The 72,089-nt window shown below is 43.1% G+C and overlaps 1 protein-coding gene across 1 annotated transcript; it reads right to left on the bottom strand.

Moving 5' to 3' along the window:
• Positions 1 to 22,735: 22,735 nt before the first annotated feature.
• CLDN14 (claudin 14) lies at positions 22,736 to 38,026 on the bottom strand. Its single transcript, XM_063442563.1, has 2 exons — positions 37,307 to 38,026; positions 22,736 to 22,778 (listed from the first exon to the last, which is right to left on the bottom strand). The coding sequence occupies exons 1-2, from the start codon at positions 37,990 to 37,992 to the stop codon at positions 22,763 to 22,765; spliced, it is 702 nt and encodes a 233-aa protein (XP_063298633.1). The 5' UTR covers positions 37,993 to 38,026; the 3' UTR covers positions 22,736 to 22,762.
• Between the last annotated feature and the right edge of the window lie 34,063 nt (positions 38,027 to 72,089).

Genomic DNA, 72,089 nt, shown 5'->3' with positions numbered 1-72,089 from the left:
CCAATCAGCAGCACTCCCTCCCTTCCACACCCTCCAACCTCCCTCCCAGCATCCATTTTCGATTCATTCGGAAGATGCATGCTTAGTGAGAGGAGGGAAAGTTTAGCTGCTGCTGATTACATAGGGAAATTGATAGCTAGGCTAGGGTATTCAGTGTCCACTACAATCCTGAAGGACTCATCTGATCTCTGCTGTAAGGACAGCACCCCAAAAAGCCCTTTTTAGGGCTATAACATCAGGCTGCTTTTTTTTTTTTTTTTCCTGTGTAATGTAATTGCAGGTGCCTGCCTGCCAGCTTCTGTGTGAGGTTCACATTGGATACTGTGCCTATTTGCCCAGTGCCACCACTCATATCTGTTTTAACAATAGGTTAAGCTTTACATTTAAAATAAATATTTTTTTTCACTGTAATAGAAGAGCAGTTGCCTGCCTGCCAGCTTCTGTGTGAGGTTCACATTGGATACTGTGCCTATTTGAACAGACAAATAAAGGACAATGGACTAGAGGAGTTAGTATTATAAAAAATGGTAAAGCTCGAAATCAGCATTCAAGCCATAAGGGATCAATGTGTTTAGTTTATATATCCATTCTATTTCAGACCTTCCAAGTTCCTTAATAAAATCACCCCTCTCCAGTTTTTATTAAGCTTCTTTATCCCCATAAACATTAGACCTTCCGGTTTTTGCTTATGGAACTTTTTAAAATGACACACGCTATGTTGTTCGAATCCTGTTTGAATCTTGTATATATGTTCCCTAATCCTTACATGTAGAGGTCTAGTGTTCCGACCTACATATCTCAGCCCACACGGGCACGTCAAGAGAGAGACCAGATTTTTTTGTGTAGCATGTCATAAAATGTGTAATAGGGATTTTAACATCCTTATTGAGAGCTATATCTTTGATCGCCCTTCGAGTACATCCTGACCTTTTACAGGCTGTGCATAAACCACACCCATAGAAACCTTTCTCGTTTTTAAATAAGGATGGTGAATGATTATTCTCTTTAAAGGAACTTCGTACTAATGTGCTTTTGATATTTCTCACGCCTCTATAAATCATCCTTGGTTTAATGGGAAGGATTTGTTTCAGAGCTGGATCTTGTAATAAAATTGGCCAATACTTGTTAATGATCCTATGTACTTGGTAGTTATTTGTCTTATAATTACAGATAAAAGGGATATCTTGTACGTTCATATTAGTTTTGGTTTTATAGGTTAACAATTCTTTTCTTTCCCTGCTTTTTACCTCCAATCTGGAATTCTCTAATTTAACTGCATCGTACCCTTTTGTTAAAAAGTCTGTCTTAATTCGTAGTGACTGATCCTCATAACTCGTCAGGTCACTACAATTCCGGCGGATTCTAAGGAATTGTCGCTTCGGGGCGTTTTCCAACCAAGGAGAATGGTGGCAACTTATACTTTCAATGAAAACTTACAGGCCACTTTTTTAAAAATGATTCCTAGTTTTGATTTTACTTCCTTCAATATAAATATCTAAATCTAAAAAAGTAACTTGTTGTTTGCTCCATGTACTTGTTAATTTAATACCCCAATCATTGTTATTTAAAAATTCCAAGAACATTTCCAAACTACTCTCTTCTCCCTTCCATATTAATAAAATGTCATTGATGTAGCGGCCATAAAATACCAAGCTCTCCCCCCAGTCATGCCCACTATATACAAAAGATCTTCCCAAAATGCAATAAATAAGTTGGCATAACTGGGGGCGAACTTGGTCCCCATGGCCGTCCCATTGGTCTGCAAAAAGTAGGTATCATACTAAAATAAATTATTTTTCAATATGAGTTCTATCTCCTCTAAAATATATTCAACTTGTTCTGGTAAAAAAAATCATTGGATTGAGTTAAAAAATGTTGCGCCGCTCTACACCCATAGGCGTGAGGTATATTACTATAAAGAGCCGCTACGTCACATGTAACTAAAGTGCAATTAGTATCCCAAGCCACATTTTCTAAAAGGTTTAAAACTGTAATTGTATCTTTAATGTGAGACTTAGTCCCAAATCTGCACAATACTTTGACACTCAAGGCATCACTCCTCTTAATTACCCAAAGGTGGTGATAAACTATTCATTTATCTAATACAAAAGTGCTACATTATTTTCTTGTTTGTATATACACACATATATACACACACACACACACACACCTCGGTTTACGAATTTAATGCGTTCTCCAGGACGTTTCTTATTGCGAAAAATCTGTAAACCGAAACGGGTTTACCATAGGAATGCATTGAAAACCAATTAATCCGGAGGTCAGAAAAAAGTAAAAATGAGCTGGCATGGAAACCAACCCACAATGCAGAACACATAATAAAAGGCATACAAATGACGAAGCTCAGCTCCCTACCTTTCCACAGCTTGAGAAATGCACCAAAAAGTCCCAAAACAACTGCAAACAATTTTCAGAATGGCTCCAAAACTCTATTCAAAAGCCGCTTCAACACTCAACACCACGTGCTACCCACAGGCTCCAGCATGCAGGAGGCGGTGCTGTAAAGGTGCAATGCATCCTTGCTTTGTATTGCGAAACAAATTTGTAAACCGAGGCATTATTTTCAATGGATTTTCATTTGTAATCCGAAAGTTGTTAACCAAGGCCTTTGTAAACTGAGGTCCCACTGTGTGTGTGTGTGTGTGTGTTTTATTTTTACCCTGTTAGACATAACTTTTATTTTATTTATTATCTTCCTGTTGTAATCCTGACTGAAATAGCTAAACAGAGACTCTAGGAGAAGTTTTGGAATAAGTTTTGGTTATGGAAAGTCAAACCAGTAAGCACTGACAAGAAAGAGGATGCGATGGGCAAACAGGCAAGTCTGATAGTGGGGCAAATAACAGCCTGTGGATTTTGTGAAAACTGCACACAGAAAGTGCTGCCTGACCTGCAAGGTGGCAAATCCACAAGAAAAGTGGACATTTTGGCCAGGGTGTGTAAACTGCAGGGATCCAAACATGGGCTATGCATTCCATTGTGAGGTTATATATGGGGTGATAAATATAAAAATTTTTATTATTGGCACGGTTCCCCTTGTTTGATTTAAAGCAAAGAGTTAACCTCTATTTTAACTCTTATAGACTCTAGAGTGCGTTTATTAGAGAATTTGTATTTCACACATCACAAACTACTATAAAAATCTAATTTATTGTGACAAATAATATATGTAACATGCGTGACAATCAGTGAATGATTAGGTATAACATAAGTATACAATATGGCAACAGTTATGACACAATTACAGATAGTTCAATAGCAATATATCCACATAGATGCACATTTCAGCAAGATTTACTACAGAAAACTTCAACTTTCAGCTAGACATTCCTTAACCCCTTAAGGACCAAACTTCTGGAATAAAAGGGAATCATGACATGTCACACATGTCATGTGTCCTTAAGGGGTTAAAGGGACACTCCAGGCACCTAGACTACTTCTGCCCATTGGAGTGGTCTGGGTGCCAACTCCCACTACCCTTAACCCTGCAACTGTAATTATTGCAGTTTTCATAAACTGCAATAATTACCTTCCAGGGTTAACTCCTCTAGTGGCTGTCTACTAGACCGCCACTAGAGGGCACTTCCTGCTTCATAGCACAGGTTTTCTGTGCTAGAGCGTCGCTGGACGTCCTCACGCTGTGTGAGGACCTTCCGTGTCGCTCAATTCCCCATAGGAAAGCATTGAAAAGCATTTTCAATGCTTTCCTATGGAGAGCTCTAATGCGCATGTGCATTAGGTCTCCTCAGCCGGCGGGTGGGCGGGCGGGATCAGTCTCCCCTGCCGGCTGACGTAATGAAGGGGAGGAGCGGCGGCGACATGAAACCACCGCCGAGGGACATCGGCGGGGGTCTCAGGTAAGTGACTGAAGGGGTTTTCACCCCTTCAGCAACCGGGGATGGGTGGTGGGAGGAAGAGGGGACCTGCAGTGCCAGGAAAACAGATTCCAACAATGCTGGCACATCCAGGAAACCATAGGGAGACAATAGAGTGCACAGCAGCCGCAGCAGAACACTCCAAGTCCCCAAGAAAACCACCAATGAGCGAAAGGAAAACAGTTCCTGCACTGGGTCCCCCCACAGGAGGACCCCACTCCAGTATGGATCCCAAAGAACTGCTACCAAGGTATGGGGGGGGGGGGGGGTTTGGACCCCAATTACTAGGGGCAAGCCAAATCACAAGGGGGGGTTTTAAGGAGGACCAACCCCATCTTTGTAAATTACCTGTAGCAGTGTTCCCCTCAGAACACCAATCTAAATTCCACGCAGCAGTCCAGTACATACACTGAACCTGACCCAGTTAGTCCTGCTCATGCAGGCGGTTTACTGGGTCCTTCAAATGAAGATAGGCTGAACTTCATTTGGAACGAACCCACGACAAATGCAGGAAGGTGGCCATCAAAAAACATTGTAAAAAGTCCTGTAGAACTTGCCAAGGACAGGAAAAAAGACTGAGGTGTAAGGGGAGGAGGGACTCTTTATACCTATCAGTCTAATTAATCTAATTCCTGTCCTGTGACTGCTAAGGGAGGAGCTACCCATAAATGATGCTGCCATGATTAGCCAGGAAAATTATTTTGTTGGATGTGCTACCACCCCGGTTGCTAAGATAACAAATTACACTCATTTTCAGACCGCAAATAAAGATCAGGCCCTGCCAAATTTTCAAAATCCTCATATAGAGAAATTAAATTTTAGACCTGTGCTTGTTAGTGTCGTTAAACATCTTAATTTAAAAATGAAAAACCAGTGTGGACCAGATCTGGTTACTGGCAATTGCATCTCCATGATGCCAGCAGTGGCTTGATCACTTTCAACTCCCCCTTGGAACGGTGATCGTTTCACTAGAATACCTTTTGTCATATTGGCTATGTAATATTATGTCAAAAGAAATGGTGAATTGATTACCGGTTTGCAGGGTGGTGAAGTGATAAATGATGACTTAGTTGTATTTAGCATGATAGAAACCAAAGAATAAACTCAATTCCAACAACATGCAAATTGGGGTAGAAGAAGTCACGTATTTTGGACATCTATTTACCAGAAAGGGTTTGAAACCAGATCCAAAGAAAATAACTGCAGTTATCAATATGAAGGCTACAACCTTCAGAAAAGAATTAGAGACATCATTAGACATTTCTATCCAAATCTATCCAAATTATCTCAGGGCCATGCTAAGCTGACAGCACCAAAATGTGTCCTGCTAGAGGAGGCTGCTATTTGGTTTTGGGGTGCGAATATGAAAAGTGTGTTTTTGTGTAAGGCACTACAATGGCTTGTGATCAGTTTCCACAACTAGTGGGCTACCATAGATGTACTGGTGAAATTTGTCACATCCATTCACGATGGCCATCGTCTCAATTTAAGCATAATTGACTTGCTTTGTGGGTATACATTCTTTACAAGCTCTGCCCTCAACAACAGCCAATTGAGAAGAAGACGATGGCCATCATGAATTGCTGTGTCAAATTTCACCACTACATTTATGGTCGACCAGTAGTTGTGGAAATTGATCACAAACCATTGGAGTATGTTATGCAAAAAAAACACTGTTTTCTACACCTCCACACTTACAGAGGATGGTTATGAAATTGCACAGTTTAATCCCATAGTAAAATAAAAAACCCAGAAAAGAAATGCTGATGGCAGGTACACTGTGTAGGTAGGCTGTTTCTAGAATGACACACAGCACGGGAAGAATCTGAAGAGCAGGTGTATACAGTACTAGTGAATATTCCAATAGCTGATGTATGTCTGTAAAACATAAGACAAGATAAAGAGATACAGTACTAGAAAAAATGTATTTGTGTCATGTGCATAGGCTGGCCAGAAAAAGCAAAGAGGTATTCTGGCCTGTTTGGAATGAGCTATCCATTCAGATATGACCATATTGTTGTTCCGATGTCGCAGCAAACAGAAGTACTAGAACAAATTGACCAAGGACGTTTGGACATTGCTCTGTGTAAGTGCAGAGTGCAGGATGTAGTTTACTCTCCTAATGTGGACCTTGATATTGTGACATTCGTGAAGGTAAAAGAAAGCTGTCAGACATAATAAAATGTAAAATAAACTCTTACACCGCAAAACTTTCCTTTATGGACATGGCAGAGATTAGCAGAAGATATCTTCCATTTTGAGATGAACAACTAGCTGATTGTTGAAAACTACAACAGTAAATATTTTGAGTGAATGCAACTGAGGAATCTAAAATCATCTATGGTCATATAGGTGTGGCGGTCTATCCGCAAGTAGCTTGGATGTCACATCCAAGGTCTTCTTTCCCCCTCAGTGATTAGCTCTGAGAGTTTATAGCCCATCCCCAATCATAAGCTTAATGTCAGGGTGAAATCAGAATGGTTTGTCACAAATGTTTCCTTTTAAGTTTTACCGGATACAGCAACTCCACGATCCATTTCGGAATTCCAGAGCATTTATGGGTTTCTCTCGGACAGGTATGCCATGCCTCTGTGAGTTCAGCCCTGGCCTTTGCCATCTCCTGGGCCACTGGAAAAGGGCACTGGACTGGAAAGCACATGCAGGAGGGGCAAATTTGGGTGATTATAGTCCTTTTAGAGGGAGGTGGTGGTTGGGAGCCATGTGCAAGTCCTAGGTGACAGGGTGGTGTGTCACATTGGGCTTTCAAACAATACGGACTGTCTAATCTAACTATAATCAGGGGGCGCAGAATTCAGATGACTGGCAGCAGGAGAGCACACTGCTCTGCGCTCCCCTCCTGCCGTTCTCTGTATGTAGCGTTGCCGAGCATGGGAGGGGAGCTTGACCCCTCTACCTGGTCTGACAGGAAGCACTTACTAGGAGCGCCAAACTGCTTCATGTCAGACCTAACGTTCCACGCTTGGTCACAATGCACAGGAGGAGGGAGGTGAGCTGGAACATGGAGTGGGGGGGAGGGTTAGAGGGAGAATGAGACACATGGGGTGGAAAATGCATCTTCGCCCGTGTAGTCAAAAAATTGTTGCACCCGATAGCTAACAACCCGGACTTGAAGGCCAAGGAACCCTGCACTGTTAAAGCGACTTACTGGGAAAGCTAAACCCAACGTAAGCTTGATTCTGACAACAGACAAACCACCCAAAATTGCTTACTTTGGAAAGTCCATAGGCCATAACAGTTAACTTGACACGATGAGAAGCTCCCAACTGAAACGTTGCAGAGGTCTTTAATTCCACATTGGAAACCCAGGGATATAACCCCCTCCCGTGGCGCTGAAGGGGTACCTTAATTACCTCTCCTCCCCTGCCGACATCACCTCCCGAGTGGAGCAGAATGCACATGCGCGGCAAGAGCCATGCGCGCATTCTAACAGTCCATAGGAAAGCATTTTTTTTAGGAAAGCAAAGGGTTAAAACCTGAGGGACCTGGCACCCAGACCACTTCATTGAGCTGAAGTGGTCTGGGTGACTATAGTGTCCCTTTAAGACATATTTCTGGGTCACAATTTGTACAGCGGGTGCATTTTATTTGTTGAAAGACAGATTGGTATGTTTGTATTGGCAAAACCTTGGAATATTACAAAAATGTTTTGGAACCGTGGGTTTTATATAAGATCAATTTGTTCTTACTACGTTTATTTTATTCTGCAGTATGTTACAGATTTTCCACAAAAATGGCTGCTGCATGTAATGTTCGGCTCTTTACCCTTTCTATGAAATGTTTTATTCATTAAGCAATTCCGGCTGTGCACACATGTGTTAATGAGCTTGCAGAATGTCAGTATAATGGTGAGAAATTGCCTGAAGCTGAAAATGAAATGGAAATGTGCAGATTGTGTAGCCAGGATCGGCTCGTGGAAACTTGTCCAAATCACCTTCACTTACTTAGAACTCAAATGGAACACGTGGCCAGTGATTTCTAGTCAACTTTAGAAAGATGCAAGAAACTTTTATAATTAATTCTGAATAATTGTGCAGTGAATGAAGAAATAATGTGGAGAACACTAAACTTGAACTTTAAAAATTACAAGAAAGTGCAAATATACAAATAAAACAAATAAATGGAAAATGTTACTAATTATGTTTAGGACTTACAGACACAATGAGAACATTTTTTAATTGTACTTTTGGTTGCTTCTTTTATCTATCTATCTATCTATTTATTTAAATATCTATAGTAACCTGACCCGTTGGATACTATACAAAGGTCTATTGATTAGTTATTATGTTAAGGTGGATGTCTTTGATGTCAGATTCGGGGATGAGACTCACAGTAGATGCTAGCTGTAAGGGAAGTGATGGCCGTCATTATGAAGAACTGGCATAGAAATGTTGCTAACACCAGTTTCCATGATTGCCTAATTATTATTATTATTAAAGGCAAAAGAAATGGTGTGGTGTGCTACAATTACATGTGTGAGGATCACCAATAAGATAATATACGTACAATGGTTATCGGTCTCCCGAAATATACTGGTAGTACTCCAGTTAGGAAATAATATTCCAGCTTTTAATCACTTAAAAACATAAAACAAAACATAGTGTAAAACTGTTGGATATAATGATAAAAGATAAGGTGATTGATGCACTCACAAGTCGTCCGCCACTAACAGTGGCCAGAAAGGCACATCAATAGGTCAAAAGACCTGCCACAAAGGGACTCCAAGATGTTCTGAGTCAGCTCCTGAATACACCAAGGTTCCTGATCCCAAGGGGTAATAAAGGAGGGAGTTCTGGATAAGGATGTCCCAAGTGGAGAGTTATGGAGGCTCCGTATGTGTCCAACCGGTTTCATCCTCAGGACTTTTTCAGACTTATAAATCCCTCCGATCTGAGTGCACCTGGGTTCCCCAAGTGGGTTGAACTAAATCAGGTGTGTGTAAAAACAAATTTTTATAGTGCCATCACATTCTAGAACACTTTGGAATTTTACCGTTGGGAAAACAGATAATGGGTCTCACTCTCTGTAATGCTGCTCATCACATGGTGTAATCCGGATACGATTGGTGAAGCAGGAAATGCATCATGTAACATTGCATTGTAGAATTTATTGCTGTTGGGACACATCACAGGGTGAAGTGGGGGAGGGGGGGGTACCATTACACTTTAAGCAGTATAAGAGAACAAGAGTAGGTTACCGGAATTGTACCAGAAGTGACCCAAATATCCTGCTATCCGTGTGCCCACATGACTGTGAAATATTGCACACTTTAAAAAGAGTCAGCGTTTTTATAAACACAGTGCTAAAAAATGCGGATTGGACCTAAATATATAGAATACAACCAGCATTGAAAACATCACACAAGTTCATTTCAAGTCTCCTTTCTGTCCATATTAAGTTGTTTCTCACAGTTTAATTGTTTGTATATTCATTGTAAAGTGGAATATGTCAGTGTTGAATAAATGATAATATTAATAATAATAATCTATTCTTTAGCATTAGCGTGCTGTTACCAATTCTGACCACTAGGTGTCACCAGTGTGGCACATACATTGTCACTAATAGGGTTAATTAGTAATTACCATGCCAAAACACATTTATAGTATAACATGGTAGAGATTTTGTAATAATTCACACTGATAACTTTCTATTTAATACAGTTTTCTTTGGCTGCCGCCGTCACTGCTACATGTGGAGAAGAAGCCTTGTCTTGCTAATTGGAGTGTTGATCCATCTATCAATTCACCGCACATGTTCAGCATAAAATCCCGAGGCATGTCCAGATGGGATTTAACACTATATCTCAATAAAGGAAAAGTGTTTGCCAGCAAGAAATGTATTGGGATTTCTTTTGATTCCAAATAAAGATATCTCCTAATGTTACGGCATGATTGGAATTTGTAAGAATGGTTTAAAGTCTCCTGTTTCTAACCTGACAGTAAGGCCCCTGTTACAATGTGTCTCTGTTAAAGCTGGTCTCTCAATTCAGCTCATCTCAAAAGGGCTTGTTTAAGTACGTGGTATGGCTATTAGTGATGAGAGTTTGTATCTTTTCTGTTGTTTTGCAGAGGAATTAACAGGGTTGTTTTGGTTGGGCTTTGGGGGAATCAGCTGGGTTCATAGAATAGTTAATGTTAACTGACCAGGAAACACAATTCACTAAACTGTGAATTGTCAAGAATTCACAAGGGAATTGCACATAGAACATAGGAATTGGAAAATTATACAAATCCAATTTGGCTCTTAAATGAGCAATTCTCCCGATGTATTCATAACTTTTTCCTGTTTACTGAATAACCGTGATATAGTCCATATTATCTGGACCGAGATGTCATCAAAGAATCTGCCTAGCAGGTATAATATCAACAACCCAAATACACCCAGGCACAGAAACATGGTACAGTAACTGATGTATCACTCTCTCACATCCTCAGAGGTAGATAGACGTGATAGATAATACTTTGATATGTGAATGCCCACGAAAAAAAAAGTATATTTCAGAGTTGAATTGTTTAAAGCACTGAAATAGTAGAGTTCTAGTTGCATGCCCAGTATTTCTCGCCCTCATAATGCTTAATCCCCCTTACCTAAAATATGGTGACGGTGGCCTCCTAGAGACCATTGGTACAAATAGATCTAACTCCCTCAGAGGGATATTACCAAACTTAGCATAGTGAAATGATGCCATGTTACTGTCATGTGTGGCTTAATGAAATAGCCAACAGCCAAGATGAAGCATTAAAATCAGAACTATAAATAACCGATAATGCAGGATATATACACATCCCGACAGCAAGACAATGTGATTGGCAGGGCTATTCCAGCCAGGCATTTTGACTGCCATCTGGTGTTTGTTCAACATTAAAACTGCAATAGTTTGTTTGGTATTTGCATGCCTCCCAACATTTCATATCGACAAAAAATGACGCTTTTATTTTAGGGGTATGACCAGGGGCGGGGCTGTTCTGAGATATTTAAGGTGACTTACTAATAATAATTTATGCAACTACAATGTAATTTAGAACAAGAACAATGTATCTTATTTACAGACCGATTTCTAAACACATTTATTGTAGTTTAACAACACACTGGGAGTATTACTGCTGTGGAACTCTGTTCTATACTCAGACATCTGTCAACAATATGGAGCTTGATGAAAAGAGGGAAATTAGGATAGAAAAGAGGGACACAGAGATTTGGGATCAAAATGGGGGCACTTGGAGGTATGTACAATGAACAAAATTATAAATGCAACACTTGTTTTTGCCCCCATTTTTTATGAGCTGAACTCAAAGATCTAAGACTTTTTCTATGTACACAAAAGGCCTATTTCTCTCAAATATTGTTCACAAATCTGTCTAAATCTGTGTAAGTGAGCCCTTCTCCTTTGCCGAGATAATCCATCCACCTCACAGGTGTGGCATATCAAATGCTGATTAGACAGCATGATTATTGCACAGGTGTGCCTTAGACTGGTCATAATTAAAGGCCACTCTAAAATGTGCAGTTTTAGCACACAGCACAAGTTTTGAGGGAGCGTGCAATTGCATGCTGACTGCAGGAATGTCCACCAGAGCTGTTGCCCGTGAATTGAATGTTCATTTCTCTACCATAAGCCGTCTCCAAAGTCGTTTCAGAGAATTTGGCAGTACATCCAACCGGCCTCACAACCGCAGACCACGTGTAACCACACCAGCCCAGGACCTCCACATCCATAGAAATAGGCCTTTGTGTACATAGAAAAAGTCTTAGATCTTTGAGTTCAGCACATGAAAAATGGGGGCAAAAACAAAAGTTACATAGTTACATAGTTACATAGCTGAAAAGCGACTTGCGTCCATCAAGTTCAGCCTTTCTCACATTTGGTTTTTTGCTGTTGATCCAAAAGAAGGCAAAAAAACCCAGTTTGAAGCACAATTTTGCAACAAGCTAGGAAAAAAAATCCTTCTTGACCCCAGAATGGCAGTCAAGTGTTGCGTTTATAATTTTGTTCAGTGTATATAGAAAATTTAGGGGTATTTTATTTTAGCAAACAGTTTGCTCCAAGGAAAATTAGCATTTTCAAAGCACTTTTTTTTGCCTCTGAATACTTTTTAGTAAATATCCAAACTGCATTTGAATTGAGTTATTGAACTTATCTTACATATATCATTTTTGTCCGCAGATTTGGACCTTTTTGAATGGCCAGCCACGGCAGACTGTGTACACTACTTGTGATATATACTATTTATTGACTATTTAAGATTGTTTTCATGCGATTTACGAGTTAATGCTCCAGTAGCATATTCATGGTTTCATTAATCACCAGGAGCGTGGGAGAGTACTATGGAGATTTATTACTGGGCTGAATAGCATTCCAAAATAAAAATACTTCTCCTCTGAGTGATGTGCCATTTGTTTCTGCCAGTATAACACGGTTGGACTGTACATGTATCATATTCCATCTGTATTAGAGACTTAAACAGCGCATAGCACACCTTAATCCCCATATATGCCATCCTAGCATGCTCTAAACCTCCGCTAAACCATTATCAGTGATAAAATGGAAATAAGGCATACTCTGGCAGGGCCTGATTGGAGGTTTGATCCGTAGTTGATGGACTAATATTTTTTACTTACTGGCTTGCATGGTCTGGGGAGTTATAGTCTCCCAGTTGAGCTAACATGACAGAGATGTCCCATCCCCAATTAGTGAACAGGTAAATTTGAGGACTAGCTAACTAGTAATATGCATGCATAACTCTCAAATGTCCTAGACCTAGTGGGCCAATCATGATTTTGGACCCAAGTTAACAGTAAATATTCATTATGCAAAACAGGTTACCTTGGATACTACTGATGAGAGATTTAGGGAAAATGGCAAAACTATTTTATAAACTTCTTGTTATGAAAAAAAGAATGTTAGATATATTACATAGTTACATAGTTACATAGCTGAAAAGAGACTTGCATCCATCAAGTTCAACCTTCCTCATGTTTGTTTTCTGCTGTTGATCCAAAAGAAGGCAAAACAAACCCAGTTTGAAGCACTTCCAATTTTGCAACAAGCTAGGAAAAAAAATCCTTCTTGACCCCAGAATGGCAGTCAGATTTATCCTTGGATCAAGCAGTTATTACTCTACATTGAAAGATTATATCCTTGAATATTCTGTTTTTGCAAGTATGCATCTAGTAGCTGTTTGAACATCTGTATGGACTCTGATAAAACCACTTCTTCAGGCAGATAATTCCACATCCTTATTGTTCTTACAGTAAAAAAAAACCTTTCCTTTGCCTTATACAAAATCTTCTTTCTTCCAGTCTAAACGCATGACCTTGTATCCTATGTAAAGTCCGGTTTGTGAATAGATTTCCACACAATGGTTTGTATTGGCCCCGAATATATTTGTATAATCCTATCATATCTCCTCTCAGGCGACGTTTTTCTAAACTAAATAGGTTTATCTTCATTTCCTTCATACAGCATGCCAGTCTAACTGAAGGACTCAATGTAGATGCAAATGTATTCCTATATGCTTAGCCTTTATTTCCTGTCTCGTTCCTTCCACAATGGTGTCTTCCCACACCAAGGACAGACAGTGATGCTAAGCATTGTGGGATGCTTCACAGCGCATTTAAATGCAAGTGGATACATTCGCATCTATCCATTCCAAGCCGCCATGTTGCAGGAGGCAGCTGCAAGTTTCAGGTAAATTGATATTTTAACCTGCATGATTCTTGGGGATGTTGCCTGCACTCTTTTTACGTTAGATATATTTTTCTTAATTTGACAATCTTAATAGATTTTTGCACAAAGGTGTGCGGGGGTAACCACACAGGGTTGGGCTAATCCAGTCCCCGGTAGTGAGCATCAATTTTATTGATGGCAACATCATTGGTAACCTAGGTCTCACGTGGTGTGGAAGCCAAAATAAATAGTGCAATCCCCTTGGAACCGGCCAATGTCAGTCTATATCCACCCAGTGAGTTCTATTTGAAGTGAGAGGAAACGATATGGCTCATAAAACCTGCTCTATAATAAGCTTCAGGAGAACCAGGCCCCTTTCCCCATCTGGTGTCTGCAAAATCTGAGTTTCCACCCTTACCCTCATGTTGGTCCAAATTATTAAATAAATGTTGATTATTTGAAAAATATTTTGGTAACAAGATTTACAAAGTTCTGAGGAGATATCCGAGTTTTGGTTATAATTACATTTTTATGGTTGCAATCTGCCTTATCCACAACAAGATTTTTTCTTCCCAATTTTTGGAGTATACCTGTGAATTCCTTAATTATTATTTTTTTTCTTTTTTTTTTGTAGATTCGTTATTTTTTTTTATTTTTTTTTTACATCAGAATATGGTGTTTGTTATTTCATACTTTATGTGTGTCAAAATTGACTTTATCAAACACCAAATCATCATCATTTGTTTAATTTTCATCTTATTTTCTTTTATATATATGTATATCTTCCTATCTCCAATGTTAGTTTATCTTAATTTCCTTTATTTTTTATTTGAAATACCAAATATACATACAGACTAACTAAACAAACATTTGTTTGGTTCACAGTGTACCAGAAAAAAATAGAAAATAAAAAAATAAATATATAAATCAAATAAGCGGTCCGCGGCGAGGGGTATCCCGGCAAACTCTGTTTTGGGTAGGGATTGCTAGACTAAAAGTAAGTATATTGCAAGAAAAAAAATTAAAATAATTCATTGTCCTGGGTCTAATTTTTTTTATCCATCTATCCCAATAACTATAATAGTAGCCCTTCTTTGGGGCAAAGTTCGTAATAGCTCGTTCCATTTTGCACTGAAAAATGCTTTGATGGTGAATCTTGGCCCAGCTATCCACCCTAGGAGACTTCCAATTTCTGGCTATTGATGTTTTAACAGCCATTAGGATATGAAAAATAATTGGTCTGAATTCTCTATTAATCAGCCCCATATCCATATGTAATAAGGCCATATTTGGAGTAAGATTCAATTTCTGTTCCAATAAAGTTGACAAATATTGGTTTGTCGTCTACCATAAGGGTCTAATTATCGGACAGTCGTTATTTTTATTGTGCAAGGAAGTACAAATAGGCTTGTGATGCCACGACAGCATTGACAAGCATAGAAGTTACTTACATGTGAATACATTGCATTGGCAGGAGATAAATGCACGGTTTTAAGATAATAGTGAACTTAATAATTCAAACAAAAACAATACAGACTAACTTGTCTGTATGGAGATCAGGTGCTGCTCGTGTGAACAAAGAAAGCTAGCTATTCATGGATATCATATGAGAGTATGCATATAGATGTTAATACTATGACCTAAAACAATAGTCTTGTGAAGACTAAATAAAAAATGTTATTCGCTTTAACTCAGGCGGAACATGCTGGGCTATAAGGTAGATAGAGTAAACTTGCATATGATTTACTATCTAGTCATAAAGATGGACATGTGGATAGCTTCAATATCCGACATGTTGCTCAAAAAACAACCACTGTTTCTAGGTCACTGAACATCACCTCAGGAAACACAACATAAACAAGAATGGAGGATAGTAGTAAGAGAAGAAAGAAAAAAAAATAAGAGGGAGAAACAAAAGAGAAAATATTTGGGGTACACATTCATTCTGTACAGGTTACTGGGGTCTACCCAGAAGGTCCAATGTTGGATTAACCTCATTTTTAGTAGTAGTTGTTTTGACCAACATCATCAGACTTATTGTCTCCTTGGTCAGATTTAAGTAGCGAGAGCCCAATACGTTTTGTTTTTTTACTTTGTTTTTTTATTATTTTGCGTTAGTACAAGTTATATGGGAGATTTTCTTAGGTACAGAAACCCATTAGTGCCAGAATGCAGAAATTCTTGTTTTTTATTATAAAATGGAATGTCCCATTTTTCTTTGTCACATAATCTCATTGGCATCCACGTGTCGATAGAATCATCTCTGTCTACTTAAAGCTAAGGCTCTGGGCGGCACGGGCAGATCATGCCCAGATGACAATCATCAAATAAAATATGCTCGGCTTGAAATCTCTACAGTCTAAATATAATCACCCTGTGACAAGACAAATACGTGTTTATTGCGTGTTCCAGCACTGAGATTATCCTTTGCTAATCGAGGGCTGTGATATTTTTAGAGCCATAAATTTCTCTTTAACGGGCCTGATCCTGATGGTATGTGCAATGCATAATATGCTGGTTTGCACCATTAAAAGTCTATAATACAGTGGCGTCTCTAGGATTCATTTTTAGGGGGGGCACATGGTGGGCCAGGGACAAAAGTAGGGGGGCACATTTAACCCCGCCCTCACCGCAGTTTGACCCCGCCCCTGCCGCATGTTAAGCCCCGCCCCCGACACAATGTGTTTTTTTTTTTATAATCCCTGGTGGAGAATTCATTATTTTCCACCAAGGATTATTAAAAAACAAACACATTTCCCTTGATACAGTCCATACACACACACACACAGACTGCTGAGTCCTTACACACACAGAGACTGCTGAGTCCATACACACACAGACACACAGACTGCTGAGTCCATACACACACACATAGACACACAGACTGCTGAGGCCATACAAACACAGACACATAGACTGCTGAGTCCACACACCCACAGACTTTTGAGTCCATACACACACACACACACACACAAGCTTCCTCACTAGCAGACAGACAGACAGACACAGACACACACACACAAGTACATTAAGCCTACCTGTCACTGGAGGCTGTTGCTGGCGGTCAGACAGCCATCTTCTGGCCTTTCCAGCAGCAGCATGGTCTGCTGCTTAATGGCAGGGGCGGGGCTTATGTGCGGGAGGCTAGCTTCATTTAGGGCCGGGGCCTGTGCCGGGGAAGCTGCTGAAAACACCCAGCACTGTTCAAGCCCCTCTGTCCTGCATTCCCTTGGGCTGTAACACACTGTTACAGTCCGAGGGAATAGAATCTAACCAGATGGCCAGCAAGTTGCTGGCATTTGGGAGGGTCTAAGGGGGGCACAGCATGATGTAGGGGGGCCATGGCCCCCTCTGGCCCCCCCTTGAGACGCCACTGCTATAATATGCTTACATGTGTATATGTTCTAGACCAGGGTTCCCCAAAGTGTGGGTCGTCGGGTGATTCCCAGTGGTTCGCGCTATCACATACATCCAGGGCCACTGGGGACTCGGGAGACAGACACCAGGAGTGTGCCGGCAGCTTGCCCTGTATGCTACCTGCCCCTCCATCAGTCTGCCCGAGAAAGAGTCCAGCACCTGCGGTCTGTAGCTCTGCCATTGCAACACTCTGGGTGCTCGCAAGACTTCTATCACATGGTCTACAGCTCTGCACCCAGTGGAGCTAAGACTGCACCACCAAGAAATTTATTAAATTTATTACATTTAAAATAAAGGTAGGTCACAACATGCTCTCCCTTCTGTAACCCCTTCTCACCCTGCCTCCCCCACACTGTAACACCTTCTCACCCTGTCCCCCACTGTAACCCTCTCTCTCTCTCTCTGCCCTCCCCTCTGTAACCCCTTCTCACCCTGCCCCCCACACTGTAACCCCTTCTTGCCCTGCCCCCATACTGTAACCCCTTCTCACCCTGCCCCCCACACTGTAACCCCTTCTCGCCCTGCTCCCCCATACTGTAACCCCTTCTCACTGTGCTCCCCCACTATAACCCTTTCACCCTGCCCCTCACTCTGTGGTGTATTTAGGTTTTGTGCTGCTCTGGCACCCGCCCCCCCCCAATTTAAATTTTCCCCACCCCTTCCCGTCAAGGCCGCACTTTGACTGACAGACGCACACTCACTGACAGATGCACAAACTCACTGATAGATGCATACACTCATTGACAGATACACACTCTCATATACACTGACAAACAATGACATACACACACTTACTGATTTCACACACTGATAGACAGACATACACTTACTCGGACACACACTCACTGACAGACTCACTGACAGACGCACAGTCTCACTGACTGACAGACGCATGCAGTGACTGACTGACACATACACACTAACTGACAGACGCACGGACTGACTGACAGACGCACGCACTGACTGACCGACACACACACACACATTCACTGACAGACACACACACTCACACATTCACTGAAACACACACACTCACTGGCAGACACACACATTCACTGAAACACACACACTCACTGACAGACACACACACTCACATTCACTGACACACACACTCACTGACAGACACACACACTCACTCACATTCACTGACACACACTCACTCACATTCACTGACACACACATTCACTGACAAACACACACTCACTCACATTCAGTAACACCCACTCACTGACACACACATTTCCCCACACTCACAATTATTATTATTCTTTTTTTTTTTAAATGTAAATCTACCCAGCCTTCCTACTTTTGGGATAGCTGGGTGGATTTCTCACCTGGGGTCCAGTGGGGCTGCTGGGCAGGGAGGCGTCGGGATGTGCAGGCAGGTGTGTGTATTTGTGTGTCTGTGTATTTGTTTGTTTGTCTCTGTATGTGTTTGTGTATGTTTCAGTGTATGTGGAAGTGTATACACTGCACATAAATGCACACCTGCATTCAAACACCAACATTCACACACATACTCCATACAAAAAACATGCTTACATGCAAACACACATTTTATATACACAATATATCCACTATACACACACTGCATCCGCTACACATGCACTGTAATCAAACACAAACATTACATACAAACACACCCCTGTATTAAAACACAAAAATTATATACAAGCACACCTTCATTCAAACGCTCAAACACTGCTCACAAATAGTACCCTGCAACAATGGGCAAATGGTAGATCCCCAGCTGGCATAGCATTGTTGAAGTTCTCTGACAGATGGGGATCCACCTTTTGGCCACACATGCACTAGAGGGGGGCCCACAAAACATACTTGCACCAGGGCCATCTCTACATTAGTTGTATCCACTGGGATACACAACGTGAGGTGCCTGGATGGAAGAGCGAAACACAGCACTTCTGATCCTGTCTGAGTCTGTAAGTGAGCAGTTGTATGCCTCTAAACCTGATTGCCATGATATTCCATAATTATGCCTCTCTTAATTCTGCCATGATATGCCTAGTTTCTGCCTTTAAAACTGCCATGATATGTGAAAATCAGCCTTTTCAAACTTTGTTCATGCAACATTTCGGATTTGTGTTTATATTTTGTTTATTTGTTTGGTAGTTTTAAAACTACCGAACAACCGCCCACCCCTCTGGCTCATTATTACTACAGGAAATCTTCAATTAAGCGCTCTCTATGTGTGGCCGCCATTCGTATAGCCGAATGCCACATAGGAAATAAAACGGCGGTCATCTTGTTTGCATGAAAGGAGGCAGCGGGACTTGGTCGTCGAGTGTCTGGAACTAAAATCGGACCCTCAACTTCCAGAAACATCAGTCAAACTGACAAACACCTGCTTCCTTTTCCCGAACAGCTAGGAGAGCGCTGTTCGGTAGTTTGGTTCCCATGAAGCAGGAGAACAATCGCTGTTATGAGCCAGAGGGATCCATTCGTGTATTTGTTCAAATGGGACTTCCATGAAATTGGAAAACCCCTGAACCGATCTGGGTGATTTTTGGATATGTTGGTCACCCAGATCGGGGCTATCAGGAGATGTGACATTTGTGGGGGTCCTGTATGTTTTGGGGTGTTTTCCATATATTGTGAAAATTGTGTCCCCTCTGCCCAGAGATAATTAAGTTATTACTTTATCTTACCCAATTATCTCCAGACAGAGAGGAGGGGATTAACTGTACAGGGAGTGTCATTGCTTTGCTCTGTATTACTATTGGTTGTACTAAGTTGTGTCCCTGTTTACCACCAGGTCCAGGGGGGTGTTCCACTGGCCTGGTGACTTGCATAAAAGCCAGTGTGTTACCTGATTACTGCTTTGGGGAAATTCAGCTTGAGCGCTTTATCTACTAGACAAACGGAGATCCTAATGGCGAGCTATAATGACTCCTGCTCTTCGGGTAAAAACTGACAAACCCCGATTTTATGCCTCTAAAGCTGATTGCCATGGTGTGCCAATTTTATGCATCTAAAGCTGATTGCCATGGTGTGCCAATTTTATGCACCTAAAGTTGCCATGATATGCCAAGTTTATGAATCTAAAACTGATTGTCATGATGTGCCAAGTTTATGCATCTAAAGCTGCCATGATGTTCCAGTTGTCTGCCTCTAAAGCTGATTGCCATGGTGTTCATTTTTAAAATATGCATTAAAAGCAAGTGGGTCTCAAAAAATTACAGTTTTCAAAAGTGGGTCTTGGCCCATAAAAGTTTGGGAAGCCCTGTTCTAGACTGAGAGCTTGTTTGAGCAGGGTTCTTTTCAACCTATTGTAAGTTTTTGTAATTGTCAATTTTTTTGTTAAATCTCCCCCCCTTATAATAGTGTAAAGCGCCACGGAATATGTTAGCGCTATATATATGCCAATAATAATAATATTGAATAATGATGACAATGTATTCACCATTTAGTCATTATTTTTTTATGCTTTCCATACTTTCAGCAAGAAATATATTATCACTAATTATTATAATTATTGGCATTTATATAGTCTCAACATATTCCACAGAGGTTTTTTTTAATATTATACAGGTGGGGGAGCAACAAATGAGACAAACTATTTCAAATTATGGCAGGAACAATAAGTTGATGCCCAAACACAACAAATAATAAATTATTAAAACCACTGAAACCAAAGGAGAAGAGAAACCAGTCCATGAACTTTAGCCTCCTATAAGGTAATATGGAAGAAGGCCCGTAAGCTTACGATCTAGAGAGGAAATGTACATAGAGACAAAAGGTTGTGGGGAAAAATACAATTGTGAAGAAACAGAATATCGCGTACACTGTGAAAGTGATGAAAGTATAAATTAGAAGCAATGATGAACAATCACGATATAATGAGTGTGGAGAAAATAGAAGACAATGAGTATACAAGAAGTAAAGTATAGAATAGTGACAAAGAGTTAGGTTGGTAAGAAGCAAGAAGGTAGGTGGGACACTTGCTCAAGTGGACCTGCAGAGAAGGGAAGGTGGTGGTGGTCAAGAGAAGAATGTCCATTGAGAAGTGAGGTGACCAGGTGTATGATCTGCATACGTAGCTGTATCGTGTTGTAACGAAAATATACCCCAACTCGCAGGATTCAACTCGACAAAAGGAAACACAGTGGAGAGATACGTCTACCGGACCTTAGAATGGCCGGACTCGACGTATATGAGAGGAGACAGAGCCAGGAACGATCCGAGGTCAAGGGCACAGAGAGACAGCGTAAACTAGGACTAGCCGGGATCTGGTACACAGTAAACAGCAAGCCGGCAAACAGAACAGATAAGGATAAAGAGATAACGTAGTCAGAAACAAAGCCAAGGTCAATACGAAGGAACACAACTGAACACAACAAGCGCTAAAGGGAACTGCAACAGAAACCACGATAGGGCAAGGACTAAGGGAAAAAGGTGAGTATAAGTACCTTCTAAATTAATTTGATTGGCTCCTGTCATATCCACACCCCCAAAAGGTAAGTGTATGGGGAGTGTGGCATGACAGGGGCCAATGGGAGCCTTTTTCCAATTTAGGCTCCCACTGTTTCTTTCTGAGACTCGCGGCGCGCTCTTGTGTTCTGTGTGCACTGCTAAACATATTCTGACAGATATATTAATAATAATTTTTTTTTTATAATTTTTACTAAATATATATTTTTTTATATTTTGACCCACAATTACCCCATACAGCAGAGAGGTCATTTCAATTTGTTTGAAATAGTTGCATCTGGTGGACAGGAAGAAGCCTTGGTGTTGGTTACCAGCTAACTTTTTATTAGAGCTAAATTGTGGGCTGGGACAGCACTCCGCCTGTCGTTGCTGTCCAGATAGGATAAAAACATGCTAGATAATGAGTGCGACGGTAGTGTGGATCCCGAGATTCCTTTTGTGTTTCGGTCACCCGTGGCCAATTATTGGTGCAGGGTATGTTGAATATATTGCTTGTCTGTGCCTCTCCTTCTCCCCCCCCTTTTCCTGTCTCATTGTTTCCCAGCAGGGTGTTGTCCCAAGGACACTGCCTGACCAGTTTAAACTAGGTGCTTTGTCCTTCCTCATTCTCCCATCAGCCGTTGCTATTGTCTGAACCCACCCTTCCTTGTACTATAGTGCTTTATTCACCCTATTGTATGTAAATGAGGCTGTTGGGGAATTTAAACTATGGTTGCTATGTCTATTAAAGTGAGTTGCTGTTTTAACCTTCACCAAGTGTCGCCTGGAGTTTGGTGCACGGTGGAAAAGATCCTCGGTGATCCCAATCAAGCCTCAGCGACTGTGTCTGAAGTGCTCCAGGGTCCTGATAGCTACGAGGAAGCATACTTGGCAGAAGTATTGGAGCTCCGTCACAATGAGAGCATTACCGTACCTCCCGTATGTTGAAGAGGGGCAAGCTATGGGGGCTGGGAGAGAGACCCTTTTTTGTTAATCTGAACTGGTTTGACAAATATTCCAAATTGCAACAAATTAAAATCCAAGTGGAAAAAAATCCGACTAAAATAGCTGAGATTATAGCTGTGGTGGGTAAGTTTCCCATTTCAGCTATTTTTTTTGATGACATTTTGCAATTTGCATTTGAATCGAATTTAATCTTTTTAGTGAAAAAAAACGCTTGCAGTCTGCGTTGTCTGGAATGAAACTGAGTTTAATCAGTGGTCTCAGATTTCTCTTTAGTATTGGAAAATGGAACAAATTTGCTGTTGCTGCTTTCCCATCACAGCTTGTTCGTCTCGCAAGTCCCGCAGATCCCATGCATGTGCTGTAATAGTTGAATTTATATCAAGTGTAGTCTGTAAAAATAAAAAATTCTAAAAAAATGTATAATTAATACAAATCCAGAATGACAGTCAATACTACCTTTAAAAATGACAATCTTAAAATATCAAAACAAACAAACCAACAGTTTTCTACCAATGGAAATATGAAAAGATGAACCATGAGCTAATGCCCCACAAGTAATAATATTTGGTCTGAAGGCGAGCCGTAATGGGCTTTCCATACCAAGCCTCCATACCGAGCTCACAGGACTCTCCTTCCCAGTATCTGCTCTCCCGGGGCCTGTAGCCCTGTTTGACTTGGCTCGTTGGCGCTACCTGAGCAGATGGCGACGCCAGCTTTATGGCGGTATTAACTTTGCTCCTAGTCGCATGTTGTTCTTTCATGAGACTAACACAATGCACACCTCTCGGAAAACGCTGAGTCTGGAAGCTGCCAGAGGCTGTAAATACCCAGTTCAGTCTCCAAATATAATGTAACAAAAGGGAAAGTAAGACTAGAATTTCCTTAATTCATTGGGGATCGTATAATTAGTCTGTTGGAAAAGTTAGGATTTCACAAATGCTGTTTCTAATTTTTTGTCGCCATTCAGTTCCTGTGAAGTCACATGGGCATATCGGATCTCACGGCAATCCATTGGAAGGAACGTGTGTTGCTGTTGAAAGGATTTGTGCACTTGTTTCCCTGGAGTAGTCGTTAACTCATTGTATGTACACCATCCTCAATGCAATTAGCGGACAGACTAAATTTCCCAGAATTCTCAACCTGTATCCCTCCTTCTGTGGTTATCTGGGCCTGCGTTTTAATCTGTGCTATAATAAAGAAGATTTTTTTTTTTATATGCCTCACGCTGTGTGTGGTTTTCGCTTGAAGTGGAGAAGAAACCCCTCAGGGGCTATCATTGCTATGGGAATATGGGGTTGTTCCACTAAATATTGCTATACCTTTCCCAGAATTCTCTGACGGGCAAAACTTACTAGCCAGCTATTGTTTCCTAACATTTCCGATACTTTTGGGAACTGCAGTGCAACAATAGCTGGAAAACAAGGTTAACAATTGCTGTTAAAATGTTGGTCTGATACAATTAATCTCTGATTCTTCTAATTGCTGAAATGAGGTGTTAACAAAGACTGATATTAATGTAACTATACGAACTGTTCTTTGATAGATTATACACCTTTATAATCTCCCTCTTTATCTGAAGAATCCCAGTGACCGAATATAAATGGATATTATGTACTATAATGCAGTGCAGTATTCTAACCAAAGTTAGATTCTACTCTGTTTCCAACCAATCAGAATACAGCAATAATTCATACCATGGTCAATGATCAGGAAACCTACAGATTATGGCTTGGTATAAATAAGACTTCCTGAAGCAATGGAGGGCAAAATGGACATGCTTAATAGTTTAATAAAAATGTTTTCTTTAAAGGACAACTGTCATAAAATTTATGGTTTTAATGATTTTATTTAACAATGTATGTTGCTGTTGTTGTTTTTTGTTGTTGAGAATATGTAACTTTACGTTTAGTGGCAACATGTTCATCGTGTGCTCTGTCTTCAGCTGGTAAATCTTGTCTATTTGCTTTTATCCAACATTACATAGCGTGATGCCTCCGAATGCCCATATTAAAGGAACACTTTAGTCACCAGAACCACTATAGCAGAACTAGTGAGTCTAGTGTCTATAACATGTATTTGTAGGCTTTTCAATGCAAACTGTTTACATTGTTCCCTAGGGACACCTAGGGGTAGGGGTATTAAGGACTGTGTGTGCTGGGGTAGGGGTATTAACACTGTAGGGGTAGGGGTATTAAGGACTATAAGTGCCCCAAGTCCTTCACTTACCTTTTGTGAGATGGACTTTCCAAGTGTTCTTCAATAGCTTCAGTAGAGCGGCGCCCGGTCCAAGATGGTGCCCGCATTTCTCAACGCTCAGCACGCAATGCCATAGATGTGCGGCGTCTATGTATTCTATGTCTATGGTCTCCACCCTCTACATGAAAGCACTGAACATTCCCCATTGATTCAACGCATTTTTATAAGTAGATGACGATTGCCGCAGCACAGCATGTTGCCGTGCATGCGCAATTGCCTCTTAATGGTTCCCTGTAGAAAGGATTTGATTGGCTGAGATCATCAAGACTTATGATCTCAGCCAGAGGCGGCCCTAGACTTTATGAGGCCTTAGGCGAAACTCAAACATGAGGCCCCACTAACAAATAAGTGAAAAAAATACATGCATATTGTCACATATACACATTGATGCACAGTTTACCTGTGTATGTGCCTGAGCAGAGGCGGCTCTCTAATTAGGCGATTTAGGCGGCCGCCTAAGGCCTCGCGCAGTCAGGGGCCTCGCGGCCGCCTAAATCGCCTGAGGACAGACTGACATGTCGGGTTCTCGGACTATGACCGAGGACCCGACACAGGAGGGGGCCCGGCGGCTTGCCCGGTATGCCGCCGGGTGCGAGGCCCCTCCTGTCAGGCCGCCCGGGGAGAGAGCCAGCCTCAGTCTGCAGCTCCGCCGGGTGTGAGCTGCAGACTGAGGTCTCGCGATCTCCAGCCAATCAGAGCGTTACCGCGGGTTACCACGGCAACGCTCTGAATGGAGATCGCGAGACTTTGCCCATGTGGTCTGCAGCTCTGCATCCGGCGGAGCTGCAGACCGGAAAGCCCACTGGACCACCAGGGAGCCATCCAGGACACTGGTCCACCAGGGACAGATTGACCCCACTGGACCACCAGGGAAAAGGTACATTTTGACCCCATCTCATCCTGTCATCCCCATCTCACCCCCCCTCAGCCCATCTCACCCCATCTCACCCTGTCACCCCCCCTCACCCCATCTCACCCTGTCACCCCGTCACCCCCATCTCACCCCGTCACCCCCCCTCACCCCATCTCACGCCGTCACCCCCCTCACCCTGTCACCCCCCCACCCCATCTCACCCCGTCACCCCCCCTCACCCCATCTCACCCCGTCACCCCCCTCACCCCATCTCACCCCCCCTCACACCCCCCTCACCCCCCCTCACCCCATCTCACCCCCCCTCACCCCCTCTCACCCCCCCTCACCCCCTCTCACCCCCCTCACCCCATCTCACCCTGTCGCCCCCCCCTCACCCCATCGCCCCCCCTCACCCCATCTCACCCTGTCACCCCCTCACCCCATCTTACCCTGTCACCCCCCTCACGCTGTCACCCCCCCTCACCCTGCCACCCCACTTCTCACCACCTTCTCACCCTGCCACCCCACCTGTCACCCCCTCACCCTGCCACCCCACCTGTCACCCCCTCACCCTGCCACTTCACCCTGTCACCCCCCTCACCCTGCCACTTCACCCTGTCACCCCTCTCTCACTGCTACCCCACCTGTCACCCTGCCACCCCACCTGTCACCCCCATCTCACCCTGCCATCCCACCTGTCACCCCCTTTCACCCTGTCACCCCCTCTCACGCTGCCACCCCACCTGTCACCACGTCACCCTGCCCCCCACCTGTCACCCCCATCTCACCCTGCCACCCACCTGTCACCTCCTTTCACCATGTCACCCCCCTCTCACGCTGCCACCCCATCTGCCACCCCACCTCTCACTCTGCCACCCCACCTGTCACCCCCTCTCACCCTGTCACCCCACCTCTTACTCTGTCACCCACCCTGTGACCCCCACACTGTCACCCACCCTGTCACTCCCCACACACTGTCACCCCACCTCTTACTCTGTCACCCCCTCTCACCCTGCCACCCCACCTGTCACCCCCCTCACCCTTCCTCCCCTCTCACCCCACATCTGACCCTGTCACTCACCCTGCCACCCCACCTGTCACCCTCTAATACTGTTACTCCCTCTCACCCTGCCACCCCAACTGTCACCCCCCTCACCCTGCCTCCCCTCTCACCCCACATCTGACCCTGTCACTCACCCTGCCACCCCACCTGTCACCCCCTCTCACCCTGCCACCTCACCTGTCACCCCCTCTCACTCTGCCACCTCACCTGTCACCCCACCTCTTACTCTGCCACCCACCCTGTGACCCCCCACACTGTCACCCACCTTTCTCTGTCACCTTACCCTGTCACTCCCCACACACCGTCACCCCCTCTCACTCTGTCACCCCCTCTAACACTGTCACCCCCTCTCACTCTGTCACCCCCTCTAACACCGTCACCCCCTCTCACTCTGTCACCCCCTCTAACACTGTCACCCCCTCTAACACTGTCACCCCCTCTAACACTAGGTCTCCCCCCTCTAACACTAGGTCTCCCCCCTCTAACACTAGGTCTCCCCCCTCTAACACTAGGTCTCCCCCCTCACACACTAGGTCTCCCCCCTCACACACTAGGTCTCCCCCCTCACACACTAGGTCTCCCCCCTCACACATTAGGTCTCCCCCCTCTTACCCTGTTGCCCCCTCTTACTCTGTCGCCCCCTCTCTCTCTGTCACCCTCCCTCTCATGCTGTCACCCTCCCTCTCATGCTGTCACCCTCCCTCTTTCTCTCCCCTCTTACTCTGTTACACCCCTTACACAAATGTAACCCTCTCACACTAATGTCACCCCCTCTTACTCTGTCACCCCCTTACACTAATGTAACACTCTCACACTAATGCCACCCCCTCACACTATGCCACCCCGTCACACTATGCCACCTCCCTACACACTCTGTCACCTCTCTCCACACACTCTGTCACCTCTCTCCACACACTCGGTCACCTCTCTCCACACACTCTGTCACCTCTCTCCACACACTCTGTCACCTACCTCCATACACACTATCGCTCCCTCTAAACACACGGGCACCACTCTGCGCACTCTGGCACCCTCCTGCTCTTTTACACTCACCCTGCCACAGTTACTCCTTTACTCACCCTGTAACCCCTAAAGGCAATCATTCTACACACTGTCATAAAACATAGCGTCGCCATGAACTTAATAAAGGCCACAGGCAGTACACAAACATACACATGCTCAGGGAAACATACATACATATACAAAGATACTCACTGGCAGACACACACTCTCAGGCACACACAGGTAGACAATGCAACAATGTATACAAAGACTAGTTCTCTATATCCAGTACTGCAAGCTTCCCCTTCAATATATCTACGGCTTCTTATACACACACACAAGTCAACTGCAATTTTTTTCCAATAATGGTGTTAGTGGGGGCCTCATGTATGAATTTCGCCTAAGGCCTCGCCAAGTCTAGAGCCGCCACTGTGCCTGAGAGTGTGTCTGACAGAGAGTATACTTGTGTGTGTGAATGTATGTCTCTGTGAGCATGTTTACATTTTTGCCTATGTGTATGGGGTAGCTGCTTGAAGTGTGTTGGGTGTATGGGGACCTGCCTGTAGCCATGGGCTTCCGCAGGAATCTTTCCAGCAGGGGGCATAATTGTAATGACATCCATGCTTTGTCCCTTTTTTACAGTGTCATGAAGGGGAGGAGCATAGTCATTATCCCATAAAGTCAGGGAGAATAAAGTTTTCACAACTATGGTGTCAGGAATACATGTTTATATTCCTGACACTATAGTGTTCCTTTAAATCAAGAGTGTGTACTGGCACTCTTCCATCCAAATAGGTGCTGGATATCTAGGTAGCCCACTTCAACTACCTCAAAACGTATATACAAATAAGCTTATGATACCGCACTCAAACTGGCTTAAGGGAGATATTTACAAGTATATATAGTAACACGAATATTCGTTTAGAAAAACTCCTGTGGTCATTTCTCAGAAAAACACACCAGACATAAATAAAAACCCCAATAAAGTCCGACAATATCAGTCATAATGTTGCTTAATCACACTGTGTAGCTGAGAGTCCTCCATACAATTAGGACAACATTTCCTCCTGGTAAGGAGACATTTTATTAGTAGGTGAAAAAATATAAAGGTAAAAAATATATATATATTACTCGGGCTGCGAGCTCGGGATCCAATGCTCCCTTCGAGGGCCATCCAAGGGTGCATTGGATCCCAAGCGCGCAGCCCGAGTACCCCACCGACCTCAACAGCGAGATCTTCTACGTTGGACCTAAAGAAATACCAGCATCCTAAATCAGCATTCTAAACAGGAACCTTTTTGTATCCAGAGGCTTGAATAAGCCACAACTTTTTACCTTGTGCAAGATTGAGATCAGCAGAAAATACTGGTGAGATCTACCCATGTAGTGTTGATACAGGACATGTATTTGGTATACACACTAGGACTGTTAATATTTTTCATTTTTTCATTTTTCCTTTTTTCTTTTGTATATTTTTTTGTACTTTTTTATATTTTTTACCTCTCTATTTTTTAACCTACTAATACAAGGTCTCCTTACCAGGAGGAAATTTGGTCCTAATTGTATGGAGAACTCTCAGCTACACAGTGTGATTAAGCAACATTATGACTGATATTGTAAGACTTTATTGGGGTTTTTATTTATGTTTTGGTGGTTTTTTTTTGTGAGAGATGACCACAGGAGCTATAGTGGCATGAGGTGTATATTACTGATTGTATATATCACAGTAGCTTAAATCATTATTTGCCAGGACATGGCAATGGAATAAAAATTGAGCATTTTTTCTAAATGAATATTCGTGTTATTATATATACTTGTAAATATCTCTCTAAAGCCAGTTTGAGTGCGGTATTATAAGCTTATTTGTATAGTGTTCCTTTAAGCAAATTAAAGGAACATTCTGGTCACCATAACAACTTAATCTAAATGAACATGCTATGATGAAAACCCCTGTGTGCTCTCTTTCCTTTAAGGGGTTAAACCGCTCTCAAATGGTTTAACCCCAAAGGCTTCCTCCAGCTCCAAATCTCCAGGTCGTTCAGTGGTATTCAGCTTCTGAAACGGAGTGTCACAGATTGGCTAGAGTGGTCAGTTGACGCTTTAAGCCAATTGCTAGATCCCAGTTCATAAAAATGCTTTACTTTTTTATGAATGGGCAGCTACTGATTGGCTTAGAGTGCCAGTTGACCGCTCTAGCCAATCAGTGGCACCCCTACCCAGCGGCACTCTGTGCTTCCTGACACATTAACGTGAAGTGAACACATTAACACTGATATTTTATTTTTACCTGGGGAGATAAGAAGTTCCAAAGTTTCCCTGCCAGGCCCAGGTACCAAAGCCTTATGATGTGGTGTCCAGAATAAAGTGGAGGGTTCAGTTCACTTGTCCTTCCTGCTCCAATCTCCTTTTCTTCTCCTTCATTTGACACAGTCTTCTTTTTCTTCTGACACTGTCTTCTCTCCTCCTTGGCTCCTTCTGCTCCTTTACCTTTCTGCTACTTTCTGTTTATTTTGCTCCTTGCAGACCATTTCTGCTCCTTCTCCTACTTTACCTTTGTGCTCCTTGCTGTCTCTTTTTGGTCTTTGCTACCCTTTTTCTGCTCCTTCTCCTACTTTACCTTTGTGCTCATTCTGTTTCGTTCTGTTTCTTATGTCCCTTTCTGCTCTTTGCAGACCCTTCCTGCTCATTGCTGCCCCTTCCTGCTCCTTGCAGACACTTCCTGCTCATTGCTGCCCCTTCCTGCTCCTTGCAGACCGTTCCTGCTTATTGCTGCCCCTTCCTGCTCCTTGCAGACCCTTCCTGCTAATTTCTGCTCCTTCTCCTACGTTATGTTTGTGCTCCTTCTGCCCCTTCCAGCTCATTGCTGACTCTTTCTGCTCCTTGATGTCCCTTCCTGCTCATTTCTGTTCCTTCTCCTCCTTTACCTTTGGGCTCCTTCTGTCCCTTCCTGCTCCTTGCTGCCATTTCCACCTCCTTGCTGAACCTTTCTGCTCCTTCTACTTTACCTTTGTGCTGCTTTCCTTCCAGCTCCTTGCTGACCCTTTCTGTCCCTTGCTGACCCTTCCTGCTCCTTGCTGACCCTTCCTGCTCCTTGCAGACCCTTTGTGCTCCTTGCCTCCCCTTCGTGCTCCTTGCTGCCCCTTCGTGCTCCTTACTTCCCCTTCCTGATCCTTGTTGCCTCTTCCTGCTCATTTCTGTTCCTTTGTGTTCCTTCTCCTACTTTACCTTTGTGCTCCTTGCTGTCCCTTCCAGCCCCTTGATGTCCCTTCCTGCTAATTTCTGTTCCTTCTCCTTTATGCTCCTTGCTGACCCTTCCTGTAGGCTGTAACCCATCCCTCACTTACCTGATCTGTATGCTGCACCACCCATCTCTCACTTACCTGATCTATAGGCTGTCTCTCCCCTCCCTCCCTCCTCCCTCACTTACCTGATCTGTAGGCTGCCCAACCATGCCTCACTTCCCTGATCTATAGGCTGCCCCCCCCATGCCTCACTTCCCTTATCTGCAGGCTACCCCCCATGCCTCACTTCCCTGATCTATAGGCTGCCCCTCCCCATGCCTCACATCATTGATCTATAGCTTGCCCACCCATGCCTCACTTCCCTGATCTGTAGGCAGCCCCCCATGCCTCACTTACCTGATCTGTAGGCTGCCCACCACATGCCTCACTTCCCTGATCGGTAGGCTGCCTCCCCATCCCTCACTTACCTAATCTGTAGGCTGCCCCCCATCCCTCACTTACCTGATCTGTAGGCTGCCCCCCCATCCCTCACTTACCTGATCTGTAGGCTGTCCATGGAGTCTAGGAGTTGCTGGTTGCATGTGCTGCTCGCCTGCGGATGCAGTCAGCAGAAAGAAGCAGGGATAAGATGTAGCTTCCTATCCCTGTCTCTCTCCATACACAGCGCCACCTACTGGCCGCACTGTATTTTCAATCTCGCACGAAAAATAGCAGAACAAACTGAAAAATCCAGGGAAAAATCCAAGTCCCCCTCCCTGGCCCCCTCCCCCCCCCCTCTGGGGACACCCATGACTGTAGCCTTTGTGCATTGTGTTTATGGCAAAACTATGTTTCTTGACTGTGTGTGTATGATGAATGTCTTCAGCTGGTTACTGTGACAAGGTGAGTAAAGGGGTACCAGTGTCAGGGAGAGTGTGATAGGGCGAAGGGAGTATGACATTGTTTCTCTCTCACAACCCCAACTCACAATGGATAAGTGGGGTTGTGAGAGAGAATGAGGGACAGGGAGTATGACATGGTTTGATGTGGGAGTGTGACAGGGCGAGTGGAGTTAAGTGTGTCAGGGCAATTGTTGCATGGTAGGAGGGACGAGTGTGACAGGCTTAAGGGGGGTTAATGTGACAGGGGAGGTGTGGCAGAGTGAGGGCAGGTGAGTTTAGAGGGGATGAGATTAACAGGATTAGGAGTGGTTAATGTGAGTGTAGATGCAAGGAGAGGCTGACAATGTGGGGGGTGATGACAGTGTGTCTGGAGAGGCTGTGTGTGTTAGGGTGATGATGATGATGAGAGGGAAGGCAGGGGGTGATGATGAGAGGGAGGGAGGGGGGTGATGGTGAGAGGGAGGTAGGGGGTGATGGTGAGAGGGAGAGAGGGGGTGATGGTGAGAGGGAGGGGGTGATAGTGAGAGGGAGGGGGGGTGATGGTGAGTGATGTTGAGGAAGGCGGTGTTATGTTGAGGGAGGGGGTGATGTTGAGGGAGGGGGAGTGATGTTGAGGGAAGGGGTTTGATGTTGAAGGAGGGGGGTTGATGGTGAATGAGGGGGGTTGTAATGAGGGGGGTTGTAATGAGGGAGGGTGAGTGATGGTGAGGGAGGGGGGTGATGCTGAGGGGGTAATGGTGAGGTGATGCTGAGGGAGAGGGGTGATGATGAGGGGGTGATGGTGAGGGGGGTGATGCTGAGGGAGGGAGGGTGATGGTGAGGGGGGTGATACTGAGGGAGAGGGGTGATGTTGAGGGAGAGGGGTTGATGGTGAGAGGGGACTACATACCTTTATTCCCTGGTGGTCCGGTGGCCATTACATCCGGTCTGCAGCTCCACAGAGCTGCAGACCATTTATCTGGTGAGACCCGTCAGAGCGTTGCCTTGGTAACCCGCGGCAATGCTCTGATTGGCCAGTTATCGTCTGATGGCTGGCCGGGCAGACATGAGGGGCCTCACACCCAGCGGCATACTGAGCAAGCCACTGGATCCCCTCCTGGTGTCGCGTGCTCGGTCTGCCCTCAGGCGGTTTAGGCGGCAGCGAGGCCACAGACAGCGTGAGGCCTTAGGCAGCCGCCTAAACCACCTAATTAGAGAGCCGCCCCTGATCTCCGCCATGGATGTGCAGCCAGCCAGGGTTAGACCAGCGCGGCGTGGGAGAAAAGATTAATAAAATCATCCTTAATCTCAACAGAGAGGGGAGCCAGGGACCTAATACATATAAGTACATGCTTATATTCCTAACACTATAGTTAACCGCTTTACAGAGAATCAGGGCTGCCATCAGAAATTTTGGGGCCCCTGACAAAGCACAAGGTCTGGGCCCCCCCCGCCCCCTCCCACGCCCTACCTAGTCCGCTGACAATGATGCAGGACTGAATGTGGTGTGTATAGTGGAAGTGAATTAGAATGTGTGTAATGGATGTAGTGTTTGTGTGTATTAGATACTGTTTGTGCAGTGAATGCAGAGTGTGTGTTTGTGTAGCGGATGCAGTGTGTATAGTGAACGCAGAGTGTGTTTGTGTAGTGGATGTAGTGTTTGTATGTACTAGAATGTGTTTAGTGGATGCAGTGTCTGTAGTGGATGTAGTGTGTGTATTAGACGCAGTGTCTGTGTATAGTGAATGCAGAGTGTTTCAATTTGTGGTGGATGTAGTGTGTGTACTGTGAATACAGGATGTTTGTGTAGTGGATGCTGTGTGTACAGTTAATGCAGAGTGTGTGTCAGTATAGTGAATGCAGAGTGTGTGTTAGTGTGTAATGAATGCAGAGTGTGTGTTAGTATGTAGTTAATGCAGAGTGTGTCAGTGTAATGAATGTAGTGTGTGTGTTAGTGCAGTGAATGCAGAGTGTGTGTAAATGTGTAGTGAATGCAGAGTGTGTGTTAATGTGTAGTGAATGCAGAGAGTGTGTTAGTGTGTAGCGGATGCAGAGTGTGTGTTAGTGTAGTGAATGCAGTGTGTTAATGTGTAGTGAATGCAGAGGGTGTGTTAGTGTGTAGCGGATGCAGAGTGTGTGTTAGTGTAGTGAATGCAGAGTGTTAATGTGTAGTGAATGCAGAGAGTGTTTGAGTAGTGGATGTAGTGTGTGTACAGTGATGTAGTGTGTGTTTGTGTAGTGGATGTAGTGTTTGTATGTACTAGATGAAATGTGTTTAGTGGATGCAGTGTCTGTAGTGGATGTAGTGTGTGTATTAGACGCAGTGTCTGTGTATAGTGAATGCAGAGTTTTTCAATTTGTGGTGGATGTAGTGTGTGTACTGTGAATACAAGATGTTTCTGTAGTGGATGCTGTGTGTACAGCTGATGCAGAGTGTATGTTAGTGTAGTGAATGCAGAGTGTGTGTCAGTATAGTGAATCCAGAGTGTGTGCATAGTTTAGTGAATGCAGAGTGTGTGTTAGTGTGTAATAAATGCAGAGTGTGTGTTAGGGTGTAGTGAATGCAGAGTGTGTCAGTGTAATGAATGTAGTGTGTGTGTAAATTTGTAGTGAATGCAGAGTGTGTGTTAATTTGTAGTGAATGCAGAGTGTGTGTTAATGTGTAGTGAATGCAGAGAGTGTGTTAGTGTGTAGCGGATGCAGAGTGTGTGTTAGTGTAGTGAATGCAGAGTGTGTTAATGTGTAGTGAATGCAGAGTGTGTGTCAGTATAGTGGATGCAGTGAGTGTGTTAGTGTGTAGTGTATGCAGAGTGCATGTTGTATTAGTGAATGCAGTGTGTGCATTGTATTAGTGTATGCAGTGTGTGTTGTATTAGTGTATGCAGTGTGTGTGTTGTGTTAGTGTATGCAGTGTGTGTGTTGTATTAGTGTATGCAGTGTGTGTGTTAGTGTATGCAGTGTGTGTGTTGTATTAGTGTATCCAGTATGTGTGTTAGTGTATGCAGTGTGAGTTGTATTAGTGTATGCAGTGTGTTGTGTCAGTGTATGCAGAGTGTGTGTTGTGTTAGTGTATGCAGTGTGTGTTGTGTTAGTGTATGCAGAGTGTGTGTTGTGTTAGTGTATGCAGTGTGTGTTGTGTTAGTGTATGCAGTGTGTGTTGTGTCAGTGTATGCAGAGTGTGTGTTGTGTTAGTGTATACAGTGTGTGTGTTGTGTTAGTGTATGCAGTGTGTTGTGTCAGTGTATGCAGAGTGTGTGTTGTGTTAGTGTATGCAGTGTGTGTTGTGTTGGTGTATGCAGAGTGTGTTGTGTTAGTGTATGCAGAGTGTGTGTTGTGTTAGTGTATGCAATGTGTGTTGTGTTAGTGTATGCACCCGCGGAGCGTTGCCATGGCAACCGGGTCTCGCGAGAGTTATTAGCAGAGAGGAGAAGAGGAGAAGCAGTGTGCTGCCTGGGCCCCCTCTGCGGTAACAGGGAGCCAGGGGCCCGCGGCTGCACACATAGATCGCGATATTCGCTATCTATGTGTGCAGAGAGGGAAAGTGGGGCCCAGGACTGCCAGAGCAGTCCGGGCCCCCCAGGGCCGCCGGGCCCGTGACAACCGTCATGGTTGTCACCCCCTGATGGCGGCCCTGCAGAGAATTGTTGAGAATTTACCAGAAATTGTAAATGTAAGACCATTGTAAATTGTAATTTAGAATTTCATATTTGCACTGTTAATAGCTTTCTTTACCATGCAGGAGCTTTCTGTGTGTGATTAAAGTTCAATTACCAGAGCAGAAGAAAAAAATTGTTCTAAAGTGAGTTAACATCTGATTGAAAATGAAACTTTCATGCAGTCTTTGTGAGACACAGCCAGGGGAGGTGTTGCTAGGGCTGCATAAACAGAAACAAAAGTGAGTTAACTCCTAGATGGCAGATAATTGAGCAGTGAGACGGCAGGGGCATGATCTGTACACCAAAACTGCTTCATTAAGCTAAAGTTGTTTTAGTGTCTCTTGAACACAATCTTTATGTGTTTTTCAATGTTTTATTTATTGGTGACATTTCCAGAGAAGTGATGTTCTACTTTAAAGGTGAATTCCAAATTAGAGTTCTGGGGAATCTGAACTGAAATTATATATTGTGTTTTGATCAATACTAAAAATGACCCTCTTGCATATGTTGTGTGCAGTATTTATATGTCTTCTTGTACTGGGGATGGGAAGGCTTGAGTCAAATGATAGATTCATCGTTCTATTAACAGGAAACAAATACCGCAGATTACGACAAATCTGAGGATATGATTAAGAACCAATTCTCCCCCAAAATAATGAGTGGTAAAATATTTCAACCTCATGTTACCAGACATATTGAGATTAACGTGATGTCTCTACAGGTGCCAGGACAATTAAAACAAACATTTCTGTTCCGTTATGACACTAGGGCGTAAGAGACAAATAATTCCATATTAGTTGAAATTTTCAAGGACAGTTTATTAGCTTTAAAAATTGCATTGGAACCCACTATTTAACCTCTGCATCAACATCAACTTGTTTCTTTAACAGAGTAACACTTACCTGAGTCAAGGACCAATTCACAATATCCACCTGTCACGTCCGGTGTGTCCCCGGAGCAAAGCATCTTTCGTCAGCAGCTTACACATAAAAACACTATCAAGTGCTGACTCTACTTCTAAATTCTGACCGCAAGCAACAATATATTCTTCCCATAGACTTTTGAAATCAACAGCCTTGATAGAGTTATAAGATTTTTTTTATATATATACTCAGCCACAGAGGTCACAGGGCAAGAAGCAGCACAAAATAAATCATAACCCACCCAAGGCTGCTCGCCCTGTGATCCTTGTAGCTGAAGGTAAATAGAGAAACAAAGAAGCGGAGGTTGGTTTTTTTTTTTTTAAACTCTTTTCAAGGCTTTCTTGAAATATTACATACATTGATTTTCTGAGTTTCCCACAGAGTTAGCCCATATAAATAGAAAACAGTAAACCAAATTTGTATTGTCTGTCTGTCTGTAAATTGTATGTTTTAAAATCTTTTGCAATATTAAAGTCACACAATTGCCTTAAAATAATTAGAGAATTTAGATGTTTACTGTTTAAAGAACGGCAATAATTATTCCCCCCCCAAAGACAGTCATTCATACTACACAACAACGTTTTGTAATGTATAAACACAATATATTTGTATTTTATTGAACCTTTGCAAACAAAGAATTTTAAAACAGGACAGAACATCTAGTCCAGGCATAGGCAACCTTCGGCACTCCAGATGTTTTGGACTACACCTCGGATGAAACTTTGCCAGCATTATGGGTGTAAAAGCATTATGGGGCATGTAGTCTACAACACCTGGAGTGCCAAAGGTCGCCTATTCCTGATCTAGTCTGTCAGCAAGCAACAATATATTCTTCACAAATCAAATTCTGTCCAGTAATACAGTTTTAAAAATGAAACATTCTGTACATCATATTTACAAGTCTTTCTTGCTCTATATTTATTTCTGTAAGTTCTAGAAAGTAAACATTGAATTATAAGATTTTACAAATCTAATATCAGTGTGTGATATTAAATAGTTATTGCACATAAACGACTCATTGCGCAATTAGTTTGCCGTTAGACATAGTCATTGATATTATACCCGTGGTTTGAAGCAGATGACCAAGACGGAGAATGGTTACTCTTGTGGACAACTGGTGGACCCCTTGGTGGATGCATTCTTGTGTTGTACGGAGGGTGGATGTATGGAACTTCTTCAGTGTTGCCCTGACATGAGGAGATCAGTAATATAACCCCTCCAATTACTGATAGCCCACCAGAGAGGAAACCAACGTAGAGTGCCTGGCCAATCTCATATTTCATGCCAAACGGGAGTGCGGGATTGTAGAAAGCTTGGACAACGTCACTGGTAGTCCATGCCACAGGAATCAAGCAAAGAAGGCCAGACAAGATAAAGCAAGCTCCCCCAAGAATAGCTATGAACTTTTTGGATGCTGAACCTTTTGCACATTGAGTACACTTCATGCCAAAGACTGACACAACACACGATAATATGGAAAGAACACAAGATGACACCATCATGGCTCGAGCAACTTGTAGGTCAAGAGGAAGAGCTAGCTGAGACTGGTGAACCTGACATTGGTAAATGCCAGTGCTTTGCCACACGCACTCCATCCACAGACCTTTCATGTATGCCACAGCAGTAATGATGTTGGTTCCCACATGAGCTGTTTTCCACCAGTGAGGTAGCACGGTGGCCACGACTGTTCCAGCGAACCCAAGTAGGGCCACTGAAAACCCAAGTAGCTGGACGGCCATGCTTGCCATATCTTATCCTTGTCTTTGTAGACGAGTTACTGTTTCTCAGCACCAGACTCGCTAATCAATTCCTTTGAAGAGCTTTATCTGACAGGTTCACATTAGCACATTGTAGTAATAGCACAGCAAATGAACTGGGAAGTTAAATATTATCTGAATGAATAAACTGAATAGCCAATAAGACGCGGGCTACAAGTAGTTTCTTTTTTTTTTAACTCAATAATTAGCATTTTTATTGCAGTAACTGGCCGTAAACAAGATAAATGGATTTTGCTTTAATGAGAAGATCTATATATTCAAATCAAATTAAATGCATATTCTTAAAAACACGCTTTCTGGATTGCACATGAAACAGACTTTAAATTTCCATCCATATTTTCTGTCGGTAGTAGTTAGGATTAATAGTTTGATCTATTAAGAGACTGTTTACTAACATTCCGTAGAAGGAGGGCCATAACATGCAACTGACATTTTATTCTTGAAAGTTGTACAACCATTGCTTCATTTTATACAGTCAGTACATTTTATTTAAAGTCACCTTTATTGGAAACGTTTACAAAAAATAAATCTGATTTTGCACAGCAGTTTAAAATGATTTTTGAATGAGAAAAATCTTCAAATATGCCAGCTTTATGTATTTCTATATATTAATACGTGGAAAATGATTCCTTTGTTAAAATGTATATCTAGATGAAAAAGTCTTACATGCTCTCTGTTCTCAGTGTTTTTTTTTTTGTTACTTTGTTCATTTGAAGGGTTAACAGCAAGTATTTTTTAATGAGAAATTATGTCCATAAAACAAGGCATAATAAAATTTATGATTGGACAAAGGATTGTACAAGGACAGTATTGATTTTTATTTATCGTTGGCCTTTTTTTAAGTAATTTATCTTATACCTTTTTAATTGTGTTCCTCTTGCAAACACTGGTGGCAGGTGTGTCCCACTGAGATAATAATCAGTGACAGTTTGACACTGAAGTCATGGTGGGCAGAGACGTTGGTGAAATCTCAAATTAGTGTGACTTGCAGACATTACAGATTATTAACATTCGTAAAAACAAAAATTTAGAGTCTGCTGCAAAATTAATGGAGCTCAGAAAAATCCTGCAAAATGTGTTTGCTATTATGGCATAGTGCTATTAAGAATAAGACAGTTTCACATCGTGATAAATATGTGTCAAAAGAGCATGTTCTAAAGCTTTAATTACAGGGACACTATAGACACCCAGACTACTTCAGCTCATTAAAGTGGTCTGGTACAGTCAAGGCCAGCGCATCCTGTAGGCGACTTAGGCAGTCTCCTATGGCTCATTGGCCTGGGGGGTGCAAGATTTGAGTGACCCGGCAGGAGGGAAGCGCACAGCGCTCCCCCTGCCAGTCACTTAGTGTAGCGTGGCCAGGCGGCGCAGACCGTGGTACAGGAGCATCTGTTTCCTGTACCTGGCCGGACTGACAGGCTCACTGAGAGAGCACTTCCTGTCAGTCCGGCTGGGTACAGGTAACAGAAGCTTCTGTACCGCAGTCCACGCCACCCTGCCCTGCTACAAAAACGTAGGAGGCACACTAGGGATGGGAGGGGAGACGGCACTAACGGACACTGGGGGGAGAAGGGGGAGGGAGGAAAGAGGAGAGACCACTAAAGGAAAGATGGTGGGGGAGGAAAAGCACTATGGGACATGGGGGAGGAAAAGCACTATGGGATGGGGGGGAGGGAAGAGCAGGGCCGTCTTTAATTTTGATTGTACCCTGGGCAAGCACTAGCTTGGGCCCGCTGGTTCCCTCCCTCCCACCTTCTAGCATGCCTTCCACCCAAAGACACACATAAAGAAAACAAAAAACACACACACACATAGATCGTAGACTTAGCCACACTTATTTTTCACCTAGAGAAAATACACACACTGACACACATACAGATGCAAACACGGACACAAATGCAGATACACACATACACAGGTACATACATTCAAATACACAGACATACAAAGACAGATACACAGACCCACAGGTGCATACACAGATACACACTGGCACACATACAGATACACAGATACACTCACTGACAAACATTCAGACACACACAGTTAAACAGATAAACACACCCTGACATATATGCAGTGGTGTATCCTGACAGTTAAACAGACACACACACACACACAATAACACACAAACACACACACACTAACAGACAAACACACACTCACTAACACACACACACACACACACACTAACACACACACACTCACATTAACACACTTACTTTTTTTTTTTTATTCAACCCCCCAGCCTCCTTACCTTTGAGAATGCTGGGGGTGGGGGGTTCTCCCTTTCCCTGGGGTCCAGTGGCTACTGGGCTGCTGGGCGGGCGGCACTGGCGAGGGAGCACTGATTAGTGAGCTCTCTGCTCAGCTCCCTCGCGCGCCGTTTTCCGGCTCCCGGCATCACTCTGCGGTGCACGAGGGAACTGAGCAGAGAGCTCACATGAAAGTGCTCCCTCGCCAGCACCGCCCGCCCAGCCAGCAGCCCGCCCGGATTTTTTAGTTAGCCGCAAGGCTAACAAGACATTTGCCCTGGGCATTTGGGGGTGGCTTTTTTTGCCGCCCCCTGGAAAATGCCGCCCAAGGCAAATGCCTTGTTTGCCTTGCGGCTAATATGTCCCTACATATATGCAGATACACACAATAACACAGACACACACTATCATATACAGACGCACAGACACATACAGATACACAGGGGCACACACTGACACACATGCAGATACACAGACACACATACCAAGAGATACACATACAGACACACAGATACACATATAGACAGATACACACACATATGTATATACACATACAGACACATAGACAGAAACACAAATACGCATACAGAGACACATATAGACAGATACACACAGATACAGACACACATGCATATACAAATACAGACACACAGATACACATATAGACATATAGACAGAAACACACACAAATACACAGACACATGCATATACACACACAGAAACACACAGACAGATACACATACATATATACACACATGCATATACACATACAGACACACAGATACACATACAGATAAACAGACACATGCATATACACATACAGAGAGATATACAGGGCTGTCTTTAATACTGATTGGACCCTGGGCAGGTATTTGATTGGGGTCCTTTGAACTAGCCCTTCCCCTTCCTAGCGCACAATCACACCATCAACGCCCACATAAAAAAACAACAACAAAAACACACACTTAGCCCTCTCATTTCTTACTGAGACAAAATACACACACCAACACACATACAGATGCAAACACTGACATACATAGAGATGCACACATACAGAGGTACAGACATACATAGAGAGATACACAAACACACAAGTGCATACACAGACACACATGCAGATACACAGATACACACTGACACACCTACATACACTGATGCACAGATACACTCACTGACAAACATGCAGATAAACAGAAACACTAACACACAAACACACTGACATACATGCAGATACACACAATAACATACAGATACATACACGGACCCACATGCAGATACACAGATACAGACACTGACATATATACACAGACACACGTGCAGCTACACATACACACAGAATAATACACATTCAAATACACAGAATGACACTCACACAGATACAAACACAGACACACATGCAGACACACAGACACACATACAGATACAAAGACATGCAGATACACATACAAACATACACACAGATACACATACAAACATATACACATATAGACATACACATATACAAACAGACACAGAGACACACAGATACACATATATACAAATACGGACACAGAAAAACATACTGATACACAGGGTCACAAAGAGACACATGCAGATACACACACATACAAACAGAGTCACATACACAGATACAAACAGATACATACATACATACATACAGACAGACACATACATACAGATACAGACAGACAGACACATACATACATAAAGATACAGACAGACAGACACATACAGACAGACACATACATACACACACACACACACACACATACATACATGATATTTTTATGTGTTTCCTACCTTTGGAGTGCAGGAGGCTTGCTCAGGCTGCTGGGAGTCAGAGCTCCCACTCTGACTCCCTCCTTTTCTTCTCCTCCTCCCACGCGGCACTCTGTGAATGCTGGGAGGAAGTGACCTGCTTCCTCCCAGCATCCTGACATCATCACAGGGGGCCCGGTCGCGCTCTCAAAGCGTCCGGGCCCCTGAAAATCCATCGCCATCGGGTGGCCCTTGGAGCATTGGCCATCCGATGAGCCTCCATGGAGGGCTAAAGGGGCAGCTGCTTTGGGCCCCCTAAGACTGACTGGGCCCAGTGCAGCTGCCCCTTTTGCCCCATGTTAAAGATGGCCCTGCAGATATACACACAGAAACACACACGCAGACACAAAGATAAACATGCAGACAGCTATACATACACAAACAGACACACATGGAAAATATACAATTTCAGTCACCCTCCTGTTTCCTAGCTGGAGTCCAGTGGCTGTCTGAGGCTGTTGGGAGTTGGGCTCTCTCCCACTCCACTCTCCTCCTCTCTTCCTCCCTCCCTCTGTGTTAGCTAGGAGGAAGTGACTGCACTTCCTCCTAGAGCTGACCTCATCACAGGGGGCCTGGTCGCGCTGTTAAAGTGCCACACCGCTGACCGGGCCCTTGCAGACTCATTGCCATCGGGTGGCCCTAAGAGCAGGGGCCACCTGATGAGAACCCTCATCACGCGGCCCGCAGTGATAGTAGCACGTGCCCGCATGCACAACGGCGGCCAGTAGGCTCAAGGGGCAGCTGCCTTGGGCCCCCAAGGAATGACTGTGCCTGGGGTAGCTGCACCTTTTGCCACGTGTTAAAGACGGCCCTGGGGAAGAGCACTATGGGATGGGGGCAGGGGAGAGTACTAAGGGTGAGGGGGAGAGCATTAAGAAGGGTCAGGGGAGAGCATTAAGGGATAGGGGGCCCCTGTGCACTAAAGGCCAGGGGAGTGCACTTAAGGGCAGGAGAGAGCACTAAGGGACAGGGGAGAGCATTAAGGGGCAGGGGGTAAGGAGAGTGCTAAAGGACAGGGGGCAGGGGTAAGCACAAAAGGAAAGGTGTGGAGGAGAGATCACTAAGGCATGGTAGAGCACTAAGGGATAGGAGGGGATGAGAGAGCACAAAGGCATAAGGCTTATGGGCGAGCCTTATAGGCATACTCATGGTCAGGCCCTGTAAGGGGCCCCAAAAATGGAGCTGGTTCCTGTTCGTTGATATTTGTGAGCACTGCCTCCAGAGAGCCTGTTTTAACACCAGACCAATGGAGCCAGACTGCAGCCTGAGCCCATCATCATCCTCTTGTCCTCATCTGGTGGTAAGTAGGCAGTCCAGTATATTATTAGTGGAACTAATCTCTAATTTAGGATATAGAGAGCAAAAGAGCATAATTTGTCCTGATTGAATCAATTAGTAAATAGTATGAACACATAAAATATAATGTTTAATTGATATAGTTAAAATAAGGATTAAGTAACCTTAGAACACGGGATACTGGGAGTAAAGGAATTTATACAGGGGATAAAGTATATATACACAGGATAATATCAAACGATAAGTACCTTCAAGGGGTGAACAGGAAGGAGAATATAGAGTACTGAATTCTCCAATAAGTAGCCAGAAGAATATATCAGTTTGTGAGCAACTTGACAGAAGGAATAGTTACCTTCCAATGTAGTCATATAGCTGGGAAATTAGAACCCACTGAAAAGGTACTATGTCTGAAACAATGTGATAAAAGGTCATTATCTATTGAAAGAGAAAATAAATAAAATGAAAATCAAAGCAAAATAGGGGGGATGTCACCTAAATGTGTAGTTTAGTAGAGAAAAAAATTTTTAGTGAATTCCTGTCCAAACCCCCTAAAGTAAAAGAAAATGAACAGGATGATAATATTGCAAATAGTGGAGATATCCAAGCTCAGGAGTTTCATGGGTTTACTGAAACGAAAAATATAAAGCTGGTGCTGATCATATAAAGAGAAGCCCCGATCGGTATGACGATAGTTTGCAATATCTACTCGATAGGAGTCTTGCGGTTAATACATACCGCTACCTGTCAGGAGTAACTAACCTTGCGTCTGTGCCTTCAAGGGCACCTAATATCAAAATGAAGCTATAGGTAATAAAATTCCCTATAACTGCACTGACTGAACTCATTCCTAACTGTCCCTCTAAAGTTTGTCGACCTTCTGCCACCAAATAATCAGGTATGTATAGAGTATCTAAGGTAAGTATGATTATCGAGTAAAAGTAGGAGACGGAAGATTTTAGCCGAGGTGGATAAGAGCAGTGGAGCCCCGATGCACGTTTCGCCGGTTAGGCGGCTCTTCAAGGGATGCCTTTCTATTGCAATCTGCATTTTTTTGTAAAAAAAAAAAGGACCAATTTTTCAAACGTAAAGCACTTCAGCTAGCTAAAGTGATTTATCTGTGTGAAGTGATTCCTTAACCTTTAACCATTGGAAATTAACCCCTTCTCTGTTTAATGGGTTTAATGATACCCAATCATGGATTTCTGACAGATGTGAACAGATACTGAGTAGGTAGTCAGAAACCAATATGAAATGTATGTTTTTCTATGCAAATAAATGTATATGCAATTTTATATGCAAATAAATACATTTGTTGAAAATCAACAAGATTCTAAATGACAAAAACACTTGGATGGTTATTCACTAAAAGCAAAATTGGCAAAAATTGGTTTATTTAGGCTAAATGAACTATTCAAGGCTGAATCTGAATTGCAGAATTTTTCAAAATCAGCTGTTTTTACCTACAGTTTGAAATTTGTTCTTCAATTCACTACGATCCAACCTTAAGTTATTGATAAGAAATATCTCTGATGTGTGCACTCGCACCATATAAGATAAACTCCTGGCCTATATAAAGTGTAATATTTGTGTCTAATTTAATGGCTTAGAACGTTCTATTCAAGGTCATTCACCAATTTAGAAGTAAAGACGGAACGTGATAAACTTCACTACTAAGAGGAAATGAACTCCCATTTTAGTTGAGGTTAAATATTCATTTTTTTTCTAATGAGGGTAGTTATTTTTAGGAGCCATTAGGAGCTATATTTACACCTGAGCTATAAATAGAGTTCCTAAATTTGGAAAATGTGTTTTTCTGGGGCATTGCTTGAATGGAAGCATGTGTTAAGCATATTAATTAATGGTCTCTTTGTTAATTAGTAATATTTAATCTTATTCATTCCCATTTTCCAGAATATTTCAGTGCTGTTTACTTAGTAAAACATCTTCTAATGAGTGTTTTTCCACTTTCTGTCCATTGTATTGACATTTAAGTCTCACCTTTTTCAACACTGTAACAGGCAATGTAGAACCACAGCTAACAAGGAGGGCAATGTGTTTATTGCAAGCTGGGTGCAATAAAACATTAGATTTTACTCACATTTACTCCATCGCAAGTCTATGCAAGTCAGTCGTGATGGTCTCTGACAATTCAATGCTTTATAGATGGCAACGATGGCAACGGTGAATTTAGGACCTCATTTAGGATATCCCTCTAGTGGCTGTCCGAATGACAACCACTAGAGGTGGTCTTCCTTCTCTGAAAATGGAGAGTTTACAATGCGCTGTGCAGGCACAGACTTTATGCCACAGGACCATTACATGAAGCTGTAGTGCTTCCGGTGGCTGTAGTGTCACTTTAATGTTTTAACAGTAAGAGATTTCAGCTTTTTTTTTGTTTTGTTCAAACAGTCATTAAATAGCAATGCAACTATAGAAAGGAAGGACGCAAAAAATAATGGTGGAGGGAGACGGCGAACCATACCATAACAACCTCCCTGCTCAACACACTTGAAAGCCTCATCTCTGGAAGTACACCTAGACAACTACACCTGGTAACTCACTAAATTGTGAAGAGTTGGAAATTCAAAGTGAAATTTGCATTTTACACCGAATTATCATTGGTGAAACAATCTATTTTAATGAAATGTATCGGTAATAGTAAGATAGTGATCTCATTGATGCATCTAGTTTTTTTTTTATTGGTAGCGCAACTGACTGTTTTTTAATAATGTAAGTATTTTGGTAAAGTGACAGATAGACAAGACTATTATACAATTACGCAATTATACTATAAATACTATAAATATGAAGGTTTTTTTTTTAGCCCACATAATCATTATTAGTTATAGTTACAGGTCAGCTAACGAGCCTCTATTTAAATTGACACCATTTTTTCTCTGGTGCCAGATCGCGGCATTCGCTTACTGTTTGTTGCTGTGATTTGTGAATCTGGATTGCATAATTACCATTTCCTTTCTGCACTCTGGATAGTGTACTCATTTCAGTCATTTTCTTTGCCCACGATGATCTTTCGACGTTCCAGTATTTTACTCTTGACCTTTAACCCCGTGAGAATAGCTCTAGCGAGATTATTTTAGAAGATGAATATTAAATGGTCACTATGGGCACCAACACATGTTCAGCTCATCTGGGTTTAGGTTCATAGCTCTGCTGTACATGTCTTACTCTTTAATTGTTAGTTGTTTAGTAAACAATAGTGGGTGTTTTGCAGTTTGCTGCATGATACCCCACCCCCTTAGCCACTCCCCCAATTTCGCACAAACTGTTCCTGTTTCCTTCCCAGCAGTGTACGTACGTACATATAAAGTTTAGGCATTGTGGTCAGTGACTTTGCCAACCGCATAGACTTTCCTCATTTGGCAGTGAAACTGTGCAGGGTCTGTTTGTCGCTCATTGAAAAGATTTGGAACCCTAAATACCCCCCCACCGTCAAAGAATATGTGGTGGAATCTCGGTAAAAATAAATTTAGTAGGCCGAGATTACCACGTGGCATGTGTACGTGCATATGCTGACGTATCGATCAGTTGGTTGCACGAGGCAAGATACGATCAGTAGTGTACGGAGCATGTGCAAGAATACAGGATGTAGTATTCCCCCTCCTCCATTGTGCTGGACAAGCCATGCGGTCAAACAGGAAGTTAATTCTTATTTGTGTTGATTGGTTAAGAGAATGTGCGGGTGGAGCTTAATATGGGAGGAGTTATGTGCCTATATAAGGAGCCTGCACTATTGTCCGGGGCTCAGAACTTGCTGTATTTTGGTGACGTTAGTCCCTCTGAGTCCCGATCGGTGATCCAATAAAGAATCTCTTCCTTCCTGAAGAAACCTGTGTCCATCTCTCTGTGCTTGGCTTCCGTCAGTTTCTCCGGTATCATTTGGTGCATTGGCCGGGAAGCTCATCGTTCAACGGTAGCTGAGAGGCAGAGGCGTGAGACGGTCTATCTTTGCCCACGTTCTCTACGGCTGCACCCCTGAACTTCTGCGTGGACCTCCCTTCGTCTCGGCGCCACTGGTCTGTTGTCCAGGAGATCATCGGCCTCTACGTGAGAAGTGCTGGGGTGTCCCCGTCGATGAGTGTGAACTCAGGTTCAGGAACGAGGAGGTAAGACAACTGCTGTTTTAGACGGCAGGACCCACTAGGGGTATACCGATTGTGCGGTAGGCCCAAAGGGGTTTTGAATCTGTGTATCTGCCCCCTCTGTCGGAGGGAAGGAGCGAAGGCGCACCGCTCGATCGAACGCTCTTTAGTCAGACCGTTTGATTTTGTTAGTCAGGCGGGGTCCTGGTGTAAATAGCCCTAGCCGGACACCGGTGTCTTGTCTAGACTAGCGTTCTAGGGTGTATATTACGTTCGCTAGGTCGGAGGGACCGGGAGACTAAGCGGCGCCTGTGTAAATTCGGTTCGCTAGCTCTCAACCTATCTGGGCTAAGTGGGAAGGCGTGTAAATTTGGAACCCACTAGACTTTTGATAGTGCGACTAAGAGGCGCCTGTGTAAATTCGGTTCTCTAGCTCGCTATATGTGGTGATTGGGCAGTGTGGCTAACCAAAACGGGTGTATATAGTTTTAGGTAGTCCATCAAGGTACTGGCCAATAGTTTAGTTGGGAATTGTAAATGTGTTAACGATTGTTTAGTAAAGTGTATATCTTGTTAGATAGCGCGAGCTCAGCCGTCTAGCGAGAGTGTTAATAGTGTGTTGCTGTATTATAGTGCACGGTACCATAACCCTGTATATTTACTGACACTGTATATAAGTACTAATCATTGTCGTCCATTGCATGTTTAACACCATAACCACTAATAATTGTATTGTGACCTTAACTTGTGCTTTGACCTATGCTAACCGTACTGTAACCGCTATTTGTAAAAGACGATGTTACTGGGGTGTGTTATAGACGGGTAATTCGTATATAGAGAATTATAGCGTGGGTGACTGTATAGTTACGCCAAAGGGCATAATATTGATTATCTAGTGACTGGTGTAACAGCTGTGTGTGTACGGGAATTCCCTGAGTGTTTATTGTTATTGTGTACGTTTCACTTGGTAACCGTACCACGTGGTGCTGTTGCCAGAGGAAACGGGTGTGACTGTTGAATAAGTACGCGTGTATAGTATTCGTTGTCGACGACGTTCCATTGTTAAGTATGGGTGCGTCGCAGTCAACGATTCCGGATCCCTTAGGTTGTATGGTGAAGAATTTTAAAAAGGGATTTAAAACTTGTGATTTTGGGGTTAAAATGTCTCCTGTACGTTTGGTCACTTTGTGTACTAGGGAGTGGCCTACTTTGGTTGCGGCATGGCCGCCACGTGGCAGTTTGGATCCAACTCTGGTACAGCGCTTACACGTGGCTGTATCGGGTAGGCCTGAACTTTACGGCCAGTTTCCTTATGTTGATTGTTGGAGACAGGCCGTAAATGACTCGCCAAAATGGCTCCGGACATGCCACGAGGAGCAATGTCGCCTCATGGTAGCTAGGACTTGTTCGTCCACTAGGACTGGTGTTAGGCCCATTTTGGACACGCCCCCTGAGTCCGAGATCCCTATGCCGCCCCCTTACTTTCCGTTAAGAGGAAGTGACGCAAATGCAGGAAGACCTGCAGCCCTCCCCTCATTACCCCCATCCACTTCCGCTTCCTCCTCCAGTACAGGATCCACCCCCCCTCGTACTAAATCTCCCCTTCCGGAATCAGAACCAACCCCCATTAAAAACGAATATCCTGATTTGGCGCCACTTCAGACTTCCGGTCAAGCTTCATCTAGCTCGGCTCGAAGTGTTTTATTTACCACCTTTTCCAAAAACCAAGCTCCCACATCCCCATACCCTATTTCTCCCCGACTGGAACCCATGACTGACGCCCCTCCACGTAGCCCCATACAGACCCGACAGTTGACCGGTGCCCAACAATTAAAGCACTATCAGATGCCTCTTCGTCTGAATCCCGGGTCAGCCTATATCGATGCCGCAGGTCAAATGGCACACGCTGACCCTGTCTTCGTATATGTCCCATTTACTACAACCGACCTTTTAAACTGGAAGACCCACAATTCCTCGTATACCGAGAAACCACAAGCTATGACTGATCTGTTCACCTCAATAGTACAGACACATAACCCGACATGGGCTGATTGCCAGCAGTTATTAATGACTTTATTTAACAATGAGGAAAGGACAAGAATAAATCAAGCAGCCATTAAAGCATTAGAGGATAAAGCCCGTACTTTAAACCAAGCTAATCCATCAGCATGGGCCGCAACACATTATCCCAACACCGATCCCGATTGGAACGTAAATGGGGCTGATATGGTTCAACTCAGAGCCTATAGAGACGCTATAATTGCTGGCATGAAAGCCGGAGGAAAGAAAGCTATTAACATGTCGAAGACAGTTGAGGTGATTCAGAAAAGCGATGAAGCGCCCAGTGTCTTTTATGACCGATTATTGGAGGCATACCGCTTGTATACCCCCTTTAATCCGGAAGACGCAGATAATTCCCGAATGGTGAACTCCGCCTTTGTCAGCCAAGCTTACGGAGATATTAAGCGCAAGCTACAAAAGTTAGAAGGGTTTGCAGGTATGTCAATCACCCAACTAATGGAGGTAGCGAATAAGGTTTATATGAATAGGGAAACAGAAAGTAAGAAAGAGGAAGAGCGCAAGATGCGTAAAAAGGCTGATATGCTAGCGGTAGCGATCGCAGGCGTAGATAGACGGGGCCCAGATAGAGGCGATAGTAGATGGAGTAGGGAGCCTTTGAGTAGGAATCAGTGCGCGTATTGCAAGGAAGAAGGGCATTGGAGGAACGAATGTCCGCAAAGAGAGCAGTACGAGAGAGACCAACCTAGGGCAGGCTACGGAAACTTTAGAGGCAGAGCGAGAGGTAGAGGAGGCCCCGGGGGGAGTAATGGTTATAGAGGGAGTAATGGGAACAGAGGAAGTGTTAGGGAAGACAGGTATATTCCAGCAGCGCAAAGGTCCCGCGATAGAGAAGGTAGGGACTTCGTAGGATTGGCTGACACGGTCATGGAGGACTATTGATACCGACCGGGCTCCATCCCCCTTGGTCGAGCGGAGCCTATGGTCGATGTATCAATAGGGGGAAAAAGGAGTGCGTTCATGATCGACACTGGTGCTGAACATTCAGTGGTGACTAATCTAGTTGCTCCTCCATCTGGAAGGACTATTACTGTGATAGGAGCAACTGGAAGAAGTGCTGAAAGACCGGTTCTTAAAAGTCGACTCTGTACATTGGGAGGCCACGTAGTAAAACATCAATTCCTTTATATGCCTGAATGTCCAGTCCAATTGCTGGGACGTGATATGCTATCAAAATTACAAGCGCAGATTACGTTCCTACCAAATGGAACAACATTTTTAAAGTTTAATGGACCTTCAGGTATCATGACATTATCCGTACCAAAGGAAGAAGAGTGGCGACTTTATACAGTGTTGACTAGCCAAAACCCTAGGAGTGATGAGACATTATTTAACATACCAGGAGTTTGGGCAGAGAACAACCCACCAGGACTGGCCCGCAATATTCCACCTATAAAAATTGAACTGAAACTTGGGGTTTATCCAGTGAGCCTAAGACAATACCACATCCCGCAGAAGGCTAAGAAGAACATTCAATCCTATCTGGATAAGTTCATACGGTATGGTATCCTAAAATTCTGTACTTCCCCCTGGAACACCCCATTGCTGCCTGTTCAAAAGCCCGGTACAGATGAGTATCGACCTGTGCAGGACTTGAGAGCAGTCAATGATGCGGTTGTTAGTATACATCCAGTTGTACCCAATCCATATAACCTGCTTGCTTTAATTCCGGGCGGGGCTACCTACTTTACAGTCTTAGACCTCAAAGATGCCTTCTTTTGCCTCCGAATTGCCGCAGAAAGTCAATGTATTTTCGCTTTCCAATGGGAGAACGCTGTAACGGGCTCAAAACGCCAGATGACTTGGACAAGACTGCCCCAAGGGTTTAAAAATTCACCTACCCTATTTGGTTCAGCCCTAAGTCAAGATCTACTGGATTTCGAGTCCATCCCAGGAGAGTGTGTCTTGTTACAATATGTAGATGACTTGTTGATAGCAGCAGTTACAAAAGAAATCTGTCAGCAAGCAACGCACGATCTACTGCACATTCTCTGGAAGGCAGGATACAAGGTGTCTAGAAAGAAGGCTCAGTTGTGTTTGCCAACTGTCAAGTATCTGGGATTCCATATCTCTGAAGGTCAAAGAATTATGGGGCCAGAGAGAAAAGAAGCTGTCTGCCAAATACCAATACCCAAGAATAGAAGACAAGTGCGAGAATTCTTGGGGGCAGCAGGCTTCTGTAGGATATGGATTCCCAGCTATGCGATACTAGCAAAACCTCTGTACGCAGCTATCAAAGGTACAGAGCACGACCCCTTCTTATGGACCCAAGAACAGCAAACGGCATTTGAAGATGTGAAGAAGGCTTTGATGAGTGCCCCAGCATTAGGTCTACCTGATCACACACGACCATTCTACTTATATGTACACGAGCAAAGAAGAATGGCTGTGGGAGTATTGACACAGTACTTGGGATCATGGCAAAGACCTGTTGCCTACATGTCTAAGCAATTGGATGCAGTGGCCAGCGGACTTCCACCTTGTCTAAGAGCCGTAGCTGCAGCCGCCCTGCTAGTAGCTGAAGCCGATAAACTCACTCTGGGTCAAGAACTTTATGTACGAGTCCCACATGCAGTACAGACGTTGTTGGATTACAAAGGAAATCATTGGTTTAGTAACAGCCGTATGACCAAGTATCAAGCAATGTTGTGTGAAAACCCAAGAGTGCATTTAGAGACTGTAAACACCTTAAATCCAGCTACCCTTTTGCCACAACCTACTGAAAGTCAACATGATTGTTTGGAAGTAATGGATGAAGTATTCTCAAGTAGACCAGATCTTCGTGATTTTCCCATCCAGAACCCCGATGTTCAATATTATACGACGGCAGTAGTTACGTGAAAGAAGGGATCCGCTATGCAGGATATGCAGTAACAACAATAGACAAGGTGATAGAAGCTCGGCCACTGGCAAAAGGAACATCAGCACAAAAGGCAGAATTGATAGCACTGACACGAGCGTTACAATTGGCTGAAGGTTTAAGAGTGAATATCTATACGGACTCTAAGTATGCGTTTTTAACCACTCATGCCCACGGAGCTTTGTATAAAGAAAGAGGACTATTGAATTCAGAAGGCAAAGAAATCAAATACGCAGCTGAAATCCTACAACTATTGGAAGCAGTGTGGGAGCCGAAAGAAGTCGGTATCATACATTGTCGAGCGCATCTGAGAGGAGATGGTGATGTAACCAAGGGAAATCGGATGGCAGATAGTGCAGCTAAGCGTGCCGCTGAATCAGGAAGACAGGAGTATGTGGGGCATATAGCTGCTCTAATACCAACCCCACTGTCCCAATGGACTCCAGTTTATACAGCTCAAGAAGAGGAGTGGTTAAAGACTGAACCGGGAAAGTATTTGGAGAACAAGTGGTATCAGCTAGAAGATGGAAGAATAGTCATACCAGCATCACTAGCAGTAGAAATTGTCCAAAATTATCATAACGGGACACATTCTGGGAGAGACAGTACTGAAGAATCTCTCAGAAAACATTTCTACATACCTAGATTGTCCAACTTGACTCAGGCCATTGTACGAAGATGTGTAACGTGTGCTAAAAATAATGCAAGACAAGGACCAGTAAAGCCACCAGGAGTCCAGTTTATGGGGGGACTCCCCATGTCCGATCTACAAATAGACTTTACAGTGATGCCTAAATCGGGTGGACATCGTTACCTGCTGGTAATTGTGTGCACCTATTCAGGCTGGGTAGAAGCATGTCCTACTCGTACAGAGAAAGCAGGAGAAGTTGTAAGATTCCTGCTACGAGAAATAATACCCCGATATGGACTACCCTGTTCTATAGGATCGGACAATGGTCCAGCTTTTGTTCATCAGTGCCTACAACAACTGACTCATATGCTAGGTATAAAGTGGAGGCTTCATACTGCATATAGACCCCAGAGTTCTGGTAAGGTAGAGAGAATGAATAGAACTATAAAGAACCAGTTGGCTAAAATGTGTCAGGAAACCCAACTTAAGTGGAACGTTCTCTTACCCATAGCCCTATTGCGAATCCGCAGTACCCCTACCAGAAGGATGGGCCTCTCTCCTTTTGAAATTATGTATGGGCGACCACCTCCCGTACTTGGTAACTTAAGGGGGGATTTGAGTCAGTTGGGAGAAGGAATTACCCGGCAGCAGGTTGTAGAGTTGGGTAAGACTATGGAGGAGGTACAGAAATGGGTACAAGATAGATTACCTGTGAATATTTATCCCCCTGTTCATAGTTATCATCCAGGAGATCAAGTGTGGATTAAAGAGTGGAATAATGTACCGTTAGGGCCCAAGTGGAGAGGTCCTTATGTTGTTCTTTTGTCTACCCCTACAGCGATAAAAGTAGCCGAAGTGACTCCGTGGATACATCACTCCAGGGTTAAGCCAGCGGCAGTTGATTCTTGGCAAGTTACAGCAGATCCAGAGAATCCCTGCAAGATCCGGTTAAAACGCACTACTCAGTCGGAGTAACGAGGAATCGTGTGGATTACAAATTTTATTGTTACAGGGAGTGAGTGAGAAGGCCATAATAAAGCCTGTCCTCTTACCAACACATAGTGTATAAGCCAGGAAAGTCTCGAAGGGACACCTGTGAAGACGAGCAGAACTCCATTCCCTGCAGCCCTTACATCCTGGAAGCTGAGGCGCCATCGCACGGACGAAGACTGAGGATGACGGCGAAAGATGTGCTTTTGATAGTGTTTATTTATATGTGTTTTTATATTCAGGAAGGTAGAGGTACCGACACTCCTAGCTGTGAGGTATGCATTAAGACTACGAGAACAGGTAACCATATTTCCCAAACCCTAATTTGGCATTCACAATACGAGTGTAAAGGAGATGTATCAAGATGTAGATACTTAAATATAGACTATAGTGTGTGCCATTTAGGAGTAGGAGAACCTAAGTGCTTCAGTCCGGAGTATCAACCTCGTACAATTTGGTTGACTCTCAGGAATGGAGATCCTCAGGGGACCCTAATTAATAAGACGGTGTTAGAATCCGTACATTCTTCGGGTGTTCTGCTATTTGATGCGTGTAAAGCGATATCGAGTGGTAGAAAGCCGTGGAATGTATGTGGGGATCTTAGATGGGAGAGGACGTATGGGTCTAATGATAAATATATTTGTCCCAGTAGTAAAAATAAATATGTAAGTCCTAGATGCCCAAATAAAGACTATAACTTTTGTCCATATTGGTCTTGTGTGGGGTGGGCGACTTGGGGACAGACAGTAGATAAAGACATGATAGTGACTAAGTTGCCGACTAGCCCATATTGTAAGTCTATGGAATGTAATCCCATCCATATACTTATAAATAACCCCGATAAGTTCTTAGACAAATATGGCAATTTATTTGGGTTTCAGATATACGGGACGGGTTTAGATCCTGGGACATTATTGTTTATAGGGATAGAGACTGATACGGTATCCTCCCAAACTCATCAAGTATATCATTCCTTTTATGAAGAGATGAGTATAGATAATAAGATCTCCCATAATGCTAAAAACCTGTTCATCGATTTAGCTGAAAGTATTGCCGGTAGTCTTAATGTTACCAACTGCTATGTGTGTGGAGGTACTAACATGGGAGACCAATGGCCTTGGGAAGCAAAGGAGGTAATGTCCGGTTCTGAGGCAGTTGACCAACTAATATCTACACAAGCCGATTATCATATGAGTGTTAGAGGTAAATCTGAGTGGAGATTAAAGACCTCCATCATAGGTTATGTTTGCATAGCAAGGAAAGGAATAATGTATAACACTTCTGTAGGAGAATTAACTTGTCTAGGGCAAAAAGCTTATGATGATGATACAAAGAATACAACTTGGTGGTCGGCTTCAAATGTCTCAGAACCATCTAACCCGTTTGCTAGATACGCCAATTTAAAGGATGTGTGGTTTGATTTATCCATCACATCTACTTGGAGAGCCCCAGCAAATTTGTACTGGATCTGTGGTAAGAAAGCCTATTCGGAGTTGCCACAGGACTGGGAAGGGGCATGTGTGTTGGGTATGCTCAAACCATCCTTCTTCTTGTTACCGATTGAAACAGGTGAGACTTTAGGTGTTAAAGTGTATGATGTGAATCATAGGAAGAAAAGGGGACCCATAGAGATAGGCACCTGGGAAGATAATGAATGGCCTCCCCAGCATATCATAGATTATTATGGGCCAGCCACGTGGGCTGAGGATGGTACCTTTGGTTACAGAACCCCTATTTATATGCTCAACCGTATTATAAGATTACAGGCGGTGGTTGAGATTATCACAAATGAGACATCACAAGCGCTCAATCTTCTAGCGAAGCATAACACCAGGATGAGGACAGCAGTCTACCAAAATAGATTAGCCTTGGATTACCTTTTGGCAGTAGAGGGAGGTGTATGTGGGAAGTTTAACCTGAGCAATTGCTGTCTTCAAATAGATGACGAAGGGCAAGCAATAGCTGAGCTTACTAGCCATATGGTTAAACTAGCGCATGTGCCTACTCAGGTATGGAAAGGGTACAATCCAAGTAGTTGGTTTGGTAGCTGGTATGAGTGGTTTGGAGGGCTTAAGGCAGTGGTAGGTGGAGTCCTACTGATTTTAATGTTGTGTCTACTCCTGCCTTGTCTTATACCCCTAGTAGTTAGGTCTGTGCAAAGCCTGATAGGAAGTATAGCAGAGAGGAAGGCTGCTGCACAAATAATGGCGATTTATAAGTATAAGGCTTTAGATCAGGGAGAACCAATGCAGGAAGATGAGTGTTAAAAGATTCACATCATAAGATAAGTCTGGTCTGGTTCAAGGTAACTTGCGGTGTAAGCAAACCAAGGTTAAGTGATGCCTCAAGTAATTGTAAAATATCAAGAGGCATCAAAGGGGGGAATGTGGTGGAATCTCGGTAAAAATAAATTTAGTAGGCCGAGATTACCACGTGGCATGTGTACGTGCATATGCTGACGTATCGATCAGTTGGTTGCACGAGGCAAGATACGATCAGTAGTGTACGGAGCATGTGCAAGAATACAGGATGTAGTATTCCCCCTCCTCCATTGTGCTGGACAAGCCATGCGGTCAAACAGGAAGTTAATTCTTATTTGTGTTGATTGGTTAAGAGAATGTGCGGGTGGAGCTTAATATGGGAGGAGTTATGTGCCTATATAAGGAGCCTGCACTATTGTCCGGGGCTCAGAACTTGCTGTATTTTGGTGACGTTAGTCCCTCTGAGTCCCGATCGGTGATCCAATAAAGAATCTCTTCCTTCCTGAAGAAACCTGTGTCCATCTCTCTGTGCTTGGCTTCCGTCAGTTTCTCCGGTATCAAATACACAGGGCAGCATGTGTCCAGGAAGCTGTGGAGGAGTGAGAATGAGAACTATGAAAATAAACCCTGCACAGCTTCACTGCCTTATAGTGCAAACACTATGTGGATGGCAAAGGGGGCTGGGCGGTCCATTTCATCAATGTGGGGTGGAGGGATTATAGAGACTGTAATTACAAATGTATGTCCAGTGTGTGTGTAAATGTGTATACGGGTGTTTGCTGATAAAGTCTTGAATTGTTTCATACTGTGCAAATGGGTACTGTTTTTACCAGATAAGACATCCCCGAAAATAAGAGCTAGTTGATAGTCGCTAGTTCGCTAATCTATGTTTGGGGTATTTTCGCTGAACATAGATTTGCGAGATTCCATGCAGCAGTGACCTGGTCTATGTTCGGCAGAATTCCCCCGAATGTAGACCTGCTTTCTAGCACATGCTTGCTACCGTTTCCCCCCGAAATAAGACATCTCCCAAAAATAAGCCCTAGTGCGTTTTTCAGGGGGAAAATTAATATAAAACCCAGTTTTATTTTCGGGGGAAGACGGTATATGGGTGCACATAACGTTTTTAATAGTTTCATAGCATTTTATTTAATGCACACTACCAGCAGTGTAATCAGGGTGAAAGCAGACTACATCTGCCTGGGTCGCATTACGATCAGACGCAATCATGTTGATAAAAAAATATGTTGAATTTTGGGCCGGGTTTGAATCTTGGCCAATCCTGTCTCTTACAATAATATTCAGTTAATACAATGTTTATTTAGGTGCTGCAATTAACACAATAAAATTGCCATCGGGGTATGTTTTGCAAGTGTACAGTGAAGGCAACTCTCCCACCTCTTTAATCAGAACCAAGAAAGATCACATATAACAGATGTTTGTCTTTGCATGAATGACATGAGATTTGGCAATCTGTATTCTCGATCTGTCAGTTTTTACCAGCGAAACTCACTCATTTCAAACAAACCAGCCATCAGACGTCAGTATCAATGCAGGAATGGATGTAATTCATTATCAGTGCTCTAAACTTACTGAATACAATGCTCTTCCCTAAGGTTCCCCATACATATTTTTTAAAGAATGCATTACGCAAACAAATACTCATAACAATGGTATTTAATTAGCCGCTCTGCAAATTAGCCCCAAACATGTGTCCAGCAATTCGGCGATAACGAACCATGGGCTTAGGAGGGAGGGGGAAGGCATACTTATAGCATTTTTGATTAGAGCTATGAGGTCATGTACAAGGGGTTCTTAGCAGTCGATCCACTCTGTCTGGCTTGGGCTAACGAGGAAGCAATAGCAGGGTTGTGATTGTTTAAGAGTGTCATCTGACTGCTCTCAGCCTATCACAGTGCCAATTCTGGTATGAATCTGTATGGCTAGAAGGAAGTGTGTAATCTCTGCCTTAGCCACACCTCCTGTGGGGGCCGGCCTATGGGGAAGCCAGGAAGCATCATTCATAATGAGCTGCTCGAAAATTGTTTAACACTGAAAGGAGGAACAGTGCCAGGGGACTCCAGACATTATAACCAATTCACAATGAGGAAATGGTTATAGTGCCTACAGTGTCCCTTTAACACATTCAGTGTGTGTTACATCTTACAACGCTTTGGTGCTCCCTGGCTTAAACCTTTTTGCAGTCACTTGCTTCTGGCTTGGGGATATTATTACGGCAGGGCTGGGCAGGGCCAGCCTTAGGGGTGTGCGAGCTTGGAGCAGGGGGCGCCCTGTGGCCGACAGAGCTCACACATTGCCGGTGGGGGTGGGGCTTAGCGTACGGCGGGGGTGGGGCTAAATGACAGCGGGGCAGGGCTAGAAATGCCGGACCGGGCAATTGCTGCATGGGAAGCAGGAAGGAGTCCCTGCTTCCCCAACAAGCAGAATCCAGGAGCTGCACTACCTCCACCTCCATAACGAATAGAGGTAACAGTGTGTGCTTGTCTGCCTGTGTGTATGTGTGACTGTGTGACTGTTTGCCTGTGTGTGTATGTGTGACTGTTTGCCTGTGTGTGTGTGTGTGTGTGTGTGTGTGTCTGACTTTCTGCCTGTGTGTGACTGTCTGCCTGTGTGTAACTGTCTGCCTGTGTGTGTGTGTGTGTGTGTGTGGCTGTCTGCCTGTGTGTGTCTGTGTGTGTTTGTGACTGCCTGTGTGTGTGTGTGTGTGTGTGTGAGACTGTCTGCGTGTGTGACTGTCTGCCTCTGTGTGTGTGGCTGTCTGCTTGTGTACGTCTGTGTGGCTGTCTGGCTGTCTGCCTGTGTGCGTCTGTGTGTGGCTGTCTGCCTGTGTGTGTGGCTGTCGCTTGTGTGTGTGTGCAGTCTGCCTGTGTATGTGTGTGTGGCAGTCTGCCTGTGTGTGTGTGTGGCAGTCTGCCTGTGTGTGTATGGCAGTCCTTCTGTGTGTGTGTGTCTGTGTGTGACTGTCTGCCTGTGTGTGTGTGGCTGTCTGCATGTAACGGTGTGTGTGTTACACTGGCTGGCTGTATGTACGTGACTGACCATCTGTACCAGTGTGTGTATTACACTGGCTGGCTGTATGTACGTGACTGACGATCTGTACCAGTGTGTGTGATACACTGGCTGGCTGTATGTACGTGACTGACCATCTGTACCAGTGTGTGTTTGTATTTGTCTGCCTGTAACTGTGTGTGTGACTGTCTGCCTGTAACTCTGTGTGTATGTGTGTGTGTAATGAATATTTATTTTTAAATCAATATTTATTTAATAAATCCCCTATACAATCACTACACTTCTATACACACACTATACATGGATGACAGGGGAGGGTGGGGGCGCTGCGAAGATGTTTCGCACAGGGTGCCTAAAGGTCTAAGGCCGGCCCTGCTGCTGGGCGATCCCTTTAATGTATTATTCTTGTTTGTGGTTGCTGTGAGATTATTAGTTAACTAGCACATTAAGTGCTCTGTATTATAGTGAGGGGCAGCTGGTGACGAGAAGTAAAACAGGTCAAAGCAGCAACAAGTTGGAAATGTTTTCTGGTCACAGAATGGACTATATAGTTACTGGCTCTAGTTAGCAGACGGAGGATTCATGAGAGGAGGGTGAATTAGTGAGGTAGGGCTAGAGTCATGCACGAAGGTTGGATTATTGAGTGGCGGCTGGATCAATGAGTGGAAGTTAGATTACAGAGTTGAAGATTGATGACTGAGTAATAGCTGGATTAATTACTGAAAACTAGAAAAGTGATTGAATGAATTCCTGAGTAACGGATTGGTTACTGAGCGGAATCTGGATTAGTGAATGGAGGCTGGATTACTAAGTGGGATTGAGTAGAGGCTGGGATAGTAAATGGAAGCTTCATTAGTGAATGAAAACTAGATTCATGAGTTGGAGATGGCATTGTGAGTACAGGAGGAGTGGAGGCTGGATTTACGGCATTGAGGCTGGATATACTGAGTTGAGGCTGGATATACTGAGTTGAGGTTGGATGTAGTGAGTGGAGGCTGGAAGAAATGAGTAGAGGTTGGATAAATTGAGGCTGGATTTAGTGAGTGGAGGCTGGATTTAATAAGTGGAGGCTGGATTTAGTGAGTGGAGGCTGGATGTAATGAGTGGATGTTGGAATTATTAAGTGGTAGCTAGGTTTAGTGAGTGGAGGCTGGATTTAGTGAGTGGAGGTTGGATTAGTGAGTGGAGGCTGGATTAGTAAGTGGAGGTTGGATAAGTGAATGGAGTCTGGGTTTAGTGAGTGGTGGCTGGATTTAGTGAGTGGAGGTTGGATTAGTGAGTGGAGGCTGGATTAGTAAGTGGAGGTTGGATAAGTGAATGGAGTCTGGGTTTAGTGAGTGGAGGGTGGATTAGTGAATGGAGGCTGGATTTAGTGAGTGGAGTTTGGATTAGTGAGTGGAGGTTGGATTTAGTGAGTGGAGTTTGGATTAGTGAGTGGAGGTTGGATTTAGTGAGAGGAGGCTGGATTTAGTGAGAGGAGGCTGGATTTAGTGAGTGGAGGTTGGATTAGTGAGTGGAGGTTGGATTAGTGAGTAAAGGTTGGATTAGTGAACGGAGGTTGGATTACTGAGTGGAGGTTGGATTTAGTGAGTGGAGGTTGGATTAGTGAGTAAAGATTGGATTAGTGAGTGGAGGCTGGATTTAGTGAGTGGAGGTTGGATTAGTGAGTAAAGATTGGATTAGTGAGTGGAGGCTGGATTTAGTGAGTGAAGATTGGATTAGTGAGTGCTGTACCATATATATATATATATACTGTTCAGTATCACAGATCATGCAGCTCTTGGTATCTCGGTAATGGTGAAGGGTCTCAGAGATGATTAGGTTAATAATTAATCAGGTAAAGCTTGTTAATCTCAGTAAAGGTTTAATAGCACATTAGCGCCTCATGGTTGAATAGCAAATTGACTGCAGGATGGTTTAACCCTTCGAAAGCCGAAGGGTTGTCATATGTAGCGTAACTGAGCCAAGAAACCAAACTAAGGTCAATTCAACAGCAAGTCACACAGCTTTACTGTTCACCAAAATGGAGATTTATTTTTTCATTCCTTCGCTTAAAACCAAAAATTGCATTGAATTGGAAAAGGAAATGTCAAAATACAGGCAAAATGTGCTCATTTGGAAAGATTCCCCAGCACCGCTATTGAGAAAGCTTGTCAGTTTCCACCTAAATTTAGCAATTCTGTTTTGAATTCACTGCAATTCAGTATTTAGTGGGGAAAAAACCCAATATTTCTCAGTCAACACTTCACAGCCCACTGTTTGGTGGATAAACCCTTCTCAATAGACATAAACATTGCAGAATATGGACATTCCGTTTACAAACTGATATTATTACACTCATTCTGTTTCTATTTCACAGAAGGAGTTGGACAAAAATAAGTAAATAAATACATAAACAGGGTTTCCAAAATCTATTGTATTAACCTGCAAAAAAATCAATCACAGAAAATATTATTAAAATTAGCTAAAATAACCTCAAAAAACAACAACAACCCCCTTCTGGAATCAAGTACATATATGTATGTATGGCCATGATTTTATTACACAGATGGGTTGATTAATATGAAATTTAACCTTGCCAAGAAAGTGCCCAATAAAAAATGTTCTTAAAATGTCAGCAAAGTATAGGGTAGCGAAAAAATAGTGAAAAAAAAGTTAAGCAGCGCTGGGAAAGTGTCATTAAACTTTATTATAATATGTGATTTGAGTATGTTTATATTAAACTGCTCCTGTAAGCAATTCTTGAAAACATTTAATTGGCACAGTGGGCAGAAACGAGATCTTAATGTAACAAATGCTCGCTGCTGCTTTGCAATGTGTCGTATGCCTATTCACAAGCTGCCATGGATTTAACCATTTACCCACTAGCAGACATTTTATACACTCATTTATATAAACCCGTATTCTAATATCGCAACTGCAACTATGGAAGGCACGGAAAGGGCATTTTATGCAAAATATATCACTTTTCCCATGATTCTCTGACAAACTACATTTCTGAAAAATTATGTTTAAAAATGAAAACAACAACAAAACTCAATTACAGTCACCTCTATTTCAGCCTAAATTGTGCAATTTGGTTTACAACTCACTGGTATTTGCTGTTTAGTGAAGAGACACCACTGAATCAATTTGAGGGAGTGCCCTGCCTTGCCCTGCACTCCCTTCCCTGCCTCTACTACTTAAAACAAGCAGCCAAAAGCTCTCTGTCTGAGCTAAACACAGCAATGGAGAGCTCAGCTCAATGGCTGCCTGGGAGCTTCTGGCTCTCTGTCAAAAATAGTGGAGGTGGGAGAAGCCTTTCGAAAAGGGTTTTAACTACTTACAATGGGGGCGCGAGGGCATTCAGCTCCCACTGAAGTGGTCATGGTGCTTAGAGTGTACCTTTAAAGAATTTGTGCTTTACAGGAGCACATTTATGTCAGCACAGACATTTTACAGAAGAAACAATACTCTAAGAAAGCACTAGATGGAGACATTGTAATACTCTTGAGACTCATTTCCTTCCCATTACCCCCGCTTTAGTGCATAGACGACCGTTTGGGGTTAAAAAGTGTATTTTGGTGAATTGAAAACTTTTGGGTTATTAAAGGGACACTCTGTTTTCCTGGCACTGCAGGTCCCCTCTTCCTCCCACCCCCATCCCAGGTTACTAAAGGGGTGAAAACCCCTTCAGTGACTTACCAAAGTCCAGCGCCGATGGCCCTTGGCACTGGTCCAGGGTCTGCCCACGCTCCTCCGACTGCGCATGTGCGGCCGCCGGCGGGTGAGACCTAATGCGCACGCGCATTAGACCTCCCCATAGGAAAGCATTGAAAATGTTTTCAATGCTTTCCTAAGGGGATTTTAGCGACGCTGGAGGTCCTCACATAGCGTGAGGACGTCCAGCGACGCTATAGCAAACCTCTGCTATGAACCAGGAAGTGCCCTCTAGTGGCTGTCTAGTAGACAGCCACTAGAGGAGGAGTTAACCCTGCAAGATAAATATTGCAGTTTATACAAACTGCAATAATTACACTTGCAGGGTTAAGGGTAGTGGGAGCTGGCACCCAGACCACTCCAATGGGCAGAAGTGGTCTGGGTGCTTGGAGTGTCCCTTTAACTAAAGTGATAATTATATTGTGCTATTTTGACAAAAAAAAAGTGAAATTCACTTTAAAGACACATTCACTTCCTGACAAATTACACTTCAGTGAATAACTTGTTTAATGTGGAACCCAAGGGGCTGGAACCCAAAGGGTTAAAGGTGTCTGTGGTGAAATATGGAAATGTCCTCAATATATCTCCAAATAGTGTAAAGTATATTGTGTTAGCCAGATAGTTAGCAAATGTATTAATGAAGCATACCTCCCAACATTTGGAAGGGGAGAATTGGGATTGCGTGAGTGGAGCCTAGAGATAGTGTCACCAGTGACTTGACCCACGTCCCTAGCAACAGCCATAATGGCTGGGTCCACCTGGAAAAGGGGTGGGCTAGCAAACTGACAGGTTGCCTGGTACCCATCCTTGAAGACCTTGCAGGGAGCGGGGGTGAAGATCTCCCTGCATGGTCCTAGTGTCCGCTGCACAGTGCAAACGCAATGATGAACGACACTGTGCTACCCAGGAACAGTTCCCTGGTGTCCCCTGATGTGGCTTACCAGCAAACTAAAGCAGGGTGATGGGGAAGCATTCCGAAATCAACACTGTCCCACAAAAACAGATACTGTTGGGGGAATGTTTAAGAGTTCTCTTTATTTTAATCATGCTTAGTTACCTCCAAACTCCTGGTCATATATGTTTGTGTTTTCCCAGGATGCAGTGCAGTAACGGTGTGTTTTGTTGCATCCAGTAATTGAAGTGATCTTTAGATAAGTATACACAGACAGGGAGCATTGCTTCTCACAGCACAGAGGAAGCAGGCTGTGCACACTCGTACAAATACGCGAACAGCAGAATGGGAACATTAAACCTCCCATTGAATTCCATTACAATAAGCTTCATGGGATATGGTGCTTGGAGTGTCCATTCAGTCTGTATAGGACCCCTTATGCACCCAGAGCAATGCAGATGTCCTGTAGTTTTAACAGTGGCGTACCTCGGGTATGGCAGGCATGGCACATGCCCTAGGCACCAATTCAAGGATGCGCCACATCAGAGCCGGATGGAGCTTTTGCTCTGATTGAGCTCCCATCGAGCCAGCAAGGAGATCAAACGATCTCCCTGGATGGCCCATTAAAAATGGTCCCTCCCTGGTGATCCGTGGGTCCTGGCGGTTTCCGCACTCTTTGAGGGAGTCACAGTGCAGGCTACAGGATTCCCAGCCTGTACTCTGACTTTCTTTCAGAGCTTCAAGGAATGTATCTGTGTCCCCCTTCCTGCCCAGAAAGGTAAGGAGAGGAGGGGCAAATATTATATTTTTAAAAAGCATTTACAGTGTGTTTTCACACAGTCTCCCCATATACTGTCCCTCCCCCCACACACAAACCCCCCCTTTATAATGTCGCCCTCGGTCACCCTGCTAAAGTCACTGACCACCCCCCACTAACCTTATAAATCTCACCATCCCCCATCTTGTCAAAATCACTCCCTCTACTATCACGCTCCCCCAACCTATAAATAATGCAACATGAATATGTAGCAAATAATAATAATAATAACAAAGTATTTAACCAGGAAAGGTACATTCAGATTACTCTGGTTTCCAAGTACGTCCTGGGGATGTTACCTTAGCCCAACATCCAGGGGTTGTTACTATCACCCAATTTAATGGTACTCATTTTATCTACCTCGGAAGGATGAAGGGCTGAGTCAACCCTGCCAGGATTTGAACCTGCGACCCAAGGGTTAGAACAGATTCTGCTGATGCATTAGCCCACTGAGCTATTTCACCGGCCTAAATACAAGTTAATTGTAGATTGTTGAGTACAAAAAATATGAGTACAATTTTAGATATGTTAGTTCTATAAAACTGGTGAATGAATGTCATAGTAATTTGTAATAGTTCTTACTCTCGTTTGCTTGAGCTCATGATTGTATGTATTAGTGGAATCACCTCAACATAAGACATCTTGTAGAGTTATTCACTTAAATGGAGCTGAACAGTAGAATTTATATTTTATGCCTACGTCGTTTTCCAAGAAATGTAACTAAGTTAATGAATTGTTACAATTCAGGACTTCTGGCATAAAATGTGACATTTGTTTGGTTGGATCCTGACAGTTGACACTTTAGTGGACAAACCTGTAGGTGATCGTAGAATATTCATATAGTTATATGAGTATATAGAAAAAATCTTTATATCTGGATATTTCATATTTAATAGTAATACTCACATTGTGACGAGCTAATCCTAGCTCAAAGGAGAGGGCATGGGTGGGGAACCCTACCAAATAATGCTTTAGACATGACTGTGCAGGGTTAAGAGTCAAATGCCAACCCAGCACCACAACCCAACACAAAGCCATCGATGGTGTTGATTTTAGGAATTTGTCAAAAAAATGGTCATGCTAAAAGGAATTTGAGGGATAGGTTATTTATACATACATTGTCATCTTCTTTTATAATCAAATATTTTACTTTTATTATTAAGCTGCCATCTCAGTTTAAGTCGTCAAATCCTTGTAAAACAGAGGTGATTATAGCAAAGGCGACCAACAGATGACAATAAAAATACCATAGTATTATCCATCTGGGATGTAGCCAGAACATTCCCAGCTGCTAGTCTCAGATCACTGTCTGTATATTCTGCTTTATTACAATTTGACCTTAAACATTCCGCATGCTTTCAGCTAATGAGCGTTTAGATTAAAATATTGTATTTTCTTCCAATATTGAGCATTCTGTACTTTATAGGTAACTGACTGGGGTAAACACATGGTGCAAAATATATATAGTTAACCAAAGTTAATAAAAGAAAGATATATTAATGAAACAAACTACTAACCAATTTATAAAAATATGGTTCCCTTGGGTGGTGGTATTTCCTCCTCAAAGTCCTAATTTGGAGCTCCTCTGACTGTGAGCTTCTTTCTTCTTTTTATACTCCCTCAATTGGGTTAGGGCAGACCTACATCATGCTCACATAGCATTGGATCCTTGTCTGCCTTCACTTTCATTCTCTTGTCCTTCTCTTTTCTCAATTTCACTTTTGCACTTCCCTATACACGTCTACCTCTTACGGTGGTGAAAGACCAGTTATAGTATTTTTTGGACCTCTGTTTTGTTCCTTGTTTGCTATTGTTTCATTTTGGGTTTTCCGGGTATGTAATAATGCGTAAGATGTGCATATTTCTTTCTGTTGTTACTCTTGTCATATTGAAAACTTCAATCTGTCCTGGAATACTTGGCATGTAAAATGTTGATTATATTTCACACCAAAGCACACTTACCAGGAGACACGTTACAAGGTCTCACAACATTTCTGCAGAATGCTGGCGATGTCAGGGAGTGACGGGGTCAACTTTGCATATTTGGTCCACGTGGTGATGTAGGTGATTCTGGGTGAAGAATCTCCATTTAAGCCAGAGTTTTTCCTACTACATAGTATGTCTCTTTCACGCTGTACGCAGCCAAGACTCTTAAACGCAGCCAAGACTCTAATCCCAATCTTCTGCAAATTGGAGGAAGTACCTTCCCTTCAGCAGTGGATGGCCAGAGTTGAGGATATACATTTTATGGAGGCTATGACAGCCTCGCTGTGCACAGCATGGCAAAACGTGGGTTCGTTAGTACGCAAATACAGGTACACAATGAGATAAAGACTTGGTTGTGCGTGCCAGGGGCTCTGGCTCGTTTGTGCATACTGGATACCCTCTTTATTTCTTGAAGGTTACACTCTTTCCCCTTCTACTTCCCCTCCCCCTTTTCTTTTCTCTCTTCTTCTTTTCTTATTCTTGGTATTTGCATATTTTGTGGCCTTTCAAAGTGCTATATGTTGGGGTATCGTCATCTTAGAATTGTGCAATGCCTCCTGTGTTCCCTTTTGGGCTCCAACCTGTATCATGTGGTTATCTTCACCGGTGATGAATTGTTTCTTACAGAATAGCAGAAAAAAACATCAATAAAAACTTTAACTACAAAAACAAAAAAGGCAGACATTTGTTGGTTGCATATGTATCATCCTTGTTGCTGTAGTCATCCAAAGTACCTTAATTAGTTAAAAGGAGTGTACCTTTGTTCATATTCTCCCTCTGCAGTGTCACATGCATTCCTGTCCTGGAAGCGGTACCTGATACCTGATACCTGAGAGTACAAAAAGTACAAACAAGATCATGAAGAGCAAGGGGCTACCAAAGTACATCCTGAAAAAAGTAAAGGAAGAAGCTACAACCATGACTCTGCCTAGAGAAGGCGGTCCACAAAAGTTGTAAGTCTGAAGGAACTGGCGAGACCCAAACTTAAGACTGGGAAATCATCCATGAGACAGCTATTGAGTGCTCCACTTTGCTGGACAACGTTGACATTTGATAAGAACAAAGCAATTACAATAATCAATGAAGACATCCGAGAAACAGTGCAAACTTCTGGAAAAAAGAGTTCTCCTGTCTGAGGAGACCAGATTATTTTTTTACATTGCTCAGAATTGCATCTGTAAGACACGAAGACATGTCTTCCTCTCATTGGTGATACAGGCACATGAACACAGTCATACAGACACACATACACACACTGAAGTTAAGGCAGGCTCTGGGTCCTAAAGCCTGCTTAATCTCCCCATTGACTTAAGTGAAAAGCCTAGCCTAAGACCAAAATATCATAAAGTATTGTGGTATACTCATCATACGTTATTGAAGTGCACAGTGCAGAGAATTGTTTCCCATACTTTCCACTGGAACCACCACAGAGGACAGAGGACAGTATGAAAAAAAAAGTCTGCACTGTTCACTTTAATCAAAGTTACTCAAACTACTGTAGAAACATACAGCAGTCAGTATTAGGAACAGGCCGGGCAGTGGGAAATTTCTCAGAAGGATTCCGCACACCATGGCTCAGCAAGACAGAAAAAAGGGCAGGCAGGGAGGAGGCGGCTACTTCTCAGCACCATCACCCATGAGGACGAAAAGACCACTAGAATCTAGCCACGCACATTGCGTAGTATATTATGTCGGATATCTGTCACAGTGCCCTCCCTGCAGACAGTGATGCGCCAGCTCCTGGAGGAATTGGCACGCTGTGGCCGCCTCTGTGCCCACAGGCGAGGAGACACAGGAGCAGAGTAAGTTCCTGCCTGGTGGTGTCAACCTCTGTGGGGTGTCACTGGGTGCGGTCCGCACCCACTTAGTGACACCACTGTCTTGGAGTAACCCTTTATATCAAGATACATATTTTTTTTTTTTGCAAAAGCTTCACCATGTGCACAGAAAGTAGGCAGGAGAAAGGTTAAATGCCTTCTAGTTTGTTCCATTTTAATCAGCTGTTATCGTGCTGCAATGTAATCAAAAGGCCTTGATCCACTAATAATGCAAACACGGGAATGTTTATCACATTTTTCATGTAATGTTACAATCAATCTGAAGCGTGTTCTCTCAAGCACAAGGAGCAGATTTTATTCCTCTCAGTCTGGCTGTAGTTTGCTTTGATAGATAGCTTCGTTCTAACTAGGGGTAAATCTCTCCCCATCAATTGCATTGACACGATCGACATCAATAAAGATTACCGTCCGAGATCAAACAGCAGTGGGCATAAAATCACCGGAAATGGAGCCAACAGCTGGATGATCAGGGTTGGATATTTCTCATCGGTATCATCTACGTATGTGTATCTTATTTATTTTTCTAGAGAAGGAAAGGATCTTAGAGATCCTGAATAAGAACCAGACTTACCAGGTCAAATCATTCCCATTTCATCTGATCTGCACTATTTATATTGCATACTCTGTAAACCTTGAAAGTTTTGTTTACCTCTCTCTATGTTATGATCACTTAAGACATAGAGACATAGCTCATTTGTTAAAAGAACAGTTTGGGCACTATAACTACTTCAACAAAATTAAGTTGTGATGGTATAAGAAGGTCCCATGAACTGGCTTACCTTTAAGGGGTCTAGCCCTAATGTCTGTGTCGCAGTACCTTTTCACTCTGCCCCCATGTTCTTCAATTCCTGTAATTCTTTGTTTTTGCACATAAAATGCAGTGTTTACATTGCTTTCTAGGGACACCTCTAGTAGCAGTCACTCAGATGGCCACTAGAGGTGTTTCCTAAGTCAGTGCTGCACATTGTGCAGCACAGACATTCCGTCTCCAAGCTTTGCATGGAGGTGCTAAATATTCCTCACAGAGATGCACTGATTCATCTGAAACAGAGTTAGACAACTGAGACAGAATTAGGAAAATTATTTTACAATACAAACCCCTCCATTCCCCCCAAAAAACAATTAACCATTACAGATGCTGTCCTAGTAAATATCTGCAATGGGCTTGCAAATTCATTGAGTCCACTTGGGGGGAAGTTACGTAAAACATAATATCTCAAAACAATCTGTAAGTTGATTAATCTTCCAAAATGTCTCATTTTGATATACGGTACTTTACTTTTGGTCTGCTAATTTTAACAATTAATGTTTAACTTTCCTTTGAAATGGCATTAAAGTATTGTAAAAAATGTACATCATTATATAAGGGGATGAAAGAAAAAAGGCACCCTATTACAAATGTTAAAAAGGAACAAGAGGTTAAAAAGGATCCCTACTCCAATTACTCCAAAGTGTGAATGTTTGCTTTGCATGTACAAATAGTTCAGCTCACTGCCTTTTCAAACTTTCACGTTTAACATTTCACTTTAAGATACCATTAAAAAAAAAACTTAAAAAAAAATGTGAAATATTATTTCTGCTTTAACATAAAACATTATGCAATATGGTAAAAGGCCACTAGATGTCACATAGAACTTGGGAATGAATCTTCAGCTTCCACACTGCAAGTTCATTACCATGAGGAATTCTTCATTGAAGTTATCTTTTTAAGAAAGCTTTTTAGAAACTGAAATGAATCCTTTGCAAAGTCTATTTTCTTGTTATGGGTATATCTAATGTAGGTTTGTTGGCTCACTTTGTCACGTTTAATGTTGCAAGGAAGGTAGCACACAACCATAAATTCAATGAGTATTTAAATAAATACAAAATATAAACTAAAAATGCATAGCTATACCAAATCCATGTTGCTAATTCCATGGTACAATATCACAAGACAGACAAGTCAAACCAAAAAGTCAGTGCACCTGCCCGGTGCCCACTTAAACAATGGCCAAAGAAGGGAACCAGGATTTGGTTTTATCTGGGAACTAGCCAGCCATAATGACCCAGAGTACCATTCCTTAATTAGCCAATTTCACTTTTTACTTCACCATTTTCAAAAACTGATGGAGCGTGACCATGGAATTTAGTAGGTCCTGTGAGTATTCCTTTAGATTAGGGTATAAAATGGAAGGCCCTATGCTACAAGCCATGCCTTAAAATTTGTTAGCTTTTACAAGCATGCAGAGCAGAATTTTCACTCACCAATGGCTAGTGAAAAGTGGAAATTACGAGCACCGCTTTACATCCGAGACAGCTAATATTGGTCTCCTGTTAGCATCTCCAGTATTACATCTTTCCACCATGACAGATGGCAGTTTGTGGCAATGTTGCATTATATCACTCTGTTATTGCCTAGGCAACCTTTGGCTCTTTATGTCTTGAACTACATGTCCTACAATGCTCTTACAGCCATAATGTTGGCATAGCATCATGGGAGATGTAGTCCACGACATCTGTAGCCCTGAACGTTGCCTACCGCTGCCCTAGCCCAATGCATAATTTCCAGACATGCCCACTTGCACCTTCTGGGATCTTTGAATTAACCTGGCTTACTGACTCGATAAGTACCCACGTCATTAATGGTGTGCAGCATGTTTGTAGTTCTTGAATCATAGTTATCATTTTCTTGGTTGGCCTATGTTTGGTTTTTGTTTTTGATCCAGCTTATTATTTGTTTATCTTATTCTCTGGGATCCTAGACTGATTCCTAATATCTTATTTTTGAAATGTGCCATGAACTGTGATTACCTCCTTGCACAAACTAACTGTGAGTATGCACTTAGTGATTCTCCAATGCAGAGACTTCTAAACTAGTGCTTAGCATGTTGAAGGGTTTGGAAATAAAGTAACATGTCAAAATTAAAAAAAAATGGACATCTTTTTTTTTTCTAAATTGTACTATGCCTAATTAAAGGGACACTATAGTCATCTGAACAACTTTAGCTTAATGAAGCAGTTTTGGTGTTTAGAACATGCCCCTGCAGCCTCACTGCTCAATCCTCTGCCATTTAGGAGTTAAATCCCTTTGTTTATGAACCCTAGTCACACCTCCCTGCATGTGACTTGCACAGCCTTCCATAAACACTTCCTGTAAAGAGAGCCCTATTTAGGCTTTCTTTATTGCAAGTTCTGTTTAATTAAGATTTTCTTATCCCCTGCTATGTTAATAGCTTGCTAGACCCTGCAAGAGCCTCCTGTATGTGATTAAAGTTCAATTTAGAGATTGAGATACAGTTATTTAAGGTAAATTACATCTGTTTGAAAGTGAAACCAGTTTGTTTTTTTCATGCAGGCTCTGTCAATCATAGCCAGGGGAGGTGTGGCTAGGGCTGCATAAACAGAAACAAAGTGATTTAACTCCTAAATGACAGTGAATTGAGCAGTGAAATTGCAGGGGAATGATCTATACACTAAACCTGCTTTATTTAGCTAAAGTTATTTAGGTGACTATAGTGTTCCTTTAACTATATTTA

This window comes from Pelobates fuscus, chromosome 1 (genome assembly GCF_036172605.1).
Source record: "Pelobates fuscus isolate aPelFus1 chromosome 1, aPelFus1.pri, whole genome shotgun sequence".
NCBI lineage: Eukaryota > Metazoa > Chordata > Amphibia > Anura > Pelobatidae > Pelobates > Pelobates fuscus.
The sequence above is the reverse complement of the archived record's forward strand: the minus strand, read 5'-3'. Positions and strand labels throughout refer to the sequence as shown.

What these genes read in the sequence shown, in the direction of transcription:
- CLDN14 (XM_063442563.1), bottom strand. Translation starts at nt 37,992, where the DNA reads ATGGCAAGCATGGCCGTCCAGCTACTTGGGTTTTCAGTGGCCCTACTT.